This window comes from Carcharodon carcharias, chromosome 4 (assembly GCF_017639515.1).
Source record: "Carcharodon carcharias isolate sCarCar2 chromosome 4, sCarCar2.pri, whole genome shotgun sequence".
Classification (NCBI taxonomy): domain Eukaryota; kingdom Metazoa; phylum Chordata; class Chondrichthyes; order Lamniformes; family Lamnidae; genus Carcharodon; species Carcharodon carcharias.
This window is the reverse complement of record NC_054470.1, coordinates 160,492,370-160,564,458: the sequence shown is the minus strand read 5'-3', so window position 1 is coordinate 160,564,458 and position 72,089 is coordinate 160,492,370.

Here is a 72,089-nt window from a genome sequence, read left to right as displayed (position 1 = left end):
CAGCATTACTATGGGTCTTCAGGGAAAGGGAGAACAGGTTATATTTGAAGTGGCTGGCTTCCCTTTGGCCATAACTCAGAATTTTAGATTGTTATTTGGAAAACATGAAAGCTTTCAGGTGGTAATATGCCAACTTACATATACTACAGCAAGCCACACAGCCAGTCACTATAAGGTGGGCCACACCAGTTGTCCTGTAAATGGCTTTGTGTGACTGTCCTAAATTCATAAATTTAACTGACTCTGGAATGTGGATCAAGTTGGAGGTGGGGGTGGGTGGGTGGGTGGTGGCACAAAACAACTATCATGCCAGAGACAAAATTCAGAGCTGCATCCTCAAAACTAGTCTGCTGTTTAAAATTGTAAAGTTGGATGAGTCTAAAGGCCCTCACAATGATCAACAGTTCATCGGTATCCTGTCAGATAGGGACCTTGGACAATTCTACATGACCAGTAAAATTATGAAACTTGTCCAATTTAATCCCATGTCAGAGTTTATTTTTTATTAACAAATTGAACTGAAATCCAGATCTCATGATATGCAAGTTTTAAACTGTAAAATTGGGAGTTGTAGTTGTTGGTGTGAGTAGGCGAAATTGTCCCAGATTTGCACTAAGTGTGGTAGCGGACGGGTAAAACGATGTATTACCCGCCGGTCGCAGTGGCAGCTTTTCATGCCGTATCATCCCAAACTCGCCGCATTAATTATGCATTCCCAGGAAACATGTCGTTTTCATGGTGGGCTGGCTCTCATTCACCTGCCATGCCATTGCCTCGCCGCTTCATCAAGCCGGGTGCCATATTTAAATTCCAGCCGTGCACACACCTCCCCATGCTTCCAGCCCACGACTGCTGCATGGAAGACATGGCCCTGGAAAGGCAAGAAGGCTGTAGCCCCCGGGTTTTGGGACATGTCCCTCGGGCACCTTTTGAATGCTGTGGAGGCCCGCCATGATGTCCTCCACCCCCGCTCTGGCCACAGGATGGGCAACAACATCACCAATCCAGCATCAGTGGCAGTGGCAACAATGGTCAGTGCCAATGCCCTGCAAAAGAGAACCACCCAGTGCCACTACAGGATGAATGGTTTCATCTGTTCTGCCAGGGTAACTCACTGTTCTCATCACCCTCAACTGACACACTCACAAACCCATCACACATCCACAGGGTTTTCACACCTTAAGGGACAACACCATTAACTGTCACACACACCCTCTCGTCTCCATCAGGCTCGTACCCTCTTGAGCTCACGTCCTCATCCCGTCCATGGCTCCGCTCACCTCGCAGTGCCATGTGTCCTGCTCACACTCTCTCCATCTGTTTTCATGTATGAGAAGCCTGCTCACACCAACGGGGAGAAGTCCCAGACCGGGGGTTGAATGGCTCACATTAGGCCCCACACTCACTTTGAGGAGTGTGCCATCATGCTGACGTGGACCTTGCCTGCAGCGACGGTGAGGTCGGTGGCGAACACCCTCATAAGGATCCTGCACCACATCATCCCTCTCTCAACGCAACAATGAGTGCTCTCTCTCCTGTGTTTTTGACTCGGCTGCTATGCCACTTTGGTTCACAGGGAGCTCTGCCAAGAAACCGACACCCTCAGCCAACCAGTCCCTCAGTTCCATCCAAGTTCTCACCTCCAGACAAGAGGACACTTCCTCCATTGAAGAGTTGGAAATAAGCAGCCTGGTCGACCCATCACAGCACTTATCCACATCCTGCACCAGTACAGAGACATAAGCCTCAGTGGAACCTATATCTAGAGCAGGATCGGGTTCAGAAACTGGTGGTCACTGCATGGACAGGTGTCCGCAGCAGGAAGGGGCAGGTTTAGCTGAACTGTTCAGCACTCAAGAGGAATGCTTGGGAAGAAGCATCCGTGAGGTCTAAGTCAGATTATGAACCTCTGGGTTAGGCTTTCCAACTCACCCTGGAGAGTCAGGTGAAGGTGTAGGAGGAGCTATTGGAAGACCTCACACAAGTTGGAGGAGCGCATCTGCCTGCTCTCTGATGAAGTGGTGCCCACATGTACGTGTCTAGTGATCCCATGAGGAGGATGGCGAACCCCATGGAGATCCTGGTACAGCAGAACCCGGAGATGTGTGCAGCCCTGCACTCCATCATGGGAGCTATGGGTGAGTTCCTGCAGTGGCAACGCGAGAGGGAAACAGGGCACCTCAATGTCCCTCCAGGTGCTTCTTCCCCTCAAGGAGTCAGACCAGGGCCCTTGGGCACCCGAAGAGAGGAGGGGCAGCAGCTAGGCACCCCTGGGTCATCCACTCGGGAAGCTCAGAGGCTGTCCTCTCCCTCTGAGTACCCTTTGCCTGTGAGCCCCTCAACCTCGTACTGTGTCACCACAGAGGGAGCAGCCAGCCTACAAGTGATTCTGGAGGGAGAAGTGTGTGTGTGACAGGGCCTTTTGGAGCCTCGTGCAAGCATTCACCCATGCTTGTGGATCCTTCGCATATCACGCTCACCTCAATGTCCTGAGCATTTTCAATGCTGTCTACCGGGGTTTGCTTTCAGTTGCCCATTTGAGTTGACCTGCATCTCCGCCCACCCACTGATCACACTCCCATGCAGCACCTGATCTCACCCAACACGACTCTCGTTTCACTTTCGGTTTGGGCAGCATAGTGCTAATTCGGTTTTACTTTCACTCCCTCACTCTTTACCCTCCCCCGGTCACCTATTTCCTCTCCCCCATCGCAGTTGACCCCTCTGACACCGCCTTACACCTCCGTGACTTACCAGCCACAACGCTTTTCCATTGGGGATGTCCTGGTGAATGTACACATTCCCTTCCTTCCAAGAGATCCCACACCACCCACGTTAACCTCCCAACCTCCTCATTCCCATCCCCAGGGTCCATGCGTGCCTCTGAGTCCCAACCAACCACTCTCGCTGTCCCTTGTACCACTAACATCGAATCCTCACCCTTCCACCATACTGCCTCACTCTTCCCTCAGTCATTCTAACCATTCCTCACACCACCCCCACCCTCAGTTCACTGCCCATCAGACCCCTCCTTTGCATGTTCACCTGGACATCCCGTCCTCCGGACTCCTTCCCCCCCGCAACCCCTTCCCCCCTCTGGACCTCTTCCTCCCTGGAACCCTTTCCACCCCCCTGAATCCCTCCCCTCTTAGACCTCCCATACCCTCAGACTCCTTCCTGCTTGGTCCCTCCTTTCCCTTCCTGACCCCCTCAGACACCCATACATCCTCCTCCACCCTTATTCCCCCCGCCCCTCTCTGCACTCCTTCCTCCTCCTGGACTCCCTTCTCACTCCGCTCTCCTTTGGCCCCCTCAATTCCCTCCCCTCTCTGCACTCCTCCCACCCTCTGAACTCCTTCCCTTACACCTTCCACCCCGTCTTACACCTACCTCCCAAGTTGCCATCTTCTCCCTGTTACCCCCTCCTCCCTCCGCACTCCCTCCCACCCAACCTCACCCCGACCCCTTCATTGTCCCCTCCCAACATCATCCCCAAGACAGAAGGCAGAGAGTCGGGATTAATGGGTCTTTCTCAGGTTGGAAAGACGTAACTAGCCGAGTGCCACAAGGATCAGTCCTAAAGGGCCTCAATTATTTACTATCTATATTAATGACTTGGAGGAGGGGGCAGAGTGTAATGTATCCAAATTTACTGATAATACAAAAATAGGTGGGAGGGCATGTTGTGATGAGGACATAAGGAACCTGCAGGGATATATAGACAGGTTGGGTTGAGTGAGTGGGCAAAAGCTTGGCAGATGGAGTTTAATACAGTAAAGTGTGAGGTCATGCACTTTGGTAGGAAGAATCAAAAGGCAGACTATTGTTTAAATGGAGAGAGATTCCAAAGAAGTGTTGCACAGAGGGATTAGGATGTTCTTGTGCATGAAACACAAAAAGTTAGCATGCAGGTGCAGCTAGTAATTAAGAAGGCAAATTGAATTTAGGCCTGTATCACTAGGGGGTTGGAGTTTAAAAATAGGGAAGTCTTGTTACAACTGTGCAGGGTGTTGGTGTGGCCACACCTGGAGTGCTGTGTACAGTTTTGGCCCCTGTATTTAAGAAAGGATATACTGGTATTGAAGGCAGTTCAAAAGAGATTCACTAGACTGATTCCTGGGATGAAGGGGTTGACTTATCAAGAACAGCTAAACAGGTTAGGCCTTTATTCATTAGAGTTTAGAAGAATGAGGGGTGATCTTATTGAAACATACAAGGTTCTGAGGGGGCTTGACAGAGTAGATGTAGAGAAGATGTTTCCACTTGTGGGGGAATCTCGAACTAAGGAATATAGTTAAATAATAAAGGGATACTCATTTAAAATTGAAATGTAAAGGAATTTCTTCTCTCAGAGGGTAGTGAATGTCTAGAATTTTCTATCCCAGAGAGTTGTGGAGGCTAGTCCACTGAAAGTATTTAAAGGGGAGGTAGATAGATTTTTGAAATATCAGGGAGTTGAGGGCTATGAGGAGTTGGCACAAAAGAGGAGTTGAGGCCTGGGGCAGATCAGCCATGATCTTATTGAATAGTGGGACAGGCTTGAGGGGCTGAATGGCCTACTCCTGCTCCTCTTTCTTACGCTTTTATGTTCAGTGAATATCAGCCTTCTTTTGGAGGAGAAATTATAATCATAAGGTTTTCACACCCACCCTGGTATTTGCCTCATGATATAAAATAGATGTACTGGCTTGATCTGCTGAAGTTGCATTCTTAACATTAAGTTACAGTTTCCAAAGTTTATTCAAAATTTTGGATGAGCCTTTAATACTTAGCTATATTTAGTCCCCAGCACTGTTTTTTTTAATGCGGAGGGTACTAATTTTGCATAATAGCATTGTTTATTTACCACACTTCTCAACAACACTTCTAATGGTTTTGCACAGCAATTGCAACCAACTAAATGCTGAAGATGGGAATTCCTTTGATATTTTCTATTGCACTCCAGGATTTAGATGAGAAAGACAAGTTCATGAAGGAGTGACAGATGCAGGTGTAATGATGGCTGAGGTGTTACGAATGCACCTATCAATAGCCAAGACCAACATTTACAGATTCTGGTCGTTCTACCTGAGGAGATATTTCCTGGCTTCTAGTTCACAAAAGAGGCTATTATTGAATGTGCTACAGGCTGGTTTTCAGACAGCCTTTTGAACGATGATAGCTTTCCCTCTGGCTGTGAAGGTTAGTACTAGCAGTATCCCTTTCGATTCATCTAGGTGTTGCCCCTATGTGAGAGCATCGGCTGCACTTCTGTTGCCTCAGGCCTCACAGCATTCTGAAAGCTCTTTGTTGCTGATGCCTCCATTTGACACACAATTTATGACAAGTGCGACAGAGACTCAGGTCATAATTGATTAAAGTGGTTCCAAAAAAAGTGCCACAGAAGTATTGAATTTTTATGATTAATTTCCTTCCTGCTATAAAATGTTTGCATTAAAACAGAACAAGTGAAAATTTGAAAAATGAAAAGTTTCACAAAGCATTCAGTCTAATTCTCTTTCTCAAATTACAGCAACACAAAGTCTATTTTTTCTTCAACTTGAATTTAGCTGTTATTCTGAATATAAGACAAGTAATTTAGGCTTTTAAATAAATTCTTTCATGGGATGTGGGCATCGCTGGCTAGGCCACATTTATGCCCATCCCTAATTGCCCTTGAGAAGGTGGTGGTGAGCTGCCTTCTTGAAGTTTTCAGAATGTTTGTCATTTTTGTAGCAAGCAATTCAGGCTAAAAGCAGAAAAACTGTATGTTGTGGTATCATGTTAATCATATTCACCTCATTATTTTGGTACTTGGCTAGAAGTCATGCTTTAATTTCCTTCAAATAAAATTTACAATGAAGCCTCTTACTCTGCAAATATCCTTTGGGAGCTGATTAAGACTTAGATTTCTCCTTAATTCAGTAAATGCCAAGAGTAATTAAAACCGAAACATAAAACTATTAGTGATTCATCTCACTTGCTATAATCAGCAAAATTGCAGTAAACAAAAGTTGAGTCACTTTTAACCTTTAAGCCTTTGTCTTGACAGCATTAAATATGTTCACTGAATGCACTTTATGGTTACTTAAGGGACAAGAACTAATTCATATAATGTCATAAATCATTAAGAGATTCAGTTATCTATATTAAAACAATTTTTAATAAAGTCTTGCAGTTTATTGTTATTTTGAGGTTCAAATAATATCACTTTAGCACATCTGCAGTATTATGACTAATACTGTCAGATTAGTATTGCGTTAGAAGTAATGCGGAAATCTTAAATTAGTTTCCCGGATAAATCTGGTAAAGCCCTGCAATCCAAAGTATGTTATAGTGTCAAGATGCTTTAGAGGGATTCCCCCTCCCCCCTCCCCCCTCCACCATTCACCATGAGCAGAGTGCAACTTGTTGTCTTGGCAGGTGGCCCAGGCCACTTTGAGGGCTAGACATCATTAGGATTGGGATTGTGGGCTGATCCCAGAGATTGAGAGCCTCAGGGCAACCCACTGACTTCAGGCCATGGCAAAACTGGAAGAAGGTAGGTCCATGAAGAGCCCCAAGATGGGGTGGATGAAACAAAGCAACAGAGACACAGGGTCTATGTGGAGATTAGTGCTCCTCTTGGCCTCATACAGGGACTTATATTTTCGATTCTCTGTGGCTGGGCTGCCCAGTTCAGATCAAAAAAGGTAATGGCATGTCACAGGACTTGCATCTTAAATAGGCCTTCAGCCTATTCTGGGGCTGTTAACTCAGCAGTAGGCTTAGGAGGAACATTGATACAGTCACTGCCTTGCTGGCTCTGGGGATAGATCATTGCCTGCCCTTTTCATAATGCTACTGCTCTATTTCCATCGGTGGGAGGCCTGAAAATCTGCCTGTTGGTAGCTTGCTGCACTCTATACAAAGGCACAATAAAGAAAGTCTTCCTGCTCATGAAAGCTAAAGGTTTGTTGCTGGGGAGATGGCTAGGGGGAGGCGGTCCCTCCCCTCATTATGAGAAGAGTTCACAGGAAGGGAAGGACATGGAAGGGGGCAACCAACAGCCAGAGAAAGGAGGAGGAAACTCAGAGTCCATTTTTCCAATTATCAAAAGTGAACACACCAAATAAGGTCACTTCACACTTTCCTGTCCCCTCCCAAAGCTGTCACTGACCCCCTCCCTGTCAGACACCTCTGCCTATCTCCTTCATCAGACAGAGGCTGAGTTCCCCTGCCATCATCTAACTACCAAATGTTTGGAAGCACACACAGAAAACAATGTGGTTGACATTTAAATGCTCTTTGAACGAGGGCAATTAAGGATGGGCAACAAATGCTGGCCTAACCAGTGATGCCCACATCCCATGAGCGAATAAAAAAAAGAAATAACCTCTGGAACCCTGTGTAATAAAAAGACAGAAAATGCTGGAAGTACTCAGCAGGTCTGACATCTGTGGAGAAAGAAGCCACAGCTAACATTTCAGGTATGTGACCTTTCGTCAGAACGGCTGGGTTTCTGATGAAAGGTCACAGACCTGAAATGCTAACTTTGTTTCACTCTCTGCAGATGTTACCAGTACTTCCTATTTTTATTTCAGATTTCCAGCATCTGCAATATTTTGCTTTGTATCAGAACTCTATGCAATTTGTTTACTTTGTAGAATATTTACTAAAAGTTTCCAAGAAATCCATTCACCCTATCTAAAACTGTTTCTAACATCGAGTCCATCTTATGTGCTAATTAACTTATTTGTTCTAGCCTTCTATAAGGAGCCCCATGAATAAGCTGAGGTTGAAGGATGGATTGCAGTGATGGTTTCATGAGCTTTAGATGGTTAAGGTGACTTAGTGAAGTAGCTGTCCCAGAAAGATCAGCCTCCAGCAACCTTTTTCTTAAAGTGGCAAGGGTTGCTGGACAGACATCTGAAGCTGCCTCATGTGTAACCATTGAAAATCATCTTGGAGAAGTACAGTGACATCCTTGTAGCCTTTGGGTGCATATAATCAGCTCAGATGTACTGCTGGTGACTGTCATACTAGATTGAATTGTCCTAATTAGGCCAACGTGCCCCTGCACATAGATGATCTTCATGCTGGCCGTCAAGGTATCTACTGAAGCAATGTTAGCTGCCACTCTGGAAGCCATCAAATATCCTTGCTACCTCACCTGGCATTTTTATGCTGTTGCAATCTCCTAGCTTCTCATACTTCCTGTTTGTATCATCACCTGGGTTTTAGGAAAACTCACTTATGCAAATGAAAATTTCTGCAAACACTTGTGTACTAGCAGAAATTATAATCTCTTTGTGAACTCATATACACAGCCTCAGGGAGTTCTGCGAGTCTTTCAAGGGCACTTCATTTAATTTGGCGGAACTTTACTATTCATCTTTACCACTCACCATTACATGATACACCTGCTTATTTAGGGGAAGAATAAGCCTCCTGTATTAAGCATGTGGAGGTGAGTGTAGGTAAATGAAGCTACTGTCAATTGTACAGCATGAAAATTGGCAACAGTCACCTTCCTTAACTTGCCTGCCCTTCTGAGATCATTTAAGTCTTTTGTTGCATTGTGTGGAATTTCTTGGAGTGGTGGTATCTGCATTGACAGCTTCTGCCTCTCTCTCCAAATAGCCTAAGCCACCTTGTTATGTGATTTCCTACCCTCAGTGGCCAAGAGTCTGTCCCTTCTTGCCCTGACTGAAGCAACAGTACCCCCATGCAACCCATGGGAGCCTTTCCAGATGCTGCACTTTCAGACTTTTGTGCAGCTGTGCTTCCTACTGCTGAAAAAGTGATGGCCCATTTTAATTAGCTCCCACCTTTTATAGGTTATAACGGTTATAACAGCATGGTATTTATTGCTCTCCGAGTGGTGGTAACCTAAACAGGAGTGATATTATTGCCCCTAACCCATCTTGCATGGTTAACAGAAGCCCTGGGAGGAACGTTCAGTGAGTTTTCTATGTTTCTATGTTTCTAAGTTAACAGCAGAATAATGTGGATCGGCAGATGTTTCCTCTCACCAATAGGAGAATTAAACCCATAGAATTACATCTTCAATGCTGTTGTGTAGGCAAAAAGGGAAGTCATCTTGCTGACAATAAAGTTGCCGCTTGTGCATTACTTGTGTTAATGCACAAGTAATATGTATACAGTGATGTTGGCTGAAGGCAGAATGCTGGCTCAGAGACCAGGAGAATGTTCTTGTTCTTCCACTGCTAAAAATAGGAAACCTTCAAAAAGTCAATAAAAAGGAATGAAACCAGGCGGACAACCTGGCATCGACTTAGGCACTGAAATGTCAACAGCAAATTCAGCTCTGTCGACCCTGCAAAGTCCTTCTTACTAACATCTGGGTGTTTGTGCCAAAATTGGGAGAGCTGTCTCACAGACTAGTCAAGCAACAGCCTGACATAGTCATCCCCTCGGAACCATACCTTACAGATAATGTCCCAGACACCACCATCACCATCCCTGGGTATGTCCTGTCCCACTGGCAGGACAGGCTCAACAGAAGTGGCGGCACAGTGGTATACAGTCAGAAGGGAGTTTCCCTGGGAGTCCTCAACATCGACTCACTACTCCATGAAGTCTATTGGCATCAGGTCAAACATGGGCAAGGAAATCTCCTGCTGATTATCACCTACCATCCTCCCTCAGCTGATGAATCTGTGTTCCTCCATGTTGAACACCATTTGGAGAAAGCACTGAGGGTGGCCAAGGTGCAGAATGTCCTTTGGTTGGGGGACTTCAAAGTCCATCACCAACAGTGGCTCGGTGGCACCACCACAGACTGAGCTTGCCAAGACTTAAAGGATGTAGCTGCTAGACTGACTCTGTGGCAGATGATGAGGGAACCGACAAGATGGAAAAACATACCTGAACTCATCTTCGTCCACCTGCCTGCTGCAGATGCATCTGTCCATGACAGTATTGGCAGGAGTGAGCATCGCACAGTCCTGGTGGAGATGAAGTCCTGTCTTCACATCACATTGAGGATATCCTCCATTGTGTTGTGTGGCACTATCACCATGCTAAATGGGAAAGATTTCGAACAGATTTAGCAGCTCAAGACTGGGCATCCATGAGGTGCTGTAACCTCATGGCCTGGCATATCCCTCACTCAACCATTACCACCAAGCCAGGGGATCAAACCTGGTTTAATGAAGAGTTTAGGGGGCCATGCCAGGGGCAGCACCAGGCATACTTAAAAATGAGGTGTCAACCTGGTAAAGCTACAGTACAGGACTACTTGCGTGCCAAACAGCTAAGGAACAAGTGATAGACAGAGCTAAGCGATCCCATAACCTTTTAAAAAATGTATTCATGGGATGTGGGCTTCACTGGCTGGGCCAGCATTTATTGCCCATCCATAGTTGCCCTCAAGCAGGTGGTGTTGAGCTGCCTTTTTGAACCGCTGCAATCCATGTGGTAAGTACACCAATAATGCTGTAAGGAAGGGAGTTCCAGGATTTTGACCCAACAACAGTGAAGGAATGGTGATATATTTCCAAGTCAGGATGGTGAATGACTTGGAGGGGAAATTCCAGGTGGTGGTGTTCCCATTTATCTGCTGCCCTTCTAGATGGCAGTGGTCTGTTGGGAATGGCATTAAACAGGAAATTATGTAACAAAGGAACATCTGTAATTATGGGTGACTTTAATATGCATATAGATTGGGCAAATCAAATTAGTAACAATACCGTAGAGGAAGAATTCCTGGAGTGTATAAGGGATGGTTTTCTGCACCAATACATTGAGGAACCAACGAGAGAACAGGCCATCCTTGACTGGGTATTGTGTAATGAGAAAGGAAGAATTAGCAATCTAGTTGTGGATGGCCCTTTAGGGCTGAGCGACCATAATGTGCTAGAATTCTTCATCAAGATGGAGAGTGATGTAGTTGATTCTGAGACTTTGGTCCTGAATCTTAATAAAGGAAACTACGATGGTATGAGGCACGAGTTGGCTATGATGGATTGGGAAACGTTAATTAAAGGGATAATGGTGGATAGGCAATGGCAAACATTCAAAGAGCACATAGGTGAACTGCAACAATTGTTTATTCCTGTCTGGTGCAAAAGTAAAACAGGAAAGGTGGCCAAACCATGGCTTACAAGGGAAATTAGAGACAGTATTAGATCCAAGGATGAGGCATACAAATTAGCCAGAAAAAACAACAGACCTGAGGATTGGGAGCACTTTAGAATTCAGCAAAGGAGGACCAAGGGATTGATTAAGAAGGGGAAAATAGAGTACGAGAGTAAGCTTGCAGGGAACATAAACTGACTGTAAAAGTTTCTATAGATATGTGAAGAGAAAAAGATTGGTGAAGCCAAATGTAGGTCCCTTACAGTCAGAAACAGGGGAATTTATAATGGGGAACAAAGAAATGGCTGATCAATTAAATACATACTTTGGTTCTGTCTTCACAAAGGAGGACACTAATAACATACCAGAAATGTTGGGGAACACAGGGTTTAGTGAGAGGGAGGAACTGAAATAAATCAGTATTAGTAGGGATACGGCGTTGGGGAAATTGATGGGATTGAAAGCCAATAAATCCCCGGGGCCTGATAATCTACATCCCAGAGTACTTAAGAAAGTGGCTCTAGAAATAGTGGATACATTGGTGGTCATCTTCTGAGATGCTCTGGAACAGTCCCTACAGATTGGAGGGTAGCTAATGTAACCCCATTATTTAAAAAGGGAGGTAGAGAGAAAACAGGGAATTATAGACCAGTCAGCCTGATGTTGGTAGTGGGGAAAATTCTAGAGTCCATTATAAAAGATTTAATAGCTGAGCACCTGGAAAACAGTGGCAGAATCGGACAGAGTCAACATGGATTTATGAAAGGGAAATAATGCTTGACAAATCTACTGGAATTTCTTGAGGATGTAACTAGTAGAGTTGATGAGGGGGAGACAGTGGATGTGGTTTATTTGGACTTTCAGAAGGCTTTCTACAAAGACCCACATAAGATATTGGCGTTTAAAATTAATTGGGATTGGAATTGGGGTTAGTGTATTGAGATGGATAGAAAACTAGTTGGCAGACAGGAAACAAAGAGTAAGAATAAACGGGTCTTTTTCCAAATGGCAGGCAGTGACTAGTGGGGTACCGCAGGGATTGGTTCTGGGACCCCAGTTATTCACAATATATATTAATGATTTAGATGAGGGAATTAAATATAATATCTCCAAATTTGCAGATGACACAAAGCTGGGTGGGAGGGTGAGCTGTGAGGAGGATGCAGAGGTGCTTCAGTGTGATTTGGACAAGCTGAGTGAGTGGGCAAATGCATGGCAGATGCAGTATAATGTGGATAAATGTGAGGTTATCCACTTTGGTACCAAAAACAGGAAGGCAGATTATTATCTGAATGGCTATAAATTGAGAGAGGGGAATGTGCAACGAGACCTGGGTGTCCTTGTACACCAGTCTCTGAAGGTAAGCATGCAGGTGCAGCAGGCGGTAAAGAAGGCAAATGGTATGTTGGCCTTCATAGCGAGACGATTTGAGTACAGGAACAGGGATGTCTTGCTGCAATTGTACAGGGCCTTGAGGAGACCACACCTGGAATATTGTGTGCAGTTTTGGTGTCCTTATCTGAGGAAGGATGTACTTGCTATAGAGGGAATACAGCGAAGGTTTACCAGATTGATTCCTGGGATGGCGGGACTGACATATGAGGAGAGATTGAGTCAATTAGGGCTAAATTCGCTGGAGTTCCGAAGAATGAGGGGGTATCTCATAGAAACCTTTAAAATTCTAACAGGAGTAGACAGGGTAGATGCAGGGAGGATGTTCAGGATGGTGGGGGAGTCCAGAACCAAGGGTCACAGTCTGAGGATATGGGGTAGGCCATTTAGGACTGAGATGAGGAGAAATTTCTTCACCCAGAGAGTGGTGAGCCTGTGGAATTCGTTACCACAGAAAGTAGTTGAGACCAAAACATTGTATGCTTTCAAGAAGGAGTTAGATATAGCTCTTGGGGCGAAAGGGATCAAAGGGTATGGAGAGAAAGCGGGAGCAGGCTATTGAGTTGGATGATCAGCCATGATCATAATGAATGGTGGAGCAGGCTCAAAGGGCCAAATGGCCTACTCCTGCTCCTTGTTTCTATGTTTTTATGGTTGTGGGTTTGGAAGGGGCTGTATAAGGAGCCTTGGTGAATTCCTGCAGTACATCGTGTAGTTGGCACACACTGCTGCAACTGTGATGGAGGGAGCGAATGTATGTGGAAGGGATGTCAATCAAGTGGGCTGCTTTATCCTGGACAGTGTCAAGCTTCTTCAGTGTTGTGGGAGTTGTACTCATCCAGCAAGTGGACACACACCTGACTTGTGCCTTGTGGACAGGCTTTGGGGAGTCAGGAGGTGAGTTACTCGTCGTAGAATTCCTAGCCTCTTGTAGCCACAGTATTTATATGGCTAGTCCAGTTCAGTTTATGGTCAATGGTAACCCCTATGATGTTGATAGTGGGGGATTCAGTGATGGTAATGCCATTGAACATCAAGGGGCGATAGTTAGATTCTCTCTTGTTGGAGATAGTCATTACCTGGCACTTGAGTAGTGTGAATATTACTTCCCACTTGTCAGCCCAAGCCTGGATATTGCCCAGCTCTTGCTGCATTTGGACATGGACTGCTTCAGTATCTGAGGACTCGTGAATAGTGCAAAACATTGCGCAATCATCAGTGAACATCCCCACTTCTGACTTCTAAATACTGCGGCTACAAGAGTAGGTCAGAGGCTAGGAATCCTGCGTCAAGTAACTCACTTCCTTATGCCCCAAATCCTTTCCACCATCTACAAGGCACATGTCAGGAATGTGATGGAATACTCTCCACTTGCCTGGATGATGCAGCTCCAACATCACTCAAGGAGCATGACACCATCCAGGACAAACCAGCCTGCCTGACCACCTGGAAGTTACCTTCCAAACCACTCACCATCCTGACTTGGAAACATAGCTCCATTCCTTCACTGTTCCTGGGTCAAAATCCTGAAACCCCCTCCCTAACAGCACTGTGGGTGTACCTACAACACATGGACTGCAGCAGTTCAAGAAGTCAGCTCACCACTACCTTCTCAAGGGCAATTGGGATAGTCAATAAGTGCTGGCCTAGCCAACAAATCCCACATCCCATAAATGAATATCATGGGATCTTTTATGCACTTCAACATTTGATCTGAAAAATGGCATCTCCAGCATTCTGCAATTCTCGCTGATCCTGTGTTCAAGTCTGTAATAAAGCTTGACACCAATGCCCTCGCCCGGTAAACTTCTGCAAACAGACAAGTGCTACTAACTAAATTCACCTGACATTTGAGTTGATAATTTGAATAGTTTTTTTTATCAGTCTGCACTGCTACTGTTAATAGAACAGAAGCAGCAGGGAAGGTGGCCATTCAGCCTGTCATTCCTGTGTCAGTTCTTTGAAGAGCTGTTCAATCAGTTCCCATGCCCCTGCTCTTTTCCCCATAGCCCTGCATATTTTTCACTTTCAAGAATTTTTCCATTCCCATTTGAAAGGTAGTATTGAATCTGCTTCACCAGTCTTTAAGGCAGAACATTGGAATCATAACAGCATGCTGTATAAAAAACAATGTCTCCTTATCTCCCCATTTCTTAAAACGGCTTCATTGGATCACCAACCCTCTTCCCATCAGAAACAGTTTTGCCCTAACAAATCTTTCAAAATAACTCTTGGTGTTGCCAGTGATTTTCTGATCTTTGTTGATGACCAAGGTACCTACCCATTGATGGGGACTCCGGAAACGAATCCTAACAAATGCTATTTGTACCATCAATAATATCAATCTGGAATGTTCAGAATTACTGGGGCGAAACTGAAAATATTATCAATGTACAAGACTCAATTCATGATTTGTGCTGCCAGTGGCAAGGCTTCATGCTGCAACACAGACACCTAAAATGATCTCCACGGTGTTGGCTGGTGCTAAAATATTGTACGGTGTCATATTGTTTTCCTATGCAAAATCATCTGGTTAATAGCAACTGGGCAATACCTATGGAGCTAAAGCCCAAGAACGATGAACAACGACAAATTGGCACCTGTACTAGGCAGTTCCACTCCACTGGTCCTGATGCATCCCGGGAGTTTTTAATCAGGAAATTCTGCACCCAGCCTTTGATTTTCCTACCATTAAAATTAATAGACAGATAAGAATAAGCTAGATAATCCCTGGCTGTGGCACTGCTGGTGCACGAAAGGAACATTGAATTGGAAAATTCTGACCAAGGTCTGTCAGTTGCTTTGGAAATATGCACTGTAATTTCTCCTATCTCACTAGCAGAAGCTAAAAATATGGTAAAAGGAGATGAAGTTCGTCTAATGACCATTTTCCTGTGTTCAGGTTCTCTGAGCAAATTGCTGTTGTGCAGGTTATTTCTGGTTTAATTGAGACCCATGGGAGATAAATGGAAATATTTAGATCATATTTTTATTTCAGTTTGGTCGTCAGCAGCAGAACACAATTCTGGGTGTGATTGCTGAAAATCAATCCGAGCTAGTTAAGTATCAACTCCATATGAATTTCCAAATTAATGCAAATTATGATTATTTAGATTTATTTGGAAGTACCAGAATTTTAATCTGATTCAGAAACCCTCATGATAATTGTAATACATAGGGCTTCGTAATTTAGGAAAATTTGATGTCATTATCAGTGTATCACAAGCTTCAGTATACAGTAGACTATTTTGAGCTGTTATCTCTTCCTTTCCCTCAGCCTGTGGCAAGTTGTGTGCTTCTCATGTATCAAATGGAACATTTTATGTTTTTTCTATTATTTGTTCATGGGATGTGAGCATCTCTAGCTTGGCTAGCATTTATTGCCCATTCCTAATTGTCCTTGAGATGGTGGTGGTGAGCCACCTTCTTGAACTGCTGTAGTGCATGTGGTGTGGGTACATGTTAGGGAGTGAGTTCCAGGATTTTGACCCAGCGACAGTGAAGAAACAACAATATAGTTCCAATTCAGGATGGTGTGTGGCTTGGAGGGGACCTTGGCAAGTGATGGTGTTCCCATGCACCTGTGCAACCTATCAACCCATTCCAGGTCAGGTATAATATAAACCCCAATGCACGGCAAGGCTCCCTGCTTGCTGCACCCAACAATGGAGGATGATTTCCTCCGTCTCCTATATCAATTCATTTACAAAGAATACATGTAATTTTACTACATATAGCAGAAGCTCCACTTTCAAAGGAGTGTTGCCCACTTTATGAGAATTGAATCCCCAGAATAACCACTTTCAGCTTCCCTGAATGAGACTGCACAGTTAGTTTTCTTGTCTCGTGCTTATTGGAAACTGCAACAAGACATCCCAGTTCACCTCATCTATGATCAAGGACATTATCAGAGAGAGGAGATTTTTAAGATTACTCTAGGCTGGGTTCAAACACAGATTCAAGTTTTAAAAGCATGGTTTCCTAATTGAAAATGAACACTAAGGTAGAGGGGAAACCCAAAATGATTTGAATTTGGCTTTTTTGGCCTATTCACATTGGATTGTTTGTCCAAATCTCGATTTTTTGGGACTCAGACATCCTATCTCTTGGAAAAACCATTCCATACCATGTGCATAATGAAGCTTTTAGCAAAAATGATGATCCATCTACAGTGTTTTAGGAAGTGGGGAGGCGCTGGCATAGTGGCATTGTCACAGAATTAGTAACCAAGAGACCAATAACACTAGACCTAATCCTCTATGGACCTGGGTTTGAATCCCACCACGACAGATAGTGGAATTTGAATCCAATAAAAATCTGGAATTAAAAGTCTAATGATGACCATAAACCCATCTGGTTCACTAATGCCATTTAGGGAAGGAAATATGCCTACATGTGACTCCAGATCTGCAGTGAAATGGCATAGCAAACCGTATCAAACTTCTACAATGCCTGAAAAAGGAATGAAACTAGGCATCGGAAATGACAATGGCAAACTCAGACCTGTCGACCCTGCAAAGTCCTCCTGTGCCAAGATTGGGGGAAGCTGTCTTACAGATGAGTCAAACAATAGTCTGACATAGTCATCCTTACAGATAATGTTCCAGACACCATCACCACCATCATCTGTCCCACCAGCAGGACAGACCCAGCAGACTTAGCAGCGCAGTGGTATACAGTTGGGAAGGAGTTGCCCTCAACATCGACTCCAGACTCCATGAAGCCTCATGGCATCAGGTCAAATATAGGCAAGGAAACTCCCTGCTGGTTACCATGTACTGTCCTCCCTCAGCTGATGAATCAGTGTTCCTCCATGTTGAACACCACTGGGGCAAGGGCACAGAATGTACTCTTTGTGGGGGACTTCAATGCCCATCACCAACAGTAGCTTGGTTGCACCACTACTGACCAAGCTGGGCTGAGCCCTAAAGGGCATAACTACTAGAATGGGTCCATGGCAGGTACTGAGGGAACCAACAAGAGGAAAAAACATACTTGACCTCATTCTCACCTGCCTGCCACAAATGCATCTGTCCATAACAGTATCGGTAGGAATGCCCACTCATAGTTGTTGTGGAGAAGAGGTCCAGCCTTCACATTGAGGACACCCTCCATCATGTTGTCTGGCACTACCACTGTGCTAAATGGGATAGATTTTGAACAGATCTAGCAACTCAAGAATGGGCATCCATGAGGCACCATCAGCACCAACTGAATTGTACTCGAACACAATCACATAGCTCGGCATATCCCCCACTCTACCATCTCCATCAAACCAGGGATCAACCTTAGTTCAATGAAAAGTGCAAGAGGGCATGCCAGGAGCAGCACCAGGCATACCTAAAAATGGAGTTGTCAACCTGGTGAAGCTATAGCACTGGACTACTTGCATGCCAACTAACATAAGCAGCAAGTGATAGACAGAGCTAAGCTATCCCACAACCAACAGATCAGATCTAAGCTCTGCAGTCCTGCCAAACCACTGGTGGTGGACAATTAAGCAACTCACTGGAGGAAGAGGCACCACAAATACCCCCATCCTCACTGTTGGAGGAGCCCAGCACATCAGTGCAAAAGATAAGGTTGAAGCATTTGCTACAATCTTCAGCCAGAAGTGCCGAGTGAATGATCCAAATCAGCCACCTCCGGAGGTCCCCAGCATCACAGATGCCAGTCTTCATCCAGCTCAATTCACTCTACATGATATCAAGAAATGGCTCATGACACTGGTTACTGCAAAGGCTATAGGCCCTGATAACATTCTGGCAATAGTGCTGAAGACTTGTGCTCCAGAACTTTTCATGTCCCTAGCCAAGCATTCCAGTACAGCTACAATACTGACATCAACCCGGTTATGTGGAAAATTGCCCAGGTATATCCTATGCATAAAAAGCAGAACAAATCCAACCCAGCCAATTGCCACCCCATCAATCTACTCTCGATCATCAGTAAAATAATGGAAAGGCTCATCAACAGTGCTATCAAGAGGCATTTGCTTAGCAATAACCTGCTCACTGAAGTTCAGTTTGGGCTCCGCCAGGACCACTCAGCTCCTGACTTAATTACAGCCTTTGTTCAAACATGGACAAAAGAGCTGAACTCAAGAGGTGAGATGAGAGTAACTGCATTTGACATCAAGGCAGCATTTGACAGAATGTGGCATCAAGGAGCCCTAGCAAAACTGGAGTCAATGGGAATCGAGGGGAAAACTCTCTGCTGGTTGGAGTCATGCCTAACGCAAAGAGAGATGGCTGTAGCTGTTGGAGATCAATCTTCTCAGCTCCAGGACATCACTGCAGGTGTTCCTCAGGGTTGTGTCCTTGGCCCAGCCACCTTCAGCTGCTTCATCAATGACCTTCCTTCCATCATAAGTTCAGAAGTGGGGATGTTCACTGTTGATTGCACAATGTTCACAACTCCTCAGATACTGAAGGTCCAAATGCAGCAAGTCTTGGACAACATCCAGACTTGGGCTGACAATTGGCAAGTAACATTCGTGTCACATAAGTGCCAGGCAATGACCATCTTCAACAAGGGAGAATCCATTGATCACCCATTGATATTCAATGGCATTACATCACTGAATCTCCCACTATCAGCATGCAGGGGTTTACGATTGACCAGAAACTGAACTGGACTAGCCATAAAAATATCGTGGCTACAGGAGCAGGTCAGAAGCTAGGAATCCTGCAATGGGTAACTCACCTCCTGACTCCCCAAAACTGATCCACCACCTATATGGCACAAGTCACGTGTGTGATGTAATACTCCCTACTTGCCTGGATAGTGCAGGTCCCACAACACTCAAGAAGTTTGACAAAGGAGCCTGCTTGACTGGCACCAAATCCACAAACATTCACTCCCTCCACCACTGATGCACAGTAGCAGCAATGTGTACCATCTACAAGATGCACTGCAGGAATTCACCAAGGCTTCTTAGGTAGCACCTTCCAAACCCTTGACCACTTCCGTCTAGAAGGACATGAGCAGAAGATACATGGGAACACCATCACTTGGAAGTTCACCTCCAAGTGGCTCACCATCCTGACTTGGAAATATATCACCATTCCTTCGCTGTTGCTGGGTCAGAATCCTGGAACTCCCTTCCTAACAGCACTGTGGGTGTACCTACACCACATGGACTGCAGCGGTTCAAGAAGGCAGCTCATCACCACCTTCTCAAGGGCAACTAGGGTTGGGCTGTAAATATTCACCCAGCTAGTGAAACCCACACCCTATGAATGAATAATAAAAAAAGAACTTCTGATTTAAATCATTGATTTCAGTTTCTGCTCAATGTCATCTGCAGAACTTGAATATTGCTGAAAAGAGGGACATACTGCCAAAGCTTTTTGCCCAGTGCTCATCAGGACAAATGCAAAGATGGCAAATTTCAAAAGAACACAATAATTTACACTACAGGAGAAAAGAGTGCTGATCAGTTGGAAAGTCGATTCTGATTGGCTGAGGCATTACCATGGAAAAAGCAACAGGGAACTCTAGGCTCCTCATATTTCCAGGTAATTCAATTTATTCAAGGCTTATTCCTTTTGTTTGCAGAGAACAGGTCACTGCATATGAATGTTTGTTGTTTCCAGCAAGTCTAGAAGAGCCAATTCACAAGCTCGACTTGTATTGGTTGTTAGTGTAGCTATTAGCATACTCAGGATAGTTCAGCAAGTGCTGCCCAATCATGGAATCACATCTGACTAGATGATTCATTTTGCGTTTTGCAAGTGTAGGCTGGTTGAGTCCGATCTTGCTAGAAGTACATACATTCATACGCATAGACACGTTCTCTGCAAGCAAAAGGAATATGTTCAACTCTTGTCCCTTTTTCAATTACCCGGGGGCTTGGGAAGCCGATAGTTTCCTGTTGCTTTCTCCATGGCAATGCCTTACCCAATCAGGATCAACTTGCTAACCAATCAGCCCCTTTTTCTCCCGTAGTATAAATGGTTATGAGCATTTGAAATTTGGCATTCTTGCGTTTGTCCTGATCAGTGCAAGATGAAAAATTGGCAACATGCCTCTCTTTCCAGTGATATTCAAATTTGGTGCTACCAGCGAAGGTTGTTGTTGTTGTATCAGTGTCTTGGGCCAGTTTACAGTCTTTCTCTCACATGCCTGTAGGGGTTGCAGTGAGGGTGTTCTGGAAGGACTGCAGATTTTTGGTGTAAAAGTTCTCATAATGCAAATTACATTTGCAAGGACTTTGTAGTGAGCTGTAAACTTAAGCCACTTTTAGTTCCCAATGCAACAATATTCTGGGATGGCTTTAATGTGAGGCTCTCTTGCTGTGAATATCAAACATGTCATCTGGTTTAATAAATTTACTGAATGCACAAGTAATGAAGGAAAGGGGGAAAAAGAATTAATTTCCATTTCACTACTGATTTTAAATCCAAGTCTATTTTATCTTCAGTTCGCCCAACAGTCAAACAACATATCGCATCTGACAGAATATTTTGGAGTGCTTCCACAGGGCACTGAAATGGTAACTAAGTAATTCATCCTTATCAAGAGTATCTGCGTCGTGCCACTGTGCTCCTGCCACAGGCTGCACGCTATTAATCAGCAAACATCTGTTTTCTGCTTGGATTCACAAAAAGAACTGGCTTTGATTATATTCCCCCATAGAGAAATGAGACTTTTTTTCTCAAATATTCATTGTGCTTGTAGTCACACTTGACTACAAAGAAACCATCTGAATGTATTCCACTGTTAGCAGGTCTGTCTCCTAAGAACCAAAGAATCGTTGCATGCTGCTTCTGCTGACATTGTCCATGATTATGAATCACGCCAATGAGCCACAGGAGTTAAAGCACAAGTTACACTCTAATGTGTTTTCTGTATAGGTTTTAGAAATCAGTTTTCTTTTAATATTTTTCCACCATTTTACATCTTCCCTGTGCAGCAGTTCATCAGTGGATGGCTGTTCTCCTGGTTGAGGCAGAGTGGAAGGAAAAAGTGAACTGAACAGAGAATGCCACAAATACTCAACCGTTCTACCATCAAACATGGAGAGAGAGAGAGAGACAGAGACAGAGACAAGAGTTGATGAAAGGTCATGGATCTTAAATGTTACCCCTATTTCTCTCTCTACAGATGCTGCCAGAACTTCTGAGTGTTTACAGCATTTTCTGTTTTTATTTCAGATTTCCAGCATTTGCAGTATTTTGCTTTTGTAAGGAGGAAAATATCTTGGACTATTCCACGTCTCGTATCACTAATAATGCTCTGTTAACTGCCTGTCCAAGTAATATAGGGCAGCACCTTAAGGAACTGGACCTGCTTGCAGCTGGAGTGCCAGCTGCAGGTCAAAGAGCCATTTGTCAGAGGCTTTGGCTTTGCTGTGGCTCTTTTACTCAGTCCAGGCATTAGCATCCCATTTCCAGCTTTCCTGACCAGAGAGTACAGGTGTGATGATGATCCTCACCTGTCAATGAGAGGATTCCCGTTTAAAGGAACCTCAACAGGGTCAGAGCGGCTCCATTGCCGATCAAAAGCAGAAAAGTGAAAGTAGAATGTGAGAAGAAATCCCTGCCCCTGATTCTCTAATGCTTCCCTGGAGATCATGCCGTGGTCTATGCAAGCTGGGAGGAAGTATTATCCCTATAGGCAGGAGAAGGAGGCCCACCTCTCAAAACAAGCAGGAAGCAACTGACAAAGTGAGCAGCAGGATTGTGATCCCTCACAGCTGGATTCAGTGCTGCAGGAGGTTCAATGGCCTCATGAGGGCAGGAAAGATGAGTGACATCCTTGCCAATCCCCACGCTCTGAACTCACAGCCATTTCCATGCACAATATTCCCCAGAATAACACACCCTGCAACTCCACTCATTCCTCTCTCTCAAGGCATCTCCTCATATTCCCATCTGTACAGCCAATACTGACACTCAAACTAATCTTACTAACATCTCAGACCCGCCTCTCACAGTCACAGCCCCACAACTGTTGTCATCCCAATTTTTCCACAAAATCCTTTTCTCACGCTTATAATTCTGAAACTTTTTGTCTTGCACATTTCAGGACATTTTTGCAAGGATACGAAATCTCAAAGGGAGCAACAATTTATACTGCATGAGAACAGGGTGCTAATTGGTTGGCAAGTGGACTCTGATTGGTAGAGCATTCCCCATGGCAAATGCACCAGGGGATAGTTAACTGCCAAGATTTTGCTTAAATTCAAACCAGGCAGGTCAACTCTGATAGGCCAAGGCATTGCCATAGGGAATGAACAAGGGAATGGCTGTCCCCAAAGCTTTTTTTTAGTTAAAAAAGACACAATGCATGGACATGTTCTTTCTGTTTGCCTCTGTTTGCCTTCAGTTTGCAAAGGACATGGCCCTGTCTGTGAATATGTATAGCTTTCAGCATGCATAAGAGAGGCACACTGCAATCCCGACTAATAATCTTAAATTATAATTCTCTGCTTACTGTCCTCCCAGGAGAAGATAGCACAGGAATTTAGAGACTTACAGCTGGGAACTGGGGATGGTCATCCAATGATAGCCACTCTGACCAGTGAAAAGGTGGAGGCCTTGTAGATCAGCTGGAAGCACTGAGAGGTGTGCATGTGGCTGCACTTTAAATATGGCGCCCAGCATGAGGAAGCATCAATGTGATGGGGTAGTGGGAAAATGAGAGCCCGCCTGCCATCAAAACGATGTGTTTCCCGGGAATGCATGATTAATGAAGCAGGATTGGGATGATACGGCATGAAAAGCCATCATTGCAGCCAACAGGTGAAACGTTCTTTTTCCCACCTGCTACCACACTCAGTGCAAATCTGGGATGATTCCGCCTTATGGCTCCAAAATTCCACAGGCAGCACCTAGTCATCTAGAGCTGACATGCATATGTAAAGAGGTAGCTTGCCAGCTTTAGGCAGATGTCCCTGCAAGAACAGATCAAAATCTCAAGCAATGATTTCCTAGTGACTCCAGTGTGGATCACTAACCAGAGTTATTTTAATCACTTATCCATCTGTTTTCCACCAAAGGGTACTGTTAAAATCACTCGCTTAAATATTTGTGGACGGACAGGGAGACTTAATGGTTCAAGTACATAAACCCATGAAAACTCAAGTGCAGGTATTTAAGGCTATAAATGGTCTATGGAAATATTTACTTTTACAATAGAAGCAGGAGTTCAAGAACAACGAATAAAGACTAATGAAATGTAGGTTAGTGTACATTTAATTTTGGATGTTTCATTGTTAAAAAAAAAACTTTAAACCATAAAGAACATATCATGTAGATTTACCAGGAATACCCCAGGGATGGAAAACTATAATTACAAGCAGAAATTTAAGATACTGTGACTATTACCACTGGAACAAGGGTAACAGGAGGAGCTATAATAGGAACTAATACAATGATGAAGAGATTTGACAGTGTGAATAAGGAAAGACTATTTCCTCTGAAAGGAGAGTCAATGATGAAGTATCTTCAGTTTAAAGTTGTCAATAAGAGAGGAAGGACAGGAGGCACAAGAAATCTCCTCACACAACAGGTTTTTGGAGCACAGAATGATTACCCACAGGAGTGATTACACCGGGGCCTATTTCGTCTATTAAGGGCAAGTTGGATACATTTTTTTTGACTCATTCATGGGATGTGGGCTTTACTGGCTGGACCAGCATTTATTGCCCATCCCTATTTGACCCAACGACAGTGAAGGAATGGCAATATATTTCCAAGTCAGGATGGTGAGTGACTTGGAGGGAAATTTCCAGGTAGTGGCATTCCCATCTATCTGCTGCCCTTGTCCTTCTAGCTGGTAATGGTCATGGGTGGTGCTGTCGAAGGAACCTTGATGAATTCCTGCAGTGCATCTTGTAGATGGCACACACTGCTGCTACTGTGTGTCGGTGGTGGAGGGAGTGAACGTTTGTGGATGTGGTGCCATCACACTCCTGAGTTGTGCCTTGTATATGGTGGAGAGGCTTTAGGGAGTCAGGAGGCGAGTTACTTGTCGCACGATTCCTAGCCTCTGACCTGTTCTAATAGCCACAGTATTTATCTGGCTAGCCTAGTTCAGTTTCTGGTCAGTGGTAACCCTCAGAATGTTGATAGTGGGGGATTCAGTGATGGCAATGCCATTGAACATCAAGGGGCAATGGTTATGTTCTCTCTTGTTGGAGATGGTCATTGCCTGACACTTATGTAGCACGAATGTTACTTGCCATTTGTCAGCACAAGCCTGGATATTGTCCATTTCTTGCTGCATTTGGACATGGACTGCTTCATTGGGCCTACAACACTACTCTGAAGAACTCCTGCTGTGATGTCCTGGAGCTAATATGACTGACCTCCAACAACCACAAACATCTTCCTTTGTGCTAGGTATGACTCCCCCTGATTCCCATTGACTCCAGTTTTGCTAGGGCTCCTTGATGTCACACCTGGTCAAATGCTGCCTTGGCGTCATGGGCAGTGACTCTCACCTCACCTCAGGAGTTCAGCTCTTTTGTGCATGTTTGAACCAAGGCTGTAAAGGGGTCAGGACCTAAGTGGCCCTGGCGGAACCCAAACTGGGCACCAGTGAGCAGGTTATTGCTAAGCAAGTGCCGCTAGATAGCACTGTTGGTGACCCCTTCCACTACTTCACTGATGATGGAGAGTAGACTGATGGGGCAGTAATTGGCTGGGTTGGATTTGTCCTGCTTTTTGTGTACAGGATATTCCTGGGCAATTTTCCACCTAGCCGGGTAGATGTGAGGGTTGTAGTTGTACTGGAACAACTTGGTTAGGGGTGCGGCAAGTTCTGGAGCACAAGTCTTCATTACTATTACCAGAATATTGTCAGGGCCCATAGCCTTTGCAGTATCCAGTGCCTTCAGCCGTTTCTTGATATCACATGGAATTAATTGAATTTGCTGAAGACTGGCATCTGTGATGCTGGGGACCTCCGGAGGAGGCCATGATGGATCATCCGCTCGGCACTTTTGGCTGAAAATTGTAGCAAACGCTTAAGCTTTACTGTTTGCACTGATGTGCTTGGCTCCTCCATCATTGAAGATGGAGTTATTTGTGGAGCCTTCTGCTCCAGTTAGTTATTTAATTGCCCACCACCATTCATGACTGGATGTGGCAGGACTGCAGACCTTATATCTGATCCGTTGGTTGTGGGATCGCTTAACTCTGTCTATCACTTGCTACTTATGATGTTTGGCACACAAGTAGTCATTCTTAGGTATGCCTGGTACATACCTATTTGAAGCAGTGGAAAATATTTGGTTATAAGAAGAGAGTGAGGCAGTAAGATTAATTTTGAATTGGTTAAGCAAAGAGCCAGCACTTCCATAATGGAACAAATCCTTCTGTGCTGTAAATTGTAATTGTTCTATGGTTCCACCATAGGATCAAAAAGGCAAGTGCATTTACTGAACTCACAAAGCATATCAAGGCGTAAGAGTGGATTATGATAATTATAATTAACTTTTAATAAGCCGTTCAATATTAGAAAGAACCATAGGAATTTTGAAAAGAATAGTGTTATAATTATGAGGTTTATAAGGTGATTATATTTTGGGGCTGTAGCTTTAAAGTTAGGGTAAAGGGGTTATGTAACCTGTTCATCAGTCTGCCTGACAGTAGGTTTGGGTGGTTTGATTGTTAGAGATCAAAGTGAGGTTTAGATTGTTTAACTGTGAAGATGGTGCAAGGCATTTATGCTTGGAGACAATGGCAGCAGTCTCTGAGTTTACCATGAGTGGTGTCTACCCAAGTCCCAGAAAGGTTTGTACATATTGTATTGTAAACAGATGTGTTGTAAACTCTCCATTTGCTTCTAAGATGAAAGAGAGTTGAGGTCAAGGAAAGCTAATTAGCATTTCTACCTCGATATGAGGTATATTTCAGATTGCAATGTGTAAAGAGGGCAACAAAGCCATTTTTGAGATCAGGTTACAGACTTCCCTACAAGATCAATGAATATCACAGATAAACAAAGGTGTGGCCAGCTGGGAGAAAAGGCTACTTGACTTTGTGAGCTACCACAGCCAGGTGCTGGAGGGAGATGGTCTTTAATTGAAAAGATGCATCCTACAGTCTTTTCCGGATTATGGAAGATTTGTTCTTGCATGGCCAAGGGGAAGAAAAATCATCAGAACAGATTTTGCCGTTGGTGGTGGATTTAAGAGACTCTCTAAAAACTGAAGAAAGCACCTGGAGAAGGTCACTTGAAGTTACTACTCGGCAAAACGGGGATAAGGGAACCTACGGGAAGCTGGGAGCAATGATAGACCATTTGCTAAAAGGACTGTAATTGTGGGGAGGGTGCAATGGGTGATAAATATAAAAGGGGAATGTTCCTCTCTGAAGTTTAAAGTATAAATTGCCTACAAAACATTGCCTTAAACATTGCCTACCAAGCATTGCAGACAGTGCCAATTTGGAGCGACCACTCTGCCAACTTGCCCAATTTCCCCCACAGTGTCTTTCTGAACCCTGCTTTTAATGTGCCCCACAGTGCACATGCTTTGGACAAAACACCAGCTAAAATGGCAAGTTGGTTTACTTCCGGCAGTTTGTCCCTTAACTGCTGCTTTAATTGGCATCACTGTTCGGAGCAAATCCGTTATTGATGGAAAATCCAATGTGGTCTGAATATGTTAAAAAGAAGAGTACCAAGCACAAAGCTAAAGCAAAAAATGCAGCAATAATTTCAGCAACAAGGTTTAAACATGCTCCAAAAATATGTACTTTTCCATTCATCAATCTTTAGGATTTTTGAAGATTAGCAACATTTTTTTCTCCTCTCTGTTTCAAATGTTGCTGGCAGCCAGTCCTGTTTATGACCAGCCCAATGCAGAAAAATGATGCAGAAAATAAATGATATACATCAAAATTTCTAAGGAAAGCACCCTCGGTACATGTCACTGTTTTGAAGCTTCAGTTCTCATGATTTGATTGTTTCCTATTTCATTCTTTTGTGCCCTTAATCCCATTCAGTCAATTTTCTATTATAGACATAAAAGTGAAGAGAAGTGAAGAACTGCAAATGGACAATGCAAATTCATAAGTGCTCCAGGCTATGGCAGTAGAAGAATTCAGATAGTTTTTCTCTTTCTATTTTTTGATCTGTCTGGTTTATCACATTCTGACTTTTTAAGCAAATATGATGGGACAATTGACTTTGTTTGTCCTGAAGCCCAGTTTCCTTCACTGGTCTTATTGAGTTAATGGCTGATTGGTTCTTTTGTAAATGTTTTGTGCTTTCTATTGTGGTTTTAAGTTGCTAATATATACAGGGAGTGGTGCGACAGGTCCTGAAGGACTTTTTGCAAACTTCAAGGCTTCTGCACAAACCAATTGCTCCCCGGGTGCAGTTGGCCTCCCCATTGGGAAATAGCATTAATGGCACAATAGTCTGCTATTTTTCATCGCTTGTCCAACCTTACTGTTGGCAGATGGGCGAATCGGCCAGGCGGCCTTTACATTTTTTATGAAACCTCATCCAAGTGCGGGATGAAGCTTCCATTATGAAATAAAATAATAATAAAAATCTGTGGGCAACATTTTCTCATATATATTTTTAGGTGCCTGATTGTGATGCTCGGACTTTTTTTTCTGTTTCTTAAAACTTTATTGGAACATTTTCGGGCCTACAGCCCCCTGAGGCAGCTCTCTGCCTTCAGGGAGCTTACTGACAGCGCTCGCATGCACCCGCGTTGATGTCATCGCTCGTCCTCCTCCCGCCCCCAACCGGCAGCGCTGAGCTTTTCAGCCCATGCTTCACGCTGGCTGGCCGTTAATTGGCCAGCAAGGGTGAAATCGCAGTTGGGGGCCGATCACAGTCGGCGGTCCATTTCCTGGCCAATTCCGGGCCCTCCCATCACACCCGCCTGCTGGGATAAAAAGATAAAAATTCAGACCCATGACTTGGAGAATGAACACAGGCCATGCGAACAGGACAAACAGCGGGAGGAGAAGTGGTGGGGGAGAAGGGCTCTCAGCTGAAGGCTTTAAGCGACTAACATGTTCAGGGAGCAATTCTCCAACCTGAACCTCAACAAGGAACAGTGTGTGAGACCTCTGCACTTTGGTAAAGACATCCTCACTAGAATTTGCAAACTGCTGCAGCCACAAGTGTAGCCACACACAGCATTGCAAGGAAGAGCATTGCCAGTGGCTGTGAAAATGACCATCAAGCAATCTGAGCATGGCAATTAGCTGACCTTGTATGTCTTTCTTGTAAACTTCCACTGCTGCACTTGAACGGTGCTGCTTGCTGCTTGTGCTGCATTGAAATCTGTGACATTGGCCACCAGACGCACCGGCATGGTTGGGTCCACAGGTGCTGGCCACCACTTCCCTGCTGAAAAGGATGTGCTCCTAGCTCTGTGCAATGCCCTGCGCTCCCCATGCTCCTGATATCAATTGCAGCTTCTCTCACAGGTTTCCCAATGCAGCAAGCATTGTGTGTACCCAACAGCATTCTTCTGCAGGCTGCCCCATCGAAGCTGAGCTGGTACCTGTGCTATCCTTGGCCCCTGGCCTGACTGTAGTCCAGTATCTCACTATGTGCAAATCCTGCCTCTAATCTATCCTTGAAGTCACAAGCGGTTCTTCCTCCACTGCCTGACCAAGTTGCACTTCTTGAGTGTCTGAAAGGAAAAAGGCAGATGAGTAAGGTTGTGGTGCGAAAAGGGAGGTTGGGGGGAAATAAGAGGTGCAAACTTACACTATCTGCCACTTGGGAATCAGAAGAATATGAGGGATAAGAGGGAAGTGGGACGTGAGAAGGAGGATTATGTATGAGGATACCATTAGGTTCAATGATTACAGCACTGCTGCTGGTCTGAGCAATGGGTATCCTAATAATTTGGCCAGCACCATCTCCCTTATGGGGTTAGCATACGCAGGCATGTATGTGCCACTCTAGTTTGCTCCTGCTGTCTCTGCTTGTGCACCACCTTGTTCTGCGAGATAGAGGGAGGAGTCAGTGAGTGTTGTGCAATCTGCTTGGCTGATCTGGTTATCATGAATCAATAGCTGGCAATGTATGCAACTTGTGAAATGTGGGTCTGAGGCTTGCAGCAGTGCCAAATGCATGACAGTCAGATAAAGCTTATAAATGGTAGGTGTGAGGTCTGACTGATGAAGATTTTTGGTAGGTGAGTGATGGGAGTGTGGTAATCTGAGCAGCGGCTGAGGCTAGTGGTGCAGTTGGCAGGATGTGGCATTCACTGACCTTGATCGCTCACGTGAGGTCATTGATATTCTTGTGGCACTGCAACCAGGTCCTTCGGCCTTGGCCCCCAGCATTGACCTGCTTGGCTATCCACTCTCAATGCCTGTTGGTTGTGTATCAGTAGGGCCTCCTTCTCCATTGCAGATGGGGCACGTCTTGTCCTTTCCACTTCTTCAAGCAAGACATCCAGAGCAGAAGCCAAAAACTCTTGGAGTCCATGCTTTCCCCTGTTGTGCCATTCCTCATTAGATCCCAGGTTAGATTCCCTCCAACTGAGTCTCCCAGCACCTGTTCCAGCCACAATATATCTCACCTTTAAGCAACTTGGGCTAGCTTTAAGCAGCGCGGGCTAGCTTTAAATGATGCTAAAAACAAAAAACTGCGGATGCTGGAAATCCAAAACAAAAAACAGAATTACCTGGAAAAACTCAGCAGGTCTGGCAGCATTGGCGGAGAAGAAAAGAGTTGACGCTTCGAGTCCTCATGACCCTTTGACAGAACTCGAAGGGTCATGAGGACTCGAAACGTCAACTCTTTTCTTCTCCGCCGATGCTGCCAGACCTGCTGAGTTTTTCCAGGTAATTCTGTTTAAATGATGCTAGCCACTCAGGATAGTGGCTTCTTGCTGAGGATTCCAGTCAATCAATATCTTAGTTAGTGTTAGTTGGGTGCTGAAATCATGGAAGTGGGCAGGCAGTATGAAGCTGTGCTGTTGCCTGCACCTCAGTCAATAGTTGTGCATCACTGACGTTTCTCAATCCCTACAAGTGTATTTGGGTACTATCAAGTTTAGCAAGCATGGCCTGTTGTTATCAACTCAGCTACCCGTGGAACATTTTTTCACAATTTGTTCATATTGTTGAATGTCTCTGTAAGATCGCTTCTTAACCTTTGTAATTCTGATGAAATGACAAGCATCCACCCTCATAACTAAAGCCTTTCATCCGTGATACCACCTCTCATCCTTGATAACATGCTAGCTAATGTCATCTGCTTCTCTCTGTGGCTTTGATATCTTTCCTAATGCAATGTGCTCAAACGTGGACACAAATATGCTAACGGTAGGCTAGTATCTTTCATAGGTTTGTATAGTCGGGAACTTTGAACTTCATGAGCACTTCTTCCAGTTACAGTAATTGTGATGTAAAGGCCAATATGTTACATTTTAATTGTTTTCCTTTATCCCAACTTAAAATCTCAGCTGATCAGAATTTTGCTCTTATTTACAATGTTCTTTCCCGTATCTTTTGCAAGATGTACCATTCCTGAGATGAAAGGGAAGACAGCCAGCCCACTCTTTGGGCGGAATCGTCCCAGATTTGCACTAAGTGCAGTAGTGGGCAAGAAAAACAATGCTTTACCCGCTGGCCGCAAGGGCGGCCTCTCACGCCATATTGTCCCAATCCCACCACATTAATTATGCATTCCCAGGAAACACGCCCTTTCGATGGCTTCATTCGCCTGCCACACCATCACCTCACCGCTTCTTCACGCTGGGTGTCATAGTTAAAGTGCAGCTGCACGCACATCTCTCAGTGCTTCCAGCCCAGGACCGGCAAGGCCCTGAAAGGCAAGAAGACTGCAGCCCCCAGGTTCAATGGCACATCCGTCGAGCACCTTTTGGATGCTGTGGAGGCCCAACATGATGTCCTCTACCCTTGTTCTGGCTGCAGGATGGGTATCAACATCCCCAATCCAGCATGGGAGGCAGCGTCAGTGGTGGTCAGTGCCAATACCCTACAGCCATCCAGTACTAAAAAAGCATGAAAGATCTCCTCCATTCTGCCAAGGTTCTCATCACTCCCAACCCACACATTCACAAACCCATCACATACCCAAAGGGATCTCACACCCCGAGGGAGAACACCACTAACTCTCACACACACCCTCACATCTCCATCAGGCTCATACACTCTGGAGCTTGCATCTTGTCCATGGCTCCGCTCAGCACACAAACATTCCACGCAGTGCCATGAATCCTGATCATATTCTCTCCATCATTTTTTCATACAGGAGAAGCTGGCTCATAATAGCAAGTAGAGGTCCCAGACTGAATATGGAGTGAGACTTAACTTAGCTTGAGGAACGTGCCTTCACGCTGACTGGTGAGGACGTGGATCCTGCCGGCAGCAACGGTGAGGTCGGTGGCAAAACTCACGTGAGGATCCAGCACCACATCTTCCCTCTCTCAACACTAAGGTGACTGCTCTCTCTCCTGCTGTTCACTCTACTGCCATGTACTAATTATCTCTATTTTGGTTGACAGAGAGCTCTGCCAAGAGACCAACACCCTCAGCCAGCAAGTCCCTCAGCCCCATCCAGGGCCTCACCTCCAGCCAAGAGGTCATCTCCTCCATTGAAGAGCTGGAAACAAGCAGCCTGGAGGACCCACCACAGTGCTTACCCACACCCTGCACCAGCGCAGGGACACTCACCTCGGCGGGACCTAGATCTAGAGCAGGCTCAAGTTCACAACCTACTGGTCTCAGCACGGACAGGTATCCACAGCAAGAGGAGGCAGGTTCAGCCGAATTCCCCAGCACTTGGGAGACTGCTGAAGAAGAGGCATCTGTGAGTCTGAGTCAGATGATGAGCCTCATTGTGGAGAGGCAGCAGAAGGCGGGAGAACATCATGCAGAGTTGTAGGAAGCCCTCAACAGAGTGGCATGCTAGTCGCGGGATTGAGTCCGTCTTTTCTCTGATGAAGTGGTGCCCGCATGTGCATGTTTGGAGGTCTCTATGGGAAGGATGGTGGATGCCATGGAGACCGTGGTCCGGCAGAATGCAAAGATGCATGTAGACCCGCAATCCATCGAGGTAACCATGGGTGAGTTCCTGCAGTAGCAATGCGAGAGGGAAACGGGGCACCTCAATGTCCCTCTAGGTGCTCCATCTCTTCAAGGAGTCAGACTGGGGCCCTTGGGCACCCAAAGGAGGAGGAGCTATAGCTGGACACCCCGGGTCATCTATTTAGGAATCTCAGAGACTGTCCTCTCCCTCCGAGTCCCCTTTGTCTGTGACCCCCTCAACCTCATCCTCTGTCACGGCAGAGGGAGCCGCTGGCCCACAGGAGGACAGCTAAAGGAAACCGAGGCTTTCAAGGCCTCAGCTCTCCAGAGGCCACATGCCGAAGTCATCAGAGGCAACAGGGCCAACCATTGCACAGGCTGTCTCCATCCCTGCTGCAGATGTCAGGACATTGTATAGGAGTTTAAAGTGTTCAAAAGTTAAGAATTTCTGATCACAGTTGGTTGGATGGGTGAACACATTTTGTCACTTTACAACCTGAAAATACATTCACTTTCACTAAATGATGTGTAATGGTGTCTTTTAGCTTCATTGACAGGCTTTGTGAGACCTCCCTCTGCATTCCACCACCCCGCCCCCCCACCCCCAACCCACCACCCCCCCCCCCACTCCGCCACCATAACTAGCAGTTCAGCTGCAGAAACTGGCCCACAAGTTATTCTGAAGGGAGAGGTGTGTGTGTGTGGCAGGGGCTTTTGGAGCCTCGAGCAACCGTTCTCACATGCATGCGGATCCTTCCCACATCACACCCATATCAATGTCCTGAGTATTTTCAGTGCTGCCCGCTGGGGTTTCCGTTGACCTGAATCTCCGTCCACTCATTCTTCACACTCCCATGCAGCCCACCATGACTCTCATTTCACTTTTGATTTAGCTAGCATGGTGTGGCTAACATTTTTTCTGCACTCCCCCCATCCTTTCCCCCTTCCCAGTCACCCATTTCCTCCCCCTTCCCACTCCTAGGGTCCATGTCTGCCTCCGAGTCCCCACCAACCACCCTCACTGTTACTTCTACTGATACCATTGCCCCTCAACACCCCACCCTACCGGTTCAGTCTGCCCTTGGTCATTCTCACTATTCTCTCCTACCATGCCCACCCTCAGTTCACTCCCCTAGAGGCACTCATAGACTCAACAGACCCCTCCTCTGCACATTCACCTCGACATCCCCCCCTCTGGACTCCTTCCCCCCTTAGAACTCCTTCTCCCCACAGACTCCCCTTCCCCTTAGTCCTCCATCTTTTCTGACTCTTCCTCCACTTTACTTCTTCCTCCAGCCTTACTCCTTCTCCCTTCCTGACTCTTGCCTCCACCCTTGCTTCTTCTTCCACCCATACTCCTTCCTCCCCGCTGACTCCTCAGCCCTTTCCTTTGCACCCTCCACCCCCCCCTACACCTATCTCCCCAGTTGCCGTCTTATCCCCCCGTTACCTTCTCCCTCCCCACCGTGGTCCCACCCACCACCTCCCACGACACATTCATTCCCCCCCAACCTCACCCCCTGACACTTTTACTCCCCCCTCACAACGTCACCCCCCCAACACCTTTGTTCCCCCCGTCCAAACCTCAACCCCCACTGTCAGACCTTCCTCCCTCAATTGACCCTAGACCGCTCTCTCCCTATCCCTAGTACATCTTCCTCTCCTAAACACAGTTGGGCCTTCCTCTCCACACAATCGACCATCAGCCATTGTGTGCAGACCCTCAACGGTGACCTTCCACCTCCTGTGAGCTGCTTTGCAGCGAAGCCATGTCCATGAGGATCCACTCAGCATGCCATGGACATTCCTCCAGCTCCCATTGCTGTTGGGCTCCAGCATCTGCTGCTTCTTGGATGTCTGCGATGTGAGAAAGGCCTTGGTAGTAATTCTTGACTTCTGTACATCACACATGTCAAGATGTGTTTTCCCACCAATGTGGACAGACGATCCAGCGTGGGACGGTGATTCCGGCGAGCTGGCCTTATAATATGCGGATGTAATACAATGAGACTCCGGATATCTGACAGTGGAAAATGCGGACCACCATTGACGGGCAGAGCGGACAATTACAAACTGGTTTCACTATGTTATGAAACCGATTTTTGGCCTTCTCGCCACATTGTCCACTCACGTTGCCAAACACACCCGACACCAGCGGGCATGGAAAATTCTGGCCTTCGCCTTCTGTATTAGTCACTCCTGAGGTTGCTGTAGGAGGTGTGTGAGAGTACATGAAACCATGGCCAGGATTTTATATTCGGGTGTTCGCTCGACCCCACTGAATGTAAAATCTGGTCCAATGATGTTGGGCGTGATTCCCCTTGTCATCACGCACGGGCTCAATATTGCGGACGCATGCATGAATGGCTGCCATGCCAGCTGGTTTTTAAGGGGCTAATTAAGGCTATTAACAAGCCAATAGACAGTGATGATATGCTGTCCATGTGATTTTTAGCTCGCTGCATGGGAAAAAGGAATGGGCAGAAATCACGTTTTAATCATTTCCTCATCCACGGGCGGGATAAAAGGCCCCCGGAGAAGCAGCACTTTCTCTGTCATTACCAGTCCTTTGCTGTGAGAGTGCAGACTTTTTCCAGAGTTTCTTTGCATCTCGTTTGATTGTCAAGTCTGCCTTTCAGCATCTGAGGTCCTCATCTTCCCTGGAAGGTTCCCCTAAGTATTGCAGCACAGCACTCCTTGATTTTCAAGGCACTGCTCCTCTACATCCCATCTAATGGGGATAGTGTATTCCACTGGTGGCATCTCCTCTGAAGAGGAAGCGAGGGGCAGGAGGGAGAGGAGGCCAGGTTAGTGCAGGCAGCATCCCAGGGACAAACTTTTAAGAGAAGAGGCATGGGCTTAGTTGGTGCAGGACCAGCAGGAAGGCCAAGCTGAAGACACCACTACCCAGTGTTCAGGCAACATTCCAACAGCCTCCAGATGTCTGAGGGCCAGTGCCACAGGAGACTCTACCTCTCCAGGAGCAGTGACAGCAATATGTCACCTGGAAATCACCTCCAACTGCTTGGGCGGACACCCAATGCCAGTGGCTTTGAAGGTCACAGAGGCCCTCAACGTCTATGCCTCCAGTTTTTTTCAGGGCTCATTGGGGAATCTGTGCGGTGTTTCTCATTCAGCTGCACACAGTTGCGTCAAGCTCGTGATTGACGCTATCTTTAGATACATCCACACATTCATCCACTTCTGGGCAGACAAGATGACCACAGGACACAGGTTCCCAAAGTTTGTGCCAGTTACCCTGGGAGCTAACATGACGCTTACCTCTTGCGTCACTCACAGGTACCAAGGCTATTCATGGCTCCTGCACAAGTGGATGGATGGCTCCTGGGTGACAAGGGTTATCCCTTGAAGTAGTGGCTGATGACCCCACTCCTTCACCCAAGACCTGAAGCCGAGGAGAGATACAACAGGAGTCATGCCTCCACAAGGGCAGTAGTGGAGAGGACAATTGGGCAGCTGAAGATGTGCTTCAGATGTCTGAACTGATCAGGGGTAGAATTGCAGTATCCTCCAGAGCAAGTCGTTCTCATAGTCGTTGCATGGCTGCACCCTACACAACCTGGCCCTGGCAAGGGGGACAAACCGGAGTCTGAGGAAAATGAGGCTGCTCCACGGGCCACGGAAGATGACTCTGGCTCAGAGGAAGAGCCTGGGGAGGCACAGGGTGAGTGCCTTGAGGCAGAGGACAGGAACCTTCATGAAGGCAGGGACACCAGGGATGCTTTGCTCCAGCAAATCTTCAGCTCGGCATCCAAGGCATCGTTGCCACATCAAGCCAATGGCTTTCTCCTTTGCTAATAATCTATAAATGAGAACACAACCCTGTATGCCAGCACTGCACATCACCATACTTTTACAAGCCTGTGCTGCATCTGACACTATTCAAACCATCCAGCCAACTCAGCCCATTTAAGTCAAGTAAACGTTTATGTTACTTCACATGAACAAACAAAGAGCGACCAAAGTGTCCATGTCTGACACAAACATCAAAATAATTAACGCAAATAATGTCACCCATGACATGCCCCAGATGTGCTCATGATGCCTCCAACTTACGTCTGTGGGTTCTGTGTCTTGGTGCCCCCCCCCGCCCCCCTCCTTCGCTGACAGTGGTGTTGGAGGCAGCTGCTGACTCAGCTGTCCTGGTGGCCCTGTTTACCTTGGCGATCATCCCCTGGCTGCTAGAGCATAAGCAGGCTCTGCCAGGGAGGGTGCATCCAGCCCATGTCTGGGCACCCCTCAGATCATCAGATGCAACGGACACTGGCAGAGGGGTGGAGGAGCTGGTGCCCTCATCCAGAGCATCCTGAGAGAAACCCACAGAGACAACAGTCTGCTGTGTGAGGTGAGTTTGCACCTCCCTGCTCACCATTGATGGACAGGGATCCAGCAGGGAGACTAGGTGCCTCATCAATCTCTTGCACTGGCAGTGACCTCCTGAGGTCATTGCCTGTGTGAGGGCTGGCAGGTCTAAGTGCAATCCCAGGAAACTCTGAGTCTGCTCCTGAAACTGCCTCTGCATGAGAGTCACCACTCTCTCAACGGAAGGGGCTGTGTGCATGGTGTTAAGGATCAACGAAGAACTGATGCTCCATATGGGCTCCTCCATGACCCTCATGGATCTCTGCCAGTTCTACAGTTCTCCAGTTCTCCCTGTGCATCCTGCTGGATATTCAGCATCTGCTGCCTGATAGGCAACTCCAGAGGCTCGTCATCTGCCTCGGATGTAACATGGTCCTGGTCTCCAGCTGTGCTCCCACTGTTGGGTCCCTGGGCCCTTTCTGCCTCTGCCAGCTCCTCATGCGAGTGCGATGGTGCCTGGTTCAGAGAGACGGTGTGACATTGGTGCAGGTGTGATGTCTTCCTCAGAGCTCATTCGGGGGTCCTCGGGGTCACCGACGGCTCCTGTGGATTACGCACCTGCGGGAGGAAGGCAAAATTTGTTCCACTCATCTACCCTTTCCCTATAGCCCAGCATTTTTTAAGTATATATCCGCTTACCTTTTGAAAGTTACAACTATGTTTCCACCACCATCTCAGACAGTGCATTTCAAGTTATAACAACTCTGTGGATGGGCAATAAATGCTGGCCTAGCCAATGAAGCACACATTCCCTGAATGGATGAAAAAAAAATCTCACAGATTAACATTTCATTTCCTCTCATCTCCCCCTTGGCTTTTTGCCAACAGTTGTAAATCTGTTCCCCCTACTCCCCGGCTACTCATCCTCCTGCTAGTGGAAACAGTTTCTCCCTGTCTACTTCAGCAAAATTTTGAACCCAGCTATTAAATTCTTCCAAACCCATCTTTTCTTTAAAGAAAACAACCCCAGCTTCCCTAGGCATTTCCCTCACCCCTGGTAAATCTCCTCTGCGCTCTCTCCAAGGCCTTGACTTCCTTTCTAATGTTTGGTGCCCAGAATTGGATACAATATGCTAGATGGAGCCTAACACATTTGTGAAATGTAACAATTACTTCTTGGTCGTGAACTTTGCTTTTATTTATATAGCTAAGAAACCCATTTGCTTATTTGACAGCTTTGGCACCTGCAAAGATTTCTGCTTGTGAACTTTGCTCCAGCACCCACTTTAAAATTATACCATTTACTTAGTACTACTTCCCCTCATTCTCCCTTCCAAAAGTCAAAAATTCCTACTTTTTTTTCTCTAAATTTCACCTGTTGGGATGATACCAATATCTACAGTGCCCCTGGGTTAGGGAGAAAAATATTGGTCTGAGTTACTGCTCCTCATTCCTGCCTGGAAACCTCGGCTTACATGTATGTCTGTGGGTTGATATTAGGCAACAGCATGTTCAGGCTTGGCTCGTGATGCCCCACTAGGGTATGAGCTTAAGCAGTGCTCTCCTGGATTCTATGGTAACTTCAGCAGATCATTGGGAACCTTGGGAAAAAGGCAATGATGGTTTTTAACCATTGATGCTCTCTGGAGGGATGGGATTTGGGGGGGTGTGGTGTAGTGATCCACCGATAAGCCCACAGGCGTTCCTTACTAAATATTCCAGATGATGGTGAGTAGATTGCTCACAATCATCCTGAAGACTCCCATATGAATAATGTCCACTTACATGGAGCTCAGTTGGTACTTGTGCAGCCAGGCAGTGGTGTAGTGGTAATGTCACTGGACTAATAATCCAGAGAGCCAGGGCAATGCTCTGGGGGCCAGGGTTTGAATCCCAACAGAGTGGATGGGAAAATTTGAATTCAATAAAAATCTGGAATTAAAGTTCTAATGATGACCATGAAACCATTGTCGATTGTTGTAAAAATCCATCTGGTTCACTAATGTCCTTTAGGGAAAGAAATCTGTTGTCCTTACCTGGTCTGGCCTACATGTGACTCCAGACCACAGCAATGTGGTTGACTCTTAAATGCCCTCTGAAATGGCCTAGCAAGCCACTCAGTTGTATCAAATTGCTACAAAGTCCAAAAGGAAAGAAACCTGATGGAACACCTGGCATCGACATAGGCACTGGAAGCGACAACAGCAAACTCAGCCCTGTTGACCCTGCAAAGTCCTTCTTACTAACATCTGGGGGCTTGTGCCAAAATTGGGAGAGCTTTCTCATAAACTAGCCAAGGAAAAGCCTGACATAGTCATACTCACAGAAGCATACCTTACAGATAATGTCCTGGACACTGCCATCACCATCCCTGGGTATGCCCTGTCCCACCGGCAGGACAAGCCCAGCAGGGTGGTATAAAGTCAGGAGGGTGTTGTCCTGGGACTCCTTAACATCAACTTTGGACCCCATGAAGTCTCATGGCATCAGGTCAAGTATGGGCAAGGAAACCTCCTGCTGAATACCATGTACTACCCGTCCCTCAGCTGATGAATTAGTACACCTCCATGTTGAACACCACTTGGAGGAAGCACTGAGGGTGACAAGGGTACAGAATGTACTGTGGGTCGGGGACTTCAATGTCCATCATGAACAGTGGCTCGGTAGCACCATGACTAACTGAGCTGGCCGAGTCCTGAAGGACATAGCTGCAAGACTGGGTCTGTGGCTGGTGGTGAAGGAACAAACGAAAGAGAAAATCATACTTGACCTCATCCTGTTCAACCTGCATGCCGCAGATGCATCTGTCCATGACAGTACCGGTAGGAATGACGACCTTACAGTCCTTGTGGAGACAAAGTCCTGTCTTCACATTGAGGATACCCTCTATCGGGTTGTGTGGCACTACCGCTGTGCTAGATGAGGTAGATTTCAAACAGAGCTAGCAACTCAAAACAGGGCATCCATGAGGTACTGTGGGCCATCAGCAGCAGCAGAACTGTACTCAACCACAATCTGTAACCTCATGGCCCAACATATCCTATATTCTGCCATTACCACCAAGTGAGGGATCAACTCTCATTCATTGAAGAGTGCAGGAAGGCATGCCAGGAGCAGCACCAGGCACACCGCCAAATGAGGTGTCAACCTGGTGAAGCTACAGCACAAGACTACTTGCATGCCAAACAGCATAAGCAGCAAGTGATAGAGCTAAGGGATTCTACAACCCCACAACCAATGGATCAGATCAAAGCTCTGCAGTCCTGCCACATCCAGTCGTGAATGGTGGTGGACAATCAAACAACTCATTGGAGGAGGAGGCTTCACAAATATCCCCATCCTCAATGATGGAGGAGCCCAGCCTGTCAGTTGAAAAGATAAGGTTGAAGCATTTGCAACACACTTCAGTCAGAAGTGCTGAGTGGATGATCTATCTCGGCTTCCTCCGGAGATCCCCAGCATCACAGATGCCAGTCTTCAGCCAATTCAATTCACTCCTCGTGCTATCAAGAATTGGCTGAAGGTGCTGGATAGTGCAAAGGCTATTGGCCTTGACAATATTCCAGTAATCGTACTGAAGACTTGTGCTCCAGAACTTGCCGAGACCATAGCCAAGTTGTTCCAGCGCAACTACAACACTGGCATCTACCCGGGAATGTGGAAAATTGCCCAAGTTTGCCCTGTACACAAAAAGCAGGACAAATCAAACCTGGCCAATTACCGCCTCATTATTCTACACCCGATCATCAGTAAAGTGATGGAAGGGATCATCAACACTACTATCAATTGGCACTTGCTTAACAATAACCAGCTCACTGACACTCAGTTTGGGTTCCACCAGGGCCACTCAGCTCCTGACCTCATTACAGTCTTGGTCCAAACATGGACAAAAGAACTGAGCTCCCGAGGTGAGGTAAGAGTGACTGTGCTTGATATCAAGGCAGCATTTGACCGAGTGTAGCATCAAGGAGCCCTAGCAAAACCGAAATCAATGGGAATCAGGGGAAAATGTCTCTGGTTGGAGTCACACCTAGCACAAAGGAAGATGGTCGTGGTTGTTGGAGGTCAATCGTCTCAGTTCCAGGAGATCACTGCAGGAGATCTTCAGGGTAGTGCCCTAGGCCCGATAATATTTATCAATGATCTTCCTTCCACCATGAGGTCAGAAGTAGGGATGTTTGCTGATGATTGCACAATGTTCATGACTCCTCAGATGCTGAAGCAGTCCATGTACAAATGCAACAAGATCTGGTCCATATCCAGGCTTGGGCTGAAAGTGGCAAGGAACGTTCGCACCACACAAGTGCCAGGCAATGGCCATCTCCAACAAGAGAGAATCTAGCCATTGTGTAATAAACTTGGAGAACCAGGCATCTTGTAAGAAACAGTAAACTTTATTTACAAAGCTTCTGATGAAGCTATATGCTTGCACCGAGGCCAAGGCTAGAAAGCTCTATTCCTAAGATTACCCACGCTTAGCGCTTCTGTAGAGTCACATGATCCCCATAACAGTATGAAAGGTTTAACTTACAATTACTACATTCCTCCCCCTTTAATTTTGTTTTACCTCTCTAATTTACAAAAATACCTTAACCCTTAACATATACAAGAATATACAGTCCATGCAATTATAGATTAAGTCTTTGAGGTGTAGATTTTCTGATTCAGGTAGAGTGATGCAACTCTACGACTTGAGATTCTTCCATTGGATCAACTTGATGAGGTTATAATCCTATTTGCCACTTCCACTTGATATGATAAAAGTCCTGTTTCAGAGACAATTGTACCAGGAACTCACCTCAGTCCAGCTGCAAAATTTCACACACAAACTGTCTCTCCCACAGTAAATTTCCGATCTTTACTGTGAACATCATGATTCACTTTCTGACTACTCTGGTTCTTCCCCACCTTCCCCTCTAAGTTAGGGAATACTAGACTCAATCTTGTTTGAAGGCAGCATTTCATTTGCAACTCAGAAGGTGTTGAACCCACTGTTGCATGCGGAGCTGTTTTGATAGTTGAAAAGAAATCTTGAAATTCATGTTTCTAACATTCCTTTAGTTAGTTTCTTAATCCCTGTTTTAATGGTTTCTGCTGCTCTTTCTGCTAACCCATTTTATGAGGAATGATACGGTGCTGTTTTGACATGTTTAATCCCATTTAGGTTCATGAATCGTTGGAATTCCATACTAGTCAAGGCATTGCCATTATCCGAAACAATGACTTCTGGTAGGCCATGTTCACTAAAATATTGGTGCAGCTTTTCAATAGTTGTACACATGTAGGTGATTTCAGTTCATTCACTTTGTGTGTCAATGGTCACTAAAAAACCTGGTACATCAAAATGGACCTACATTGTCTATATGTAGTCTAACCCAGGGTCAACCAGGCCATACCCACGGATGCCGTGGGGCTGAAACGGGAACTTCTGCTGTTGCTGACACTGGAGACAGTGTTTAACCATTTTTCTATATCACTGTCTATATCTGGCCACCAGATATAACTTTGTGTGAGCATCTTCATTTTTGAAATGCCTGGATGCACACTGTGAAGCTCTGTCAAGAGTGGTTCTCACCCTTGCAAAGGGACGACAACTCTTGCTCCCTATAACAAGGTACCATCTTGACAACTTAGTTCAGATTTACGAGCATTGAATAATTTTAATTCTTCAGAGACTTGTTCATTTGACCATCCTTGCACTACCTGGTCTCAGACTCTTTATCTTTATCTGCTTCGCACAGGCCAGTGAGGAGTCCAGGAAATTCAATGCAAGTATAACTTCTTGAGGTACTGGAGCATGTGTAATGCTACCTGGCAAAGGAAGACGACTGAGGGTGTCTGCATTTGCTATGTGCACACTCGCTCAGTGCATATAAGCGTATTCGTATGCCAACAAAATCAAAGCCCATCCTTGAATTCCAGCAGAGGCTATCTGTGGGATTGCCTTATCTTCACTAAAAAAGACACAACAGTGGCTTGTGATCTGACACAATGATGAAGTGTTGACAATGCAAATATTGATGAAACTTCTTTACTCCAAATATGACAGATAAGACTTCTTTTTCAATTTGAATATCCTTTCTTGGCTGCAGAGAGGGTTCTAGATCTTATTGGTCTATCAGATCCCATCCTCCATCTTGTGTGAAAATACCATTCCCACTCTATAGGAAGATGCATCGCAAGATAGTATTAATTCCTTTGATAGTGTACTAGCAGACATGATGAGTGTAATAGCTTTTTGACTTTTATGAAGGCTTCCTCTTGTTGTGCCTTCCAGGGCCACCGGTCGTTCTTCTTCAAATATAAGTGTAAAGGGGCTAACACTTTAGATTGGGCAAGAAGCAACCGTAAAAATTTACCATGCCCAAAAAAGGCTTGAGCTCCGTGACGTTGGTAGGAAAGGGCACTTCCTTGATTGCCCTGACTTTCTCCTCTAATGGATGCAACCCTTGGGAATCCACTCGATGATCCAACTATGTGCTTTTGTGACTTCAGTCACTTGGAAAATGTACTTCTCTTTTTTCAAATGTTCACCAGCCTCCAAGTCTCTTCAGAACCTCTTCTAGGTTGACCAAATGTTCGGCTTCCACTGATTTTGTGATCATGACACCATCCAGGTACACCAGCTCAGGGAAGTCCTTGTAGTAAGCTTTCCATGGCGCTTTGGAAAATAGCTCAGGCAGATGACACACTGAAGGGTAGGCATGTATATTGGTACTGTTAGGAAATAGAGATGGTTAAGTTATATTTGTATTTGTGGGTGTTAGGAATGAGTTTTGAATTTAATGTGTAAATTTTATTTGTATTTATGTATCTGTGTTAAAGGTCAAATGGAGTTTTAGTTTCACTTTAAAAAGGTGCTTTCATTTCTAATGAGGGTTTATGACTTAAGAAGTTAAGCAAACACAATGGTAGAGGACTTGGGCTGTTGCCCAGCAACAGGGGGCCAGAGAGGCAGGTCCCTCCCACAGACACATGAAGAGAAACAACAGTTTTGATTTGGAAGCTGTTGGATCTCCACAGGTTTTGAAGATAGCTGCCAGGCAGGAGCAGCCTAGAAGGGGCAGATAGCCAGCTCCAAGCTAAGAGACCCCAAAATCTAGGGGAGTGAAAGAAGGGAAAGTCCAGAGCAGATCTTCTAGCCAAAGGAAGGACAGGAACCTGGAAAAGGTCCCGTTAAGAGTGAGGGGCAGACAGAAAGGCTCCAAGCTTCAGATTTAAAGAGACAAAAGGTGCAGAAAGCAGATTTAATGCAAGGGTAGCTTGAAAAAGGCAAGAAGGCCCAAAGAAGCAACTGAAGGTTTGTAGCTCTTTGCTTTGGGCGTGTGAAGCAGTGGTACTGTTGACAACTGAGATCAGAGAGAGAGAGAGTTTGTGGAAGACAGCTTGAATGCATGTGGTGGCTCAGGGAAGGGGAACGTCAGAGAGTCCTAAACCCTGGAGGTGAACCCTTGCAGAAAGCATCTGAGAGAAACCATCAATTTGAGAAAAGGTTCCAAAGCGAGTTTTTGGAGAATGAAGATTGGAAACCCTTGTGTGAAAGACTGAGTTCAGTGACACTGGTTGGCTCATGGTGTGACAAGTGCCTGGGGGGAGCTGAGGAGAGAATCATAGCATCTGGTTGAGGCGACATCTGTCACTTGGTTTCAGAGTGTGGTGTGTCTGACCACAGGCTGCCTATTGGTTTACATGGACTGTGTACTTACTACAGACAATAGAGTATAAGATAGCTTTTGTACCTTGTGTTATCCTTACAAATCTGTATATATCTCAAGGTATAGTTGTGGGTGAAGGAGTATTGTAATATAGTTCATCTTTTCTTGTTGAATAAAGTTTTAAACTCTTAACAAAAGAATATCAGCTGACTCCTGTGAATTTGTTCAGTAGCTACTCTCCACAGATCCTAACTTTTATTTGTTTTAGATACATCAAGCTGGGCTCCACTGTGGGATCAGGCTTGTTCAGGGTTAACCTCAGCTGGGATCATAACAGTACAGGCCCTTGTGCATGTTTATGGTGACATACCCTCTTGATGTGTTATTTAGCTCTAGCTGTTGGTATGCATGGCTCTTTTCCAGTTTAGTGTAGGATTTTCCCCCTGAAAGTTTAGTTTACAGTTCTTCAACCTTGGGATTGGGTATTTGTCTAATTTAGCAGCCTTGTTCACAGTTAATTTCTAATCTCCATAGATGCAAACAGTTTGATCTGGTTTCATCACAGACACTATGGGTGCTGCCCATTCTGAAAATTAGACTGGCTGGATTATCCCTAACTACTCCAAGTGGCACAATTCTGCATCCACTTTCTCCTTTAGAGCATAAGGCACAGGTCTTGCCTTAAACCGGGGTGTTGCTTCAGAATCCACATATATTTTAACTTGTAGGCCTTTCATTTTTTCCCAACTCATCTCGGAATACTCTGTCGTGCTTTTTTAACAACTCAGGAATTCTTTCTGTTCTGACTTGAAAAATTTCTGACTAGTTGAGTTTAAGTTCTTTTAACCAATCGCAGGCTAGGCCCTTCACCTGTTACAACAATTACTGACAGCTGAGCTGTCTGTTGGCTTTAGGATACAGATATTCACCTGTATTACCTCTCCAGTATACCTTTTTAGCTGAGCCATGGTTTGCTCCAAACTCAATGGCTGGGTGCCTTCGCTGAGGTGTTTAAAGATATGTTCTCCCACCACTGTGGTTGATGCTCCTGTGTCAACTTCCATGACTTGAGGCTCCCCATTTACTTGAAGGGTGATGGTGATTGGTTCAGTTTTCCTTGTCTTAAGATTGTATAGGAAATTGATATCAGTATCAGCAGCTTTAGACTCATATATATTGTGCACTTCATTCAACTTGATCTGCTGTCAGAATAGCTGTCTTAATATTGCCCTGCACTGTTTTACAATATGCCCTTTTTTTTGTGGCATTCTGCCTCTTTAAATCTGCAGGTTTCCAGTACATGATTTACCCACACATCAGTAACACTTTAATTTCTGGGTTACTGGTGAGCTGATTCCAATATTTCTTACTGTTTTTCAAGCAGTAGGAACCGTGCCCCACTTTGCAGCTATGTCCCTGGTTTTCGTGCCATGCCCGGCAGTAGGTTCCTGCCCTAACTGAAGAATGGCACCATGTTACACACTCTGCAAAGCCTGCGAGTCCACCTTAGCACTCCCCATTGCTAGCACTATCTCCATGGTGTGCTTCAGGTCTATATTAACTTCTGCAAGTAAACGGCACTGAATGGCAGCGCAAACCAAACAATGTCGCAACATGCCATTTAGAGTATCTCTAAAGTCACAGTGCTACATTAACTGTTTTAGATTCACAATCTATGTTGCTATTGACTCACTGGGGGGCCTCACTCTAGAGTTGAACTAAAATCTTTGCATGATCACCGATGGTTTAAGCCGAAAATGTGTCTTCATGAGGCCTACTAGCTTGTTGAAGGAATTGGAATTTGGTGTGTTCATCAGGTTTTTGGGTTAGGTAACACATTTTTTTTCCTGCAGACACTTAGAATTGCCTTTGTTTCTCCTCTGCCATTATTTCATTCGCCACAAAGTAGAAACATAGGCGCTCTACGTATTGACTCCAGTCCTCGATGGATGAGTTGTACTGGTTGATTCTGCTGAAGAGTGACATGACTGGTGAGTAAACTTTCCTTTCTTCCCTTAAAAATCGAAATACTCACATCCAAGAGGCAAGGTGCAGTGCTGGAGCTATTTATCCTCGTTGCCAATTGTAATAAACTTGGAGTACCAGGCGGGTTTCTTGTAAGAAACAGTAAACTTTATTTACAGAGCTCCTGATGAAACTACATGCTTTTACCAAGACCAAGGCTAGAAAGCTCCGCCCCTAAGATTACTCACGCTTAAGGCTGATTCATCTGTACAGAGACATGATCCCCAGAACAGTGAGAAAGGTTTAACTTACAATTACTACACATTGCCTCTTGACATTCAATGGCATTACCATCATTGAATCTCACACTATCAACATCCTGGGGGTTACCATTGACCAGAAACTGAACTGGACTAGCCATATAAACACTGTGGCTACAAGAACAGATCAGAGGTTAGGAATTCTGCAGAGAGTACCTCACCTCCTTACTCCTCAAAGCCTGTCCACCATTTACAAGTCACAAGTCAGGAGTGTGATGGAATACTCTCCACTTGCCTGGATGAATGCAGCTCCAACAACATTCAAGAAACTTGACACCATCTATGCAAAGTAGCCTACTTGATTGGCACCCATCCACAGACGTTCACTCTCTACACCACCGATGCATAGTAGCAGCAGTGTGTACCATCTACAAGATGCACTGCAGAAACTAACCAAGGCTCCTGAGACAGCACCTTCCAAACCCACGACCACTACCATCTAGAAGGACAAAGGTAGCAGACACATGGGAACACCACCACCTGGAAATTCCCCTCTAAGTCACTCACCATCCTGACTTGGAAATATATCACCGTTCCTTCACTGTCGCCGGGTCAAAATCCTGGAACTCCTCCCTAACAGCACAGTGGGTGTACCTACACCACATGGACTGCAGCAGTTCAAGAAGGCAACTCACCACCACCTTCTCAAGGGCAATTAGGGATGGGCAATAAATGCTGGCTTAGCCAGAGAAGCCCACATCCTGTAAACGAATAAAAAAAAAATCCCTGCGCAAGTCAACACTATTTAGAGTTGAACGGAAGAGGTGAAAAATTAATAGAGAATAATTTTTAAGAAACAGCACTTAATTCCTTTTTTTAAGTTTATGGCTTCACTTTTACTTTCAGTGTAGCAGGTTTTGACTTTTTAGCTGTTTAACTTTCTCACTATGCTGCAATTTTATAGATATGTGCATGAGAGGATGACTAGACAGATAGAGATTGAGGGCTAAAAACAAAAAACTGCGGATGCTGGAAATCCAAAACAAAACTACTGCTGAAAGCTTTGAATTATTCTCTTTTTCTATTGCTACAAGTTAAATGCTGAATTCTAATCACAACGTGATCCCACATGGACATTCCAAGTCTGTATATAAAGAACAATCTACTTAGGTTTGGATTCTTTTAGGTTCACTTTGAACGGAAAATTTAGTGCACTCACACAGCAATTAAAGAAGACATTCTTCAGTAGCTGTGCATTGCTACCACCTCACCCAATCTTTGTTTTCTGCTGATTTGCTGGTCAGTGGAATGAATGTTAGCTACAGAAAAGCTAGGTGGCAGCATTGGCTGATAGATCCTGGAGTGGGCACATCATGTACCTGATATCTTGTGATGTTGGTGCTGGTATCAAATCCCTGCTGGTCTGGAAATGATGGTTATTGGTCTGATTAATCAGCTGCCATGGGAAATCATGAAAAAAGCTCACTCATAAATCTGGGTCTTCTGATTCCTGGGTCCTCAGAAAAACTAAGACTGGTTTTGCATGGGATACTGGAGATTAACTTTCACTTGGCAAAATTACTGTCAGTGAGGCAATAACTGCCTCAAAATGGGACAGTAGAAATATCATCATGTATTTCTGCTGTTCTTCCATTAGAGAACCAATATTGAATCATTGAATGATTATAGCAGAGAGGAAGGTTTTTCAGCCCATAGTGGACGTGTCAACTCTCTGCAAGAGCAACTCACCCAGTGCCACTCCCTTGCCTTTTCACTGTAGCCCTGCAAGTCTTTCCTTTTCAGATAATTATCTAATTCCCTTTTGAAAGCCTATCCTCCACCACACTGAGGCAGTGCATTCCATATTCTAACCACGTAAAAAAGATTTTTCTCACGTCACCACTAGTCCTTTTGCCAATCATTTTAAATTGGTGTCCTCTGGTTCTTGATCCTGCCACCAATGGGACCTGTTTTTCCCTATCTTCTATGGCCACACCCTTTGTGATTTTGAACACTGCTATAAAATCTCCCCTTAACCTTCTCTAAGGGTATCAGGCCCAGCTTACGAACAAGGAGCAGGAGTAGGCCACTCAACCCTTCGAGCCTACTTGGCCATTCAATGAGATCATGGCTGATCTGATTGTAACCTCAACTCCACCCTCCCACCTACCCCAGATCACCTTTCACATCCCCCACCCCTTGCTTATCAGGACTCTACCTCTGCCTTAAAAATATTCAAAGACTCTACTTCCACTGCCTTTTGAGGAAGGGAGTTACAAAGACTCTCAAGCCTCTGAGACAAAAAAATCCTCCTCATCTCTGTCCTAAATGGATGACACCTTATTTTTAAACTGTGGCCTTTAATTCTAGATTCTCCTACAAGAGGAAATATCCTCTCCACATCGATCCTGTCAGCACCCCTCAGGATTTTATATGTTTCAATCAAGTCGCCTCTTACTCTTCTAAACTCCAGCAGATACAAGCTTAGTTTGTCCAACCTTTCCTCATAAGACAGCCCACCCATTCCAGGTATTAGTCCAGTAAAACTTCTCTGAACCTTTCCAATGCATTTACGTCCTTCCTTATGTGAGTCTCCAGATGTGGTCTCACCAATGCACTGTATAACTGAAGCATAACCTCCCTACTTTTGTATTCAATTCCCCTTGCAATATCCAATAACATTCTATTAGCTTTCCTAATTACTTGCTGTACCTGCATACTAGCCTTTTGCAATTCATGTACTACGGCACCCAGATCCCTCTGCATCTCAGAGCTCTGCAATTTCTCACCTTTTAGATAATATGCTCTTTTTTATTTTTCCTTCCAAAATGGACAATTTCACACTTTCCCATATTATACTACATTTGCCAGGTCTTTGCCCATTCACTTAACTTATCCATATTCCTTTGTAGCCTCCTTGTGTCCTCTTCACATCTTACTATCCTACCTATCTTTCTGTCATCAGCAAATTTAGCAACCATACCTTCATTCCATTCATCCAAATTGTTTATAAAAATTGTAAAACATTGCAGCCCCAGCACTGTTGTACACCATTTGTTACATCCTGCCAACCAGAAAATGACCCATTTGTGCCTACCCTCCATTTCCTGTTAGCTAGCCAATCTTCTATCCATATCAATATATTACTTCCTACATCATGGACTTTCATTTTCCACAATAACTTTTGATATGGCACCTTATCAAATGCCTTTTGTAAATCTAAATACAGTATATCCACCAATTCCCCTTTATCCACAGCACATGTTACTTCTTCAAAGAACTCCAATAAGTTGGTTAAATATGATTTCCCTTTCAAAATACCATGTGGACTCTGCCTGGTTACCCTGAATTTTTCCAAGTGCCCGGCTATAACATTTTCCCTGTGAGAGATGTTAAGTTAACTGGCCTGTAGTTTCCTGCTTTCTGTCTCCCTCCCTTTTTGAAGAAAGGAGTCACTATTTTCCAATCTAATGGAACCAACCCCGAATCTAAGGAATTTTGGAAAATTAAAACCAATGCATCAACCACTTCAGTTGAAGTTCTATCCCTCATGTTTTGAATCTGAAGCTCCATCCCTCAAGTTTTGAATCTACCCAGGATTATAGGTATCTCTGGGACATACAACGCTCCTTGAACTGCTATTCTCACCTCATCCTGAGATCCACACTCAGTGCCATGCACCACTATATGAACACACTCGACCTCTCCCTCCAGCAGCACTGCCTCACCCTATCTTAAAGCTGTCCTTGCCCCCAGTTTCATTTTATACTTCGTCTCATCCGATGCCTTAACAAGAAACTTTGTCTCTTTCTTTCAGGTGCTAAGGAACGCAAGCTCTAACAACTCATTGATACTAACGTCCATCCAAGACCCTCCATCCCTTCTCAGCCCTGTATTCACCATACCCTTGACCTTCCCCTCTCTGAATGTTTAGTACTCAGCAAAGGACTCAGTTTCATACCCTTACGCCTTCACCTCAATGAATTTCAGACTTGGCACGATGCTGAACTCTTCTTCCGCCATTTCTTTAGTTGTGAAGAAGAGTCATACAGACTCGAAACATTAACTCTGTCTTTTTCTCCACAGATGCTGAACTTTTCCAGCAATTTTTGTTTTTGCATCAACCACTTCATTAGCCACTTCTTCTAAGATCTTAGAATGAAGCCCATCAGGACCCGAGGATTTATCAGTCCACAGCTCAACAATTTGCTCACTACCGCCTCCCTGGCGATTGTAATTTTCCTGAGTTCCTCCCACCCTTCCACTTCCTGATTTACAGCTATTTCTGGGATGTTACTTGTATCTTTTACAGGGAAGACCGATGCAAAATACCGGTTCAGTTCAACAGCCATTTGTTTATTTTCCTTTACAAATTCCCTAGGCTCACTTTCTTTGTTAACTCTTTTCTTTTAAAGTATTTATAGAAACTCTTACTATCAGTCTTCATATTTCTAGCTAGCTTCTCCAGTGTATCCTTATAATTAAAGTCCCTCATTCCTGGGACCATTCTCATGAATGTTTTCTGCACCGTCTCTAAAACCTTCACATCTTAAAGTGTGATTCCCAAAATTGGACGCAATACTCCTGCTGAGGCTGAACCTGTTTTATATGAAGTGTAGCATTTGAACTGTAACAAGAGTTCAGACTTGAATAGAATAAATAATGACTTACAATTCAAGAAATTTATAAAATTCTTGACTAAACATTATTGAATTATATTTCAAAATCATAAGGATATAATCACAGAATCACAGATTTCTTACAGCACAGATGGAGCCCATTCGGCCCATCTTGTCTGCACTGGCTCTCTGAATGAGCATTTCACTTAGTGCCATTCTCCTTCCTTCTCCCCATAACTCTGCAGATTGTTTATCAAATAATCACCTAATTCCCTCTTGAATGCTTCAATTGAACCTACCTCCATCACACTCCCAGGCAGTGCATTCCAGACCCTAACCACTTCCTGTGTGAAAAAGTTTTCCTTCACATCACTATTGCTTCTTTTACTAATTACTTTAAATCTGTGCCCTCTTGTTCTCGATCCTTTCATGAGTGGGAACAGTTTCTCCCTACCTACTCTGTCAAGGCCCATCTTGATTTTGAATACTTCTATCAAATCTCCTCTCATCCTTCTTTTCTCCAAGGAAAAGAGTCCTAACTTCTGCAATCTATCTTCATAATGAAAGTTTCTTACCCTTGGATCCATTCTCATAAACCTCTTCTGCACTCTCTCTATTGCCTTCACATTGTAAATAGTTCACTGATAGCTGACGAACAGGCAGGCAAATAACATCATGCAGAACCCACAATGAAAAACAAAGCTTACAAACTGACTTCTTTCTGCATTTTATAAATACTCACAAAAGCAGAACACCCAATACAGTTCACGTTTTACCTTCTAAACTGCAGGATACTCGACTTTCTTCACCCAGCTCCCTGTTTACTTTAAACCATGAGATCAAAGTTTACACATCCAGTTGTCTGGATATCGACAAAGGTGAATCTTTTACTCAGTCTCCACCCTTGCCCCTCAATCTCTTTATTTTAACCTGCAGAAAAACTACTGGTCTTTTTCATCCAGGCCTTCTGTCTTTAGTTCATTCAGGAGACTAAAAGGTTGCATGTTCCCTGAATGATACGCACAATGCCCTAGTCCCTGTTCACCCCTGGAGTGTTGATCAGATGCCCCGGGGAAAAGAAGCAACTTCTGATGTCCTGGTCTACGTCCAGCTGTACAGTGAAAGACAAAGGAGAGGTAGGCCTTTCTTATACCCCTCTGTACATGTGTTCAAAACCTCTAGCAATCAGAAATTAGTTACTACCTGCATGGTCAGCTCATTGAGTGATCAAAGGCGATGTCACTCCTCATGGACAGAGTCCTTATGAACTGTTTTAAAATATTGTTTCAGGACCCCCAAACATTTCAGGTAGTTGATAAGGATCACAGAGGTGCTTCTTCACCCTGTTTCAAGGCTTCTCACTCCTCTGGCCACAATGAAATCAGAAGAAGTGTCAAGATTTTCTTAATGAGATCCAACCTGTTAGCGTCTTGATGCTCATATGTATGGTTACCACTGGAATGTTTCCTGACCCCTTGTTCTCAGTCATTTTATTGTCTATATCCTGCCTGTAGGAATGCAGCAGGTTGGGTATACCCAATTGATCCCATCTACTTGTGGCACATACTTTGGGTGTTGGTCATATCCTGACATGTGACCCTGCCCTACTATGCCAATGTTCTTAATTCTAAAAAGGGGATTGGGCTTCTCCTGCACTTCTAGGGTAGTACAGAACCAATCCTATTGCACATGTATTCCTATTTCCCAGGTGACATTCATGTTTCACCGGGTATACTTACACTAGTCCCCTGATCATACAAGTGTTGATGGTAAGTTGGTAGATAGACACACTCCTGAGATATTTGTCAGTTACCCAAGAGAATTTCTCTTCTGAATTTTCTGAAGGCTTTCTCGGGCCTGTTCCACTAACCAAGGACCAGATGTTACATTTATATCCTTTTCAGCAGCTTCCATGGAAGCATTTTGCTTCCTTTACAATTTCATTCAATTGGTGAGCATGGCTTTCCAATTCCACCCCCCATCTTGTGAATGAGCAATCACAACCTGACCTTCCTATAATTCTCCCTATCATTCGCCTCATATAATATTTCCCTTAATCTATTTCTAACAGGTTTCAGTGACTGGTCTAAACTAACCAAATCTAAGCTATTTACAAGTGACAGCCCAGTATTAAATACAGTTGTAGCGTCATTAATCAAACCTCCACCTACCGACCTGTGAGGGTAATAGCGGGCGGAAATATAGATGGTGTAGTCACAAAGTGAGTGACATGAAAAGTGCCTCAGAGGAATGAGGGGTGTGGAAAAAAAGAATCTCAAAGGGGAAGCTTGGTAGAAGCATAGAGTAAGTTATAAGAAAGGGAGAGGAAGCGTGTGTGTTGCGAACCTGAGTTTGGAGAATTGAGATTGTAGTGTTCTATCTCCTTAAGTACCTGCCTGTGGCTAGCCAAGACTGCTGTTTGAGTTTTAACAAGCTGCAAAGAACGGTGCAATTGCATTTTCTTTTCTGTGGAAGCTTACAGGCTTTTTTTGCGTCTTGGGCTAAGGATGTTAAAGTTTATTTGTGAGAATTAACTTATTCTCCAGTTTTTGATCACAGGCATTTCAAACCTGAAGGAAAACGACAAGTGATGTAATTTGTATTTTTTTAAGGAAAGCACGTTATTTTCTCTGTTGTCTGTGGAATAAAATCATTTGTGTGGATGATGTTTGTGTGCTTCAAGTTTTAATGTGTTTTTCTCCCCTAAATTGTGATTTTTTGGCAGTAGTTTCAGCAATCGTTTAAAGAAAACCAACGCCAGGACTTTACAGCCCTGCCGCAGCGCGTCTCCCCCGGGGGATGCAGCGAACCATTTAAACCGCCATTCACTTCATCGGGACCATAATATTCCATCGGGCGGGAGGGGCCATAAAATCCGGGCCCAACAATGAGGTTTGTGTGCGCAGATTAAAAGGGAAGTGTGATGAGTAAAGTAAAAGTTATAAGGCTCGAGTTGCTATTGCTGGCTTGAGTTACAAGTTAAGTATATTTTAATAGGCATGTTGGAGTCTTACTCCAGATACAAATTCACAGATATGAGAATGGGGTAGTTTTAATGTTTGAAGGCATAAATTGGAATTTGGGTTGTTTGCAGTGAACATGATTAACCCTGACTTGGGTTGATCTTGGGTTAGAAATGTTTTATAAAAGTTAAAAGGTTTTGCCTGAATTTTGGGTAAAGTGGGAACAAGAATTTGCAAAAAGCCTCAAAAAGACTTTTGTCCAGAAGAAAAACAGGTTGAACTGGTTTTTTGCTTTTCATAGAATGTATTTGCTTCTTGGTTATTAAAAAAAAATAAAAGCCAAATACTGCGGATGCTGGAAACTGAACCAAAAACAAAAATTGCTGGAAAAACTCAGCAGGTCTGGCAGCATCTGTGGAGAGGAAGACAGAGTTAATGTTTCGAGTCCCTGTGACTCTTCAACAGAACTAAAGAGAAATAGAAATGTGGTGAAATATAAGCTGTTTAAGGGGGTTGGGACAGGTTGAGCTGGACAGAGGGCCAGTGATAGGTGGAGGCATAGGAGAGATTGCCAAAGATGTCATAAAGAAAAAGACAAAGGGGTGCTGATGGTAATGTTATTAGCTACCCCCGATAGTTTTTCACCCCCTTGCTTATCAAGAATCTATCCACCTCTGCCTTAAAAATATTGTTCACGTTCTTGGTGAAGCCAAGGGTGAAAATGTCATCAACGAACCAGTTTTCTTCTAGCATGTCCCCTTTTACTGAGCTTTCCTAAGTGTCCAGTGCCACTCTCTGCCTCATAGATGGAAGAAAGATCTCTATTCGCTGGGACCATGCTAATGATGACATTAAGGGTAGAAAGTAGGATGAGCGAGTGACAGATGGTCCTAGTGGGGGTGGGGTGAGGGAGAGGGGATCAAAATAGGCTAAAAGATGGAGATAAAATGATGGGTGGAAATAAATTTTAAAAATAATAATAGAAATAAGTGGGAAAAGAAATATATATATATACAAAAATATAATAATTATTGAAAAAAGGGGGTGAGGATGGAGGAGAGAGTTCATGATCTGAAGTTATTGAACACAGTGTTAAGTCTGGAAGGCTGTAAAGTGCCTAGTCGGAAGATGAGGTGCTGTTCCTCCAGTAAAAAAAAAGGAGACTTGGGAACAGAAAGGGAGAGGTGATGATATCACCATGTCCACCTGAGAGTTTTAAACCAGCAGAGGAGTTAACCCTTTCTGCTAGCAGCTTAGTTTACCACACAATATTTAGTTTGTTGAATGAAAATGCATATATAGGGCACTATGACATTTTAAGTTTCTGAATTGTCCAGTATGTACGGATGAATTAACCCATTTCGCCCTGAGCAGAATGGATCTCTTTTTGTTGTTTTTAGGTTACTGAGTACAACATGTTTTCCAACAGTTTCAAGAAATTAAGAGTTTATCTGCAGACTGGCAGAGCATAGCTATGGACCAAAAGCTTTGCCTTTTAAAAACAATTCATCCTAACCCATTTAGAACACTTGTTATTTCCCAAAACAAGGGTGTTTGCGAACAGGAGATCTAATGTATGCTCACTAACCAACGAGCATCAGGTATTTCAAAAACCACCAAGCCTGAGCAGAGGTAAGTTGGAGAATTGCGGGATTAAATTCATATGAATTGGTATTCTGGACTTTTAAGGAAGATTTACCGGAAATGTAAAAGGTTGAAAAAAATGTATTAAGAAATTATCTGGGTGGTTTATGCAAATATTGTGAGATACAGTTTCTTTTAGGAAAAGATAAACTGAAAACACTTATCAGTCCAACAACACTGTGTTATGACCCTGTGAAGAGGGGAAAATATGACTCCCTTATCATACCACCCGAAGTCTGACTGGAACAGAGGCGTTAGTTTTTATTAACGAAAACCCACCCAGATAAAGAAAGCCAAATATTTAAAGGCAATCCCGTGTGTTTTGACCTTTGGTGACCCACATTCATACACACACATGCATAGAAAATGTACAAGTTAAATTGTAGGTAGTTACTTTCTTAGCCAAATGTAAGTTCAATGTTGAAAAGTTTAAAAAACATGAGAGTTCATGGTTTTCACGAGTCCTTTGCTGGTCACTGTGGCTGCGGCAGAAATTTTTCCAGGTTTGTCCTTAGATTCCAGGGGCAGGATTTTCCGGCTCGGCATGCGGGTGCCTGCCCGACGTGCCCAAGTGTGAAATAACACGCGATGACGTTGGGCAAGTGTCCTGACGTCATTGGGTGATACTTCTGTCAACAGGCACGTGAGAGTCGGCAGCATGCCCATCGACAACTAAGAGGCCTATTAAGGCCATTAAAGCATTAGTTAAGTGCTAATTTTTGCTGTACGTCCAACCTTACAGTTGGTGGGTAGGCGAGCCAGCCAGGCGGCCTTTGGATTTTTTAGGAAACCTCATCCATAGGCAGGATGAGGGTTCAGTATTTAAATTTAAAAAAACAAAAATTTTTGGGCCGAACTTTTCAAATGTACATGTTAAGAAGAGTGAGTCCGCTGTGTGTACATTTTTTTCTGGATGCACAGACCTTTGCGCTCACACTCCTCCTGCCCCCACCCCAGCAGCGCTGAGCTTCTCAGTGTGCCTTTCACACTTGCTGGCCATTAATTGGCCAGCCAGCGTGCAATCACAGTCGGGGCCAATCACAGGTGGCAGGCTGTTTCCCAGCCACTCCCAGCCCTGCTCGCCCACGACCCGAAAATCTTGTCCCAGGAGTTGAGTTGTAGCCCATTTAACTGCAATTGCCAGAGACAATATCCTTTGGAAAACATAATCTGTTTTTTCAGAAGTTGATTTTTGCCTGAGGTTCCTTTCAATGGAAATTCACTATTTGTGTTGGATTTTTTAAACTGTAAGAGACGGGGCCTTAACTTGGTAGAGGATAGAAGGGTGCTCCTTACTGCTTAATTGGCAGCTTTTCCACACTATTCACTGTTCCTGTCTTTAGTAGCTTGTATTAAAGAGATTTCAGAAGGGGTTTGTTTATCTGATGACTGAACCAATGGTTGCTTTTGTTCCCTGGCCAGGATTGCTTGGGTCCTGTAATATCCCAGCCACTAATCCCCTGAACAAGTCATTTAAGTGATCTTGATGAGATAAGGAAACATCTTTCATATGATTATTGTTCTAGCAGACCTTCTATCTCTGCTGGAGAGGTGTTCTTATAGAAATATAAATGTTGTGTCCAGTAAATTTCAGTAAATCCCTTTGAAGTAGTTCTTGACATCCTCAGTTGTGAAATTCCAGAGAAGGATGTCATGGTATGTCTGAACTGTAATTCACATTGAAATTTCCCAGACGCTGGTCAACTTGCAATACCAGACATCAGGTGACTGGTGGCAGCCACTTTAAATCAGTGTAATTTCTTGTTCTTAAAATGTCCTTTTTAAACAGTTCAACATATGTTTGGTCAGCCAGTGAAATTACAGATTGGTATCACTCATGCACAAGCCACATCATTACAACAACTGTTATTGCCTGTATCCTGCCTTTAGGAATGTAGCACACAAAACATTTCATACTGAAGTGAATTGCCCAGATTTTCCTTAATATATTTTCACTCCCTTAACCCTTGTGTTCCCACAAAGATCAAGCTAATAAATTCAACAGTGGCCAATTTTATTAATCCCTTCGTATCTTATGTACAGCATAACAAGCATAGTTACAATCATAATATGTAGCTAGAATTAATCAGTTACATTGTCAAATCAATCTTTTCAGTCCATATTACAAAAGATCCTCCGTAACTTTCTGGCTTTCATATTCTATGACTCTATTTATAAAATCCAGGATCTTGTATGCCCTATTAACCACTTTCTCCACCTGTCCAGCCATCTTCAATAATTTGTATACATTTCCACCAGTTCCCTCTGCTCTGGTACTTCATTTAGAATTGTATCCTTTGATTTATATTGCCTTTCCTTGCTTTTCCTGCCAGAACTTATCACATCACACTTCTCTTCATTAAATTTCATCTGCTACTTGTTCACTTATTCCAACCCCTGTGACCAGTTGAAGTCCATTATCATCCTTCTCTCAATTTATAATACTGCCAAGTTTTGTGTCATCTGCAAATTTTTAAATTGTGCCCTGCACACTTAAGTCCAGGTTGTTAATATAAATCAAGAAAAGCAGTGGTCCTAAAACTGAGCCCCAGGGAACTCCACTATCCATTCTCCAGGCCAAAAAAAAAAAACAACTGTTTACAACTGCTCTCTGTTTCCTGTCACAATTTCCTAATCCTCTAGTGCCATCCCTGCACCCAAGAAGGACTGGAAGATTATGGCCAATGCCTTCACAATTTCTATCCTTACTTGCCTTAGTATTCTTGGATAACTAGTCCTGAAGGATTGCTGGTTCAGATAACAACAGTAAGTGCTGGAAATACTTAACAGGCCAGGCAGCATTTCTAGAGAAAAACACAAAGTTAGAATTGCAGGTCAATGATGTTTAGTCAGAATGTTCTGATAGAAGGTCATCGACAACAGACTCTCTAATACTTTTTGGAGTGTGCAGATGATTTTTTAAAAAATTTGTTCATGGGATGTGAGCATCAGTAGCAAGGCCAACATTTGTTACTCACTTCTAATTGCCCTTGAGAAGGTGATGGTGAGCTGCATTTGTTGAAGTCCATGGCCCATTTGAAATTTTTTTTGCGGGCCGCGCGTGATGGTAATCTTAAAGGGCTAAATAGTGCATAGCCTCACGAGGAATTCTGGCTGCTTTGTGGCCATGAAACTTGAAGGATCATTATTCATTGACCTGAAATGTTAACTACTTTTTAAATTCATTGATTGGATGTGGGAGCTGGTGGCAAGGCCGGCAATTGTTGCCAATCCCTAATTGCCCTTGAGAAGGTGATGAGCTGCCTTCTCGAGCCTCTGTAGTCCGGAGAGGAGAAGTGTTACAGGAGTATTTTTTCTTAGGTTTTTACATTTTTTGCTTCGCTGCTGTTAGTCTTCAGCTTACTTTGGTTTCAATATTAGAGCCCTGATCCATTGCTGAGAAAAACTAGCTATCAGTTGTAGAATTTGTTCTTTTAACAGCCCTTCTAAACTACACATCAAATAAATGCTAAAAATCTTGGGGTTGAAATTCCTGTGGAATTTGGGAACCTGCGTCAGGACCGTTTGCAATTCCTGAGCCCTCGTTTGTCGTCAAGGCTTCTGCCAGCACAACTTTATGCGAGGCGGCCTCCCAATTGGCCTCCTCCATGTTCCCTATCTGATTAAGGATGGTGGATGGATTCCTGAGGTGGGGGGCCCAATGAGAGGGTCCACAGCACAGGATGGCCGGCAGCCCCGCCAAGCGAGGTGGGTGCTGCAGAGCCAGGAAGGTGAGCAAAGTGGAGGTGCTCTTGGAAGCTTGCTGAAAAATTAAAATTAAAGAAGGCCGGCGGTTGTTAAGGCCATCAGTATGCAAGGGAAACCCATCCACAGAAATGGATGTGAACTTTTCATACTTGCAGCTCATACATTGGGCCAGTAAGAGGAGGCTCTACGGCCTCCTGCCAAGTAGCTGCCAGCAGGGGGCCAGTCTGATGCTGGGAAAATCTCAGCAGGTTCTGAAAATGGCCTCTAAATGGGGCTTTAATTGGCCTAAGTGGCTGCCCAACTACTACTAGAGTGGGGCGCTGGTGTGCCTGTGCACCCAGGTGGCGAGTTTCCATCTTCAGGCCCTGCAGCGATACCCTTACGTCGAGCCCCCTCCGAGAGTTCTTCTGCCAGGTGCAGGGCCTGAATTAGACCTTTGTGGCTCCTTGCGGGTGTTGCCCTTTTTTTTTACCAGGACCTGATCAAAGTCTGGCACATGGCCGCCTTGCAACACAGCTTTCCGCCGTCAGGAGTAGCGGCTATCGACAGAGAACCACTGCTAAGGAATCTGCACCTCTGCCCTTTTCAGTGGCTGGCAGAGAGGAGGACTGGGGCTGCCCGGGTGATCCAGGATCATCCTGGATAGGGGACCTGCTGGGTAGCGGAGGAGTGGGCTGGATGATTCCCCAGGAGTTGGCACATTGTGTTTCAGTGGACATCCAGCTTGTGGCCAATGCCATCCAAGACCTTAGGACGGTTGTGTTCAGCCCCGACGTCATAATGGGATTCAAGGTGGCACAGGTGCGTGATGGTCTTCCGTCTGAGCGTACCCCTATTCGGACGGAATTCCACATTAGTCCCAAGCCTCGAACCTTCCCTCGGGAGCCAGTGCCCCGCAGCCTGAGTCGACTTGTGGAAATGCCTTTTATGTCCTTTAGCATAGCATGGAGGGGTTTCCTGTGCAGGCTGCTGCTGCACACTCTTCACTTCCTCGTCTGCCGCCTGGGCACACCCTGGCTTGCCTTGTTGCCGTCTGGCAGCAGAGGTCCCCAATGGGATGTCCTCTACGGGGGTGTCCTCCCACTTTCCATCGGGGGCTTGGGCTGGAGGGTGTTGCACGCAGCATCCCATACAACCGTAGGTTGTGTCAGTTCACGGACTCCCAAGATACCTGCATATTTTGCGGCCTTGTGGAGTCCATGGACCAGGTTAATTGTTGTAGGCTGCACCTTTTTTAATTTCTTGAAAAACATTTTACTGTTGTTTTGTTTGCACCTCAGCCCCATGCTCCTGATCTACAGGCACCCGGTGCAGAGGGGGCTGTGAGGGGTGAAGACCTCCTCGTGAACCTGCTCCTTGGCCTAGTCAAGTTGGCCATTAACAGGTCCAGGCAGTGGGCGATTGAGAGTGTCGTCCAACCCAACTGCCTGGCCCTCTTCCGCGGCTATGTTCGCGGCTGGGTGTCCCTGGAAAGGGAGCACACAGGCCTGAATCTTTTGATTGGTGTGCGGGGGCGGGCCCTACTCGCTGATGCATAAAATGATGCGCAGTGATGTCAGGTGTGCATCCTGATGTCACTGCGCGTCGTTCCGAACTTCAGTTCAGCAGGCGCGAATGGTCAAAGGCCTATTAAGGCCGTTTAACAACTAATTGAGCTGATTGCCTGGGCTGCCTATCCAACCTTAAGGTTGGTAGGGAGGTGAGGAGCCCAGGCGGCCTTCGCATTGCTCATGAAACCTCATCCACAGGCGGAATCAGGTTTCATGAAGAGCTTATAACTTTAATACAAATTTTAAATAAAATTCATAGACATGGCCCAGCTCACGTGACACTGTCACATGAGGGGAGATGTCCAAAAAATTTTTTAAATTCTTTTTTTCAGTTTTTCACAATCAAATTAATCTCTCTGAGTCAGCTCCGTGCCTCAACTCTCCCTCTTCCCCTTGCCCGTAAAGAGAGCGCTGAGCACTTCTGGATGCACATCATGTTGGGTGGGCCTCAATTGGCCCGTCCAAGTAAAATGGCGGTATGCAGCTGATCACAGGCGGTGATCGGTTATGCGCTCACCCGTGCCCGCTTGTGCTCCAGCCCAGCCTGTACAACGAGGAGAAAATTCTCCCCGCATTGGCTGCTGGCACCATCGAGGCTTTCCATGCTTGATTGGCATTGCAGGGACTGGGGTGTTTTATCAACCCCTTTAATCACATTTTGATTTAATGTTGGTAAGTTTCCTTTGCATTATGTCTTTTGTCTTTGCAGTTTCCCTTTAAGGGGCTGCTTTTACTTTGTCTCTGATTTTGTTAATTTAGTTGAATTGTTTTGACTCAAATGAGTTACTACTGTAGTGAGATTTCCATGGCAGCCTACTCCTGGGAAGCCTGCCTGGAGGCAGGACAGTGTCCGGAACCATCCATACAAACTGTGAATATGCTGTGAATATCGACCCCTCTACCCTGCCTCCAAATGTGTTTCCATTTCTGTGGCAAAATTCAGGCCTTGGATTCTGCTCAGTGAGATAGCAAAAACACTAATATTGACTTGTCCTTTGAAATTAATGTTGTGATGGTTAAAGGATATTACCATGATAAGAAGTGTATTGCAACCCTCATTTTATTGAAGTCACGAAACCTTGTATAAATCTCCATCAGTCCCTTGGCTGCCTGGCAATTACTTCACAAAATCATTTTTGCAAAACACCTGAAATAACTTCAAACATCTGATAAATGGGACTTGGAGGTGGTAGCAACGTGAATGTAATTGTGAGCTGCAGTATGTTTAAAAGATGATGATTGAGCTTGTTACAGCAACTTGTAACTTGTTACTTCATTCTCACAGATGTTACAATCTTGAGTACCAGTAAGTTGTTTGCTAAAACATGATATTACCACAGAGTAATGGGGCCCTTTGTACTGGAATGTTGCCACCAGTGTTTGGCTCAATCTGCTTCTGCTAAGAACTGCGTGCGTCAGTGCAGAATGGTTCAACAGTTGAAGCCATAGGAATAGTAATTAAAAAGTAAGTAGCATCAGCATAGCAGCAGAAGTTCCAATATGTGCCTCAGCCTGTAGCAGTGAATGGCAGAACATGCAGGAGGAGATCATTTAGCCCCTTGATCCTGTTCCACCATTCAGCAGGATCATGGCTGATCTGGGACCTAACTTCATGTGCTGCATTGGTACATTTTCTCCTGCTTTTGAGTATACTTGCCTTTCAGTAGAAATTCCTTCATATGGGTAATGTTGGAGTTATGGGAATGTCCAAAACCAAAATGGGCTCAAACAATACCCTGCCCTCTTATGTGTTTTTTTGGTTGTATTAAAAATATCATAGCTATACATTACACTGTCCTCTAAGTAGACAATTAATTCTCCCAGAACCAGTCCAAAGTGATTCTTAGCTCCTGAGGGGTTACTTTTCTTTTCTTTTCTCAGCCTGGTAACTTCAAGCCCAGGATTGTCCTTCACGGTGAGATTATTACTGAAGATTCTCCCTCTAGCACAAGTTAGGCGATTCTTCTAGCTTTGTTTTAACTCCTCATGAATTTGTTTTCAGTCCATGCGCGAGCTTTCACCTATGTTCCTCATGGTGAATCATTGAGACTTTTGGCCTCTAGCTGCTTTCTCTCACTCCTGGAATCTGGCAGACTAAATATGTCTGTGAGTTTTCAGAAATATCTTAGAAATCCTTCCCCACTCAAAGCCCATTTCTATGTCAAGGTGAATCATATGGGCCTTGTATTCAAGTAGAAATGCTAACTGGCTATCTTTAGGAGCCCAACTCTCTCTCATCTTGGAACTCAATGGACAGGTTAAAGCACAACTGTTTAAAAACTTACATTCTCAACACTTTTTTGGGACTTTGGAGACTCAGAGTCTATCCATTGTTAGCACTATGGGCTGCTGCCAATGTCTCCAAGAGCATATACCTTGCATCTTCCCAATAAAACAACCTGGGCCCCCTTTAATGTCTAACAATTAAATCACCCAGGCTTGCTGTCAGGCAGACATCAGATCAGGTCATGTGATGCTCTTTATTTTACCTTAACTTAAAGATGCAGTCCCAAAACATAACAATCTTATAAGCCTCATAATAGTAATATGGTCCTCTGTTACTTAAATGAGGAAGGGCTGCTGGTGGACAGTGATTTAAGGTGATTGGCAAGAGAAGCAACGCCAACATGAGGAAAAACCTTTTTACGCAGCAAGTAGGATCTGGGATGTACGGTCTGAGAGCATGGTAGACACTGATTCAATCATGGCTTTCAAAAAGGAATTGGATAATTATCTGAAGAGAAAAAAAATTGCAAAGCTACAGGGAAAAGAAGGGAGGGTTGGACCAGGTGGGTTGCTCTTGGAGAGAGCCAACAAGGAACAATAGGACAAACAACCCCCTTCTGCACTGTAATGTTCTATGAATCTATGATTTTAAGATATTCTAAGTTTGTAAAGTATAGTTGCAAGTGGTTATTTTGCTCCCCAGTATTCAAATGTAAGTAAATGAGCATTCACTTTTGCCCCAATAACCTCCAAACAGACATTCACCCTTGTCTATCTAAAGCTGTATAATGTTTTGACTATTTTCGTGAAGTGCCTGTGAATATATTTTGTAAATTTCGTGAATTGAAACACACTACGCAAATTTAGACTTTTCATCTAATTGTTGAAGACACTATTTTTGTGCATGTATTACCTCTGTGGGATACAAATCAGGTCTTGTGGCTCGCTGTTAATTGTTAAGACTGTAATTGCCAATTGTTGCTTTAAATTTTAATTTCTTTTTACATTTTTTTTCCTGCCATTTATTGTTTTCATATCACCACTCTCTTCCATTGAAGAATACTAAGGTGTAGTGGATCTCAGGCTGATTAACAGTCTTATGAGCTACACTGCGAATACTTCTGCCATGTCCATAGCCATCTTGAGGCTGGCTGTCAGGGTGGCTAGTCCTACAATGTGGGAGAGTTTTATGGACTTCTACAATTCTTATGATGGGGGCAGTCATGCACAGTCACTGGACTCCATATATCACAAGATGCCAATGCAGACTTCAGAGCCTGCTCTCCACTCACTAGGATAGTCTGGAGCTGGGCCTGAGTACTGCCCTTTGTGGCTGCTGGATGCGTGGATATTTTTGCATCGCAGATGATTCAGTGGAGGTCACTGGGCTGAATTTCTGGTTGAAGCCAATGAAATATAAGCAAAAGTATTAACACACTTAGAACTCAATTTTAACTATTCTTGAGTAACAAAGATACTACTTCTGAGTAAAGGAAGCACCTTGAAATTGATAAGTTTGAAATGATATTGTTTAAGCGGAAACCAGAGGCTTCTGAGTTATTACACAACCTTTAGATCAGTTAAATCATGCCCTGCAAGAGAGAGGGCAGAATGTCAGTGATTGTGTGACATGGGACGGAATTTTATGACCCCATTGAGGCAGGGGTGGGGCCGGGAAATGCGGCAGGCCATTCAAAAGTCCATTGACTTTGGCAGGACTGGAAGATTCTGCCGGCAGGAGGAGCCATAAAATTTTGCCCACTTATTTGGATGGTGTGCCTGCCAGGGCTGAATAGCAGAAAGTATGTGGAGACAGTGAGAGCTGGGTATGAGGTTGACAGCACTCGGGGGGGCGGGGGGGGGGTGGTGTGAGTGTGAGGTGGAGTATCTGGAGGAAAGCAATGAATCCTGAATGCCAGGGAGTGCTGTTTGGTGAACGACGGTAGTGTCATGCGTTGAGCAGGGTGAAGGGTGAGAGGTTGGTGATGTCACCTGACGCGGTCATGTTACAGTTGTTGGAGCTGCAAAGGCAAGTCTGGGAACATCAGGAAGGGATATCCACTGCACTCCTCAGATTGCAAGGCACGATGGAGGAGTCCGTCCACCTTCAGCCTGAGTTGATAGTGCCAGCATGCCAACGCACCAAGGTCAACACTCGTAGGATGGCAGCTGCCATGGAGCTCTTGGTCCAGGATGTTGCTACTGCACTGCTGCATGGGCTCCTCCATCGCCAACCCCATATTTGGCCTCCAACAGTGTGTACGCGAGAGAATTACGGGACAGCTTGATCTCACTCCAGCTACCCCTTCTCCTCAAGGAATCAGCCTGGGGCCCTTTCACACTCATAGGGAGGAGGATCAGCAGGTGTACACCCCGGGGTCATCCACCCAGGTGACTTCAGGAATGCTCAGGCCTTCCAAGTCTCCTCGTCCTGTGATCTCAGCAGCTCCAGCACTACAGGCCGAGGAGGGTGCCATTGCCACACAGCAGGGCCCTGAAAGCAGGCCGGTGCCCTCCAAGTCTCAGCCCTACAGAGGCTGCCTGCGAAGGTCATCACAGGCAGGGCATAGCAATCAGCAGGCTGCTTCCACCTCTGCCATGGATGTCCACAGAGCAGCAAGATGTAGGGTTAGGAAGAGTTAGTTGCACAGCCTGGGCATGGGTGTTAATCACTTGTACATACTGTTCACTATTGTAAATAAACTCCCAAGAATGTCTCCCTGCCTATGGCTCCTTGTTCTGATGAGCAGTGTTCGTGTCACCATTCTGCATAAGATAAAGGCAGGTGTCTCAGTCCAGGGTCTCTTCCCTGTGCTTTGTGCAGCACAAAGCGATGGTCTGGCCTCACACTCCCTGGACACCTCAACCTCTGCCACCTAGAAGGACAAGGGCAGCAGTCAGGGGCAGGGCCAAGAAACACGACGAACTGTTCAAAAGTCCATTGACTTCAGATTGGAGGGGTTGTAAAATAACTGCTTAGCGTGATGGCTAATGGAATTTCAACTATGGATATTCTGGTTGCCAACCTCATTTCATTTTGTGCATCATTCTGTACCGACAATGGTTGAATTTGGGGTGAAAACAATGGGAAACCCAGTTCTGGCTGCTGCTCTGTGATTCGTTACTAGGAGATATTTGAGAGTGGCCTATGTTTTACTCTGCTCTGTGGGGAAGCAGCTCCCCTTGGGTCTTCCCACTAGTGGTTGGGGACGGAGAATTCACTGTGTGGAAGCTACAGGTGCAGACCTACCTTCCACCAACTTGTGACATCATCGAATCACTCTTGATTGTCAGTGATTCGCAGCTTCAGCGTTTTTGTATCTGGACGCCATTCAGGATTTGCACAAGTCCATTTGTGGAAGATTGCTAACAAATTTAATGAATGCCAGATAAATGACAATATGAACAAATGACAAATTACACTCCTTAATGTGATAACTGAGTTTGAACCCTATCTGAATCAAGTGGAAAATGCTATTTTCAGTAATTAAACAGGTGCAGGTGCAATACTAATAATCCTTTTGTTTTGCCAATTCCTTGAACGGTAACTGCAGTATAATTAACCTCTTAATTAGCCAGGATCTGGTATGTTAGAGTAATCATGAGGCGAAATCATCGACCCTATTTTCCAAACACTAGTAAACTTTAACAATGACTTAAACTACAGGCTTTTCATCATGGATTGTGGGAGCAAAACATACTTGGAAGTCATGGCCAGCAATTATCCCTCAACTAACACCACCTAAGTAGATTATCCAGTCATTTATTTCATTGCTGTTTGTGGAACCTTGCTGTGTTCAAATTGACTGCTGTGTTTCCCACATTAGAACAGTGGCTACAGTTCCTTCATGGTCTATCAAGCACTTTGAGATGCCCTGAGGTTGTGAAAAACTACTAAAAAATGATTTCTTTCCTGTTTGATATAAACAATACCTGAGAACAGCTGTAATATTGCATTGTAGCAGCAAACAGTTGTGCATGGACTACTCTTTGAAAGCTTCTAGGAGAATTTGTTGCTCACCGCCAGGAGCGAGGATCTGGATGTGTATCAATTGGCTGTCATGTTTCCTACATTATACCAGTAATTATGGGCTGGATTTAACAGGACGCCATGGTCCCTGCTCCTTGGCTAAAAATTTGGGGTGAAGCCCATCCACAATTTTAATGGTTACCCTGTGCAACAGTTTAATTCATCACTAAATGCTTTAAGGCAAGACTTCTGCCCCTTTCTAAGTATGAAGTCCCACCTTAGAAAGCTATGGCCAATCAGATGACCAGTAGCTCTGTAGTCATAGCAGCACCAAACGAGACCGGTGGCCTTTGCTGGCATTACAGGCAGTCCAACCACATTGTGGAGCCCAGGGTTGGGGTCTCAGGAAGGGAGATGAGATGGGTGGGTTGCTGGATTGAAGAGACACAGGGAGGGTTAAGTGGGGATCATCTTGTTGGGGGGGGGTGGGGTGGAGTTTTTCCGATGGGACCTACAAAGGAGGACTGACCCCCTTTCCCAACAGCAGCCAATGCAACCAAAGCTGATGGGGCTCCCGCCGCAAGTAAATACTAGCTGGGATGAGGCCATTAATTGGCCACTTAAAGGCCTCAGTAGGTCCAAGGGCCTCCCCACCCTCTATAACATTTCTGTCAGAGCAGGGATGAGCAGGTAGTTGGCGGGAAGTCCAGTGAACTTCCTTCCTCCCTCCCTTCCTCCTTCCCTCCCTTCCTTCCTGCTTCCCTCCCTACCTCCCTCCTTTCCTTCCTTCCTCCCTCCCACCAGGTTGCTCTGTCATCAGATTAAAACGATTATATACCTTTGTCTTAAGATTATTTAGACTGTAGAATATTCATAAAATTATTTCTCTACTGCACCAGAATATCCAATCTTTCTATGTGATGTTTGCAGCGTCATAGGATTTCTGTTCACTGCTGGCATAATATGTCAGATGGCAATAGAGTGATTAAAACATTAATGCTGATTTAGTGCTGTGGGATACTTTCTATGATCTAAAAGTCAATGCCTTATCATCATGCTAAAGATTTGACACAATATTGAGGAACACTGAATGCTGAGGTATGGCTACAAGTGGCTCTTTCATCCCTGCCAAACTGTCCCCTCAGTGAAGACCACAGTCTCTTTTGATTTGATTAATGGCAAATCTTCAAGCTGCTTGATGAATTTATCCCATTTTTGAAACATGGCGGCCAAAAGCTTGGTCAAAGAGATAGTGAAGGAAAGTGAGGATGGACATGTGTGGGGAGGGAATTCCAGAGCTTAGGGCCTTGACAATTGAAGGTGTGGCCAACAATGATGGAACAATTATAATTGGGTTTGCATTATAATTGATTATAATTGGGCTACATTCTGGAACTGGAGAATTGACATTGAGGTTACTGTTCTTTTTGCCTGCTTGCTCCTGCGTGTATGTCAGAAGTCTATGATATCTGCAACCAACACAGTTCTCTCTCCTGTTTTCTTCACTGGCAGAGGGAATCAGTACAGCAGTGTGAAATGAACTTGGCTCAAAAGATCAAGATGTAGCATCAGTTTGGTTGAGAAAAGAAAAAGCAAGGGAAAGAGGGTGACTGGTAGGAGTAGACTATAGGCCTCCTAATGGTAGCTACACTGTAGAACAAGGTATAAACCAAGAAATAATGGACTGAATTTTGCACAATCAGTGGGCCTGGAAGCAGATGTGATATCCGTTCTTGCCCATGATTGCAACCCAAATGCGGTTTTACGCTGGCTGGCCAATTAAGGGCCAGACAGCATGAAACGTGCACTAACAGTGGCTCAGTGCTGCTGATGGGAGTGGGAGCAGGAGTGTGATGGGTGCTGGATCCAGTGGGGACCAGGAGGGGTGTTTAAAAACAGCACCGGCAGCTCCCTGAAGGCTGCCAGGAGTTGGTGAGGAGCCTCATGGAGCTGTCCACGAGAGACTTAAAGCTTTGGCAGGAGTTATGGCCTCAGCAGCTGCTGTGCATGCAAGGTGGGAGGGCAATGCCAGTGGGCACTATGCCCCATTATTCTCTGATGACAGCCTGTGCGCTCCTGTGGAAGCAGTGAGTGCCTGGTGTGAGATCCTCATGCTGTGGGATGGCAAGAGGAGGATACTGCACCAGGCGAAAAAGGCTTGGACAAAGGTGGCTGCCCAGGCAACTGGCATAATGTTGTGCGCCACACATGGATCAAGTGCCGGATCAATGATCTTCTGTGCCCCGTAAAGGTGAGTACTGACTTGGCATGGAACTGTGTATAGTTGTCTTGGAGGGTGGCCGTACTTTGTGGTTCTCAGAGGTGTGAGATGCAGAGTGTCAAATGGCACATATCCCTGTGCCGGCCAAGGCTGGGAAATGTGCCCACTTGTTTTGGGTGTGTACAAGGGTGAGGTGTGCCAGTCTGGTGGCCACCTCATCCTGGGTCTCCTGGGTGAGGGGGGTGGGGCAAGGCTGGTATGATGTGGCAGGTTGAGAGTGGACTAATGAATGCACTTTTGACAATACAGGAGAAGAGAAGCCATAATGCGCTGGAGCATGCTTGAACAGGTGGTGGGGTGGCCAATCTCCTTATGCTTTCAAAGTTTGAGACGGATGCCCTCAACATGGAATGCAAGCATGGAACCAGACCCACAGGTCATAGAGAGACAGGGGTCTTGGAGGAAGGTAAGAGTCCAGTAGAAAGGTTAGAGATTGGGAGAGTGTACAAGAGATGTAATGTCATGGCATCTCCAATGAGCAGCTCAAATCCAGAGTCCCCATTGCTTGCCCAATCACAATGCCTCAATGAGGCAGTTGTCCATTGTGACAAACAATGTTTGTGCATGCACAGTCACTTTGCTTTGATGTTATCAACTGACTTATTCTGTTCCTTCCTCAGTTGTGCCATCCTCACGAAGCCTGAGAGACCCCCAAGGATCCTCCATTGGCATCCGAAGAAGAGGCATGGACAGATACACCCCTGTCACATCCTCTCTCTGAACCAAGCACCAACACGGACACAGGCATGTCAATGGGAAATTGGTTCAGATGGTAATGCACAGTGGTGAGGGCACATCACACTCGCATGAGGAGCTGGTGGAGGCAGAGAGTGCCAAGGGTGCTGGCAGTCAGACAGCTGGAGACCAGGACCATGCTGAGTCTGAGGTAGATGATGATCCTTTGGAGTTGCCCATCAGGCAGCATATGCTGGATGTCCAGCAGGATGCACGTGAAGATCTGGCGGAGATCTCTGTGGGTCTGCATGCCAAGGAGGAGTCCATGCAGAGAGTGAGCACTGCATTGACCTGCAGCTCCAAACGCACAGCCTCCTCCATTGAGAGAGTGGGGGCTCTCATGGAGAGGCAGCTCCATGAACAGAATTAGGGCTTTCTTGGGTTGTGCTTGGACCTGCAAGCCCACAATCAAATTAGCAAAGGTAGCCTTAAGGATGAGTTCATAGAGTATATTAGGGACAGTTTCTTTGAATAATGAGTTATCAAACCATTCAGGGAAGAGGCTATTTTAGATCTGGCAATGCAGAATGAGACAGGCTAATTAATGATCTCATAGTAAAGGATTATCTAAGGAAGAGTAATCATAATATAGTAGAATTTTACATTCAGTTTGAGCATGAGAGACATGGGTTCAAAGCTAGTGTCTTAAACTTAAATAAAGACAATTACAAAGGTATGAAGACAAAGTTGGCTAAAGCGGACTGGGAAAATAGATTTAAAGATAAGACGATAGATAAGCAGTGGCAGACATTTAAGAATTTATTTCACAGTTCTCAGCAAAGGTGTGTTCCATTGAGAAAGAAAGACTAAGAGAAGGCTGAACCATCTGTGGCTAACTATGGAAGTTAAGAATGGTATCAAATTATAAGAAAGGGGATGCAGTGCTGTAAAGATTAGCGCTAGGACAGATAATTAGGAAATTTTTAGAAGTGACGAAGGATGACTAAAAATAATGAAGAGGAGGAACATAGAGTATGAGAGTAAACTAGCAAGAAATATAAAAACAGAGAGTAAGCTTATATAAAAAAGAAGCAAGTAGCTAAAGTAAGCTTTGGTCCCTTACGGGATGAGACTTGCAAATTCATAATGGGAAACAAGGAAATGACAGAGGCTTTGAACAAAAATTTGTATCTATCTTCAAGGTAGAAGATACTAAATGCCTTCCCATAATAGTAGAAAATCAGGAGGGAAAGGGAGGGAGGAACTTAAAACAATTCACCAAAGAAAGGTACTAGGTAAACCAATGGGACTAAAGGTTGATAAGTCTCCTAGACCTGATGCATCCTAGGGTCTTAAAAGAAGTGGCTGCAGATTAAGGGTTTGTTAGTTGTATAATACAGTATGCTTGACTAAGTCCTACGAAGGTTAACGGTAGTAGTCTGTGATGTCATAGAAAGAAGTGACATATACGCATGTGATCTGAGAATCTAGGAGAAAGCAGCATGAAAATAAACTAATGCCAGGGAGTGTTCTCATAACTAAATATGTTACAATAAAATTAGAGTGTTTGCAGCTGGCAGACTTTGGGAGTTATGGAAACTACTCCAACCCAACAACATAACAATATAGTTGTAATCTTCCAAAATTCCCTAGATTCTGGAAAGGTTCCAGCAGATTAGAAAACCACAAATGTAATGACCCCATTCAAGAAAGAAGAGAGACAGAAAGCAGCAAACTATTGCCTAGATAACTTAACACTGTCATTGGAAAATTGCTGGGATGCATTAACAAGGAAACAGTGGCATT